Source organism: Watersipora subatra, chromosome 1 (assembly GCF_963576615.1).
Source record: "Watersipora subatra chromosome 1, tzWatSuba1.1, whole genome shotgun sequence".
Taxonomy (NCBI): Eukaryota; Metazoa; Bryozoa; class Gymnolaemata; order Cheilostomatida; family Watersiporidae; genus Watersipora; species Watersipora subatra.
Genome location: NC_088708.1, coordinates 60,171,460 through 60,243,548, shown reverse-complemented (window position 1 = coordinate 60,243,548; position 72,089 = coordinate 60,171,460). Strand labels below are relative to the sequence as shown.

Below are 72,089 nucleotides of genomic sequence, written 5' to 3'. Positions count from 1 at the left end.
CACCTTAGCTTAAAAATGTTGAAAATAAAAATATCAGACAGGTGCTTTAGAATAGATAACTTATGCAGCTGCAGGTTTTGTCAGATATGCTTTACAGGAGTTGCGACTGTTTACAAACGGTAGATTAAATGTTGTCTAAAGAAAGCCCTGTATTTCTACTACCACCACTACGACTAACCAACCCAGGTCAAGGCTTGGATATGACCAAGACGCAAGGTACATGGCAAACAAGAACATGCAAGAGCAAGTTTCTCTCTTACCAAGTTCTGTTGAATGGCTGTGTTATGTGTCGAGTATGGTATTGCTAATTTTTTCCTAGCTGTCTGATATAATTTTGGACATGTATATCGGCCATTTCTCATTGAAAGTATTTATTGCTGGTGAGTATTGTCTTTATTTAATCAGTGTATTTCTCAACCAATCTATTAGGATGTTGACATTTAGAGAATGTTGTATTTCCTTCTGAAAAGGGATTTGTAACTGATTATCGCTTTTGTTCTGGTGATAGTTGAAACTAATTGGTGTTGCAACTAGGAGATGAGACGAATGACGTAGGGTGAACTTACTTCACCTTGTAAGCATTGGGAGTCATATCCAAAGATTATCTTATCATCATCGCTAACATATTCATGGTCCCACTGACAAGACATAGTCTGTTATGTGCCTCATATGGAAGCGGATTATATCAAAAACAAAACCACGATATGTGCTAATAAGCACGCTAATGTATAAATTAAACAAACAAATATTTATCGCTGCAAAATCAACATTAAACTGGAGCTAATTTGCTTTTACTAATCATTGGATAGTTTACGTTAATGCTTGATACACGTTTATGATTTATATAGGTCAATAATAGATATTGAATAGTTTAGACTTCCTAACATCATGCGCTGAGACAAAAGAATGTTTTCACTGTTTCAGAATAAGGTTGAAAAAGAGCAAGCTTGTAGGAAGTGCATGAGAGTTGAAGAGAGAGATAACAAAGAAGAGTAGAGAAAAGAGACGTGAATGAGGAAGGAGAGTGGATATAAAGATAAGGAAAGATAGAAAGAGAGAGGCAGAGGAGAGAGAGAAGGAGAAGGAAAGTGGGAAGGGGAGAAGGGGAGACAGAGAGAGAGGGAGAGGGAGAGAAGGAGATAGGGAGAGAGGGGGAGAAGGAGAAGAGGGGAGAAAGGGAGGGGGAGGGAAAAGGGGGGAAGAGGTAGAGGGAGGGGAGTGGGAGAAGGAGGGAGGGTGATAAAGGGAAAGAGATATGCCAAAAAGTAACCAAGTGACAAAGGGAACAGTAGATGAGGGTAACTGAGTAAACAGAGAACAGTAAGAACAGGAAGAGAGAAAAGCCGAGTAAAATGCATGAAAAAGGTAAAACAAGTAGCAGATTGAATAAAACAGACAGAGAGGACAAGAAAAAGAATGGAGAAAAAAAAGAAGTGAACCAAAAATTGAAAATGAGAGAAAGGAAAAAGTACGGAATAAAAGAGTGAGAAAGAGATCAGCAAAGGAAAAACGACAGAAAAAGGAAGCAAAGTGGAAAACGAAAAGATAAAGGACAAAAACAAGAGAGAGAGAGCAAAAGTGAAAAAAGCAAAAGTGGGAGAGAGAATGAGAGAAATACTGTTATGACAATTAACAATGTTCAGTAGCTCTCGTAATTGTCTATGGTTAAGACTAAACCGCACATTGACTTAATCTGACAAGTAAAGTAGCAAAATAAACAATTGGCTAACACACAGAAACTCCCCAACTTGTAAAAAACAGCATTGCTATAATAATATTTTTATACGAAAGTATGAGCGTGTAAACTTAATCATCTCAGTTGCTGTGGAAAAAATAGATTAGGCATTTTCGGCAAACCAGCTTTTTATAGATTTGTCAGTTTTAGCTTGTTGTCAACTTGCTAAGAGCTTTAAATCTATATATCTTTTATTGCTTTATTTCTACAAAAGGAACTATTTTCCTAATCAGATACCAGCTACAAACCTTTTTACATTTTAGTATAGAAATTATTTTAAAGCATGTTAGCGTTGATCAAACTACATTTTTATTAATGACTAGCGATAAGCCCGGCAATACCTGAGATTCCTTTTATTATCAATCATATATCCTTCAGATCAGTGTTCAAGTGACTGATTCTCAGAAAGCAAATGGAGTTTTGAAACCAATATTTTCATGGCCTATCGGAAGGCACGGAACATATGAGTGTGAAGTTTGGAAGAAATCGGTATAAAATGTGGAAATGAATAGTGTCTACGCGGACTAACAGGCAGACACCCGCGATGTCAAGCTGGGGTTTTTTAATGTAGATAGTGTGATTTTCTGAATTGCCAGCCACCTATTAGAAGGTTGATGAAATTAACGTTGAGTTCAAATTTTGTAGGCAACCAAGATGGCGCAATGCTTGAGCAGGCTGCAACAAAAAATGGCTTTACTTCGCTCTTTGAAAAAAAACATTTAGGCTAATATTTACTGTAAGAAGAGCTGTGTCCATCCATATGTTCGAAGTGACGATTGAATGTTGAGGAAAAAGATAGCACTGTACAGGATTCAAACCCCAATCATCATTATGGTGGTCAGCACACTAACCACAGCACCAACCATTCACTTGCAATGAGTTGGAATTATTATGCTCATACTTACTCTCTGTGCTTTATTGACACACTTGACAATCTCTCACAGCACATCAGACTGCCAGAATACTAGTAGAAAAAATATACTTGAACTCATCATATACTCGCTGCTCTAACAGCTAGTGATAACATATAAAAACACACTAGCCTGGTTTGGTGTTAGAGACACAATGAAATTTCCAATTCAAATTTGTATCTTTGACACTGTTAGTCTTTCTGTGTTCTGCTTTCAGCTGATCATTATGCTGATCAGCTGATTATTACCTTTATTACCGTCATTCAGGGAGAGCAATGCATTCACTCAGGGTAACTTTATAGCCACTTTATAGCCTGCTAATACTCTAATACTCACCACTGTCCACTCACAAGGCCTCTGTTACAATTCACACAACTGTTTGTTGGTGTCATTACTCAGACTACTGCGATGAGATATGTTTGTTGGTGACATTACTCAGACTACTGCGATGAGATATGTTTGTTGGTGTCATTACTCAGACTACTGCAATGAGACTCAAACTAATGTGATGAGGTACGTAGAAGGTAGTTCACAACTCCTGTTTCTCATCATCACTTTTTAGTAGTTGCTCCAAATTTTTCAGATTTCTTGTAGTATGGGTTTCGCTGTGAAATTCTTAAAGGAGTTCAAAATTGTTTTTCGGAGCCTAACAAATAGTTCATAATATACTTCTGTTGCATAATCTGGGCTATTCATAAAGGAAAGTTCTATTTTTGTGAATTGCTCTCTTTATTCGTTAAAAGCACACCTGCCCAAGTCTTATGCAGCCGCCTGCATCGTATCATACCAAGGAAATGGTGTTTTTTGCAAGAAATTTGGAAAAATCTAGACTGGCGATATCTTACCCTGCACCGAGCAAACCTCTAACAGCCTTTAATAAGCCGATTTTTCAACAAATCATCTGATCGTTTATAAAATATCACTTTGAATTGTTAGTCTTAAATAACAGATTATTAGATGAAAAAATTTGCTTCTTTTTTCTTGCAGCTTGTGTGTCTTGGTTAGTATACCTACTATATCAAACTATGTATTGGTTAGTATACCTACTATATCAGACTATGTATTGGTTTGTATACCTACTATATCAGACTATGTATTGGTTAGTATACCTACTATATCAGACTATGTATGCTTGCTGCTTGCCAAAGTTTCTACTAATTTTGCTACATGAATAAAAAACCGAACGATAAATCTTACATCATAGGATGGAATGAAGTAAAGATTTCATGGCATTTTCTTTTAACTAAATGCAAGAGCTTAAATTAAAAAGACATAGAGGCTCCCTATTTCTTATCGTGTATAACACAAGTGTTTCGAAACCGGTTATCTATAATCTATGAAAAAAAGTTTGCTGCATAGAAAAGTAATGTATATAGTCTAAACCTTACCTTATCTAATCCATTACACAACCGATTTATGGGGGTGGCCATATTTCATGAGATTACTTGTCCCCAGTCAATCCAGTCAAACCACATATCCCATAATTCCATAAATGCTATAAGCCTGCAACAACCTGCAAGAACCTCAAGGCAATTGAGTGCCAGAAATGGATGAGCTCATCTTCATTATTATAGAATATTCACACGAAACCCTAATCTGTTTCTTGGACCGGACTCTAAATAGAGGAGCTCAAACAGGAACACTATATATTCTGGTGACAGGAAGGGTATTCAACCGCAATGGCTCTTGTGCCAAAACTCTGGTATATAAAAACTGCTCCAAGTTAGTGACTTTAGATGGAACAAAGCCAAATGGAATTGTATTTGCAATAATAAAGGTATGCTTAATTATGGTGATTTCAAATTCTCCACAAACAGTGGGCACGTGTTTGGGATAAACATAAGGTATTCAAATTCCAATTAGGTACTCTATTCCACAATAGACATTTTTGATGTTTTTTTTATGAGTACCCATTTAGGGTACGTGCTGGTAAGCACCGTACCCATTTAGGGTACGTGCTGGTAAGCACCGTACCCATTTAGGGTACGTGCTGGTAAGCACCGTTAGCAAATGTTCAACTTCTACTGCCTGCTACCAGCAAAAAGAGGTATTTTTTCCTAACCTTGGTATAGATATATAAAACTTTAAGACAGAGTTGCTTGTGTTGAAAAAACCACTGAAACTATATGGTCATTAGACAGGAGCATGTGATTTGTCTACGAGCATTTTAGGTATCCATAGTCGGAGTTTGCTGAATTTAGACCAAATTGTTTCATGATCGAATTATATGTACTCGTACCCTGTCAGTCTCGTTAGTGTGCTGTGAGAGATTTTCATGTGTGCTGATAAAGCACAGAGAATAGCTGGTATCTACACAAGTATTCCAAAGCACCAGAATGTGGTCAATGAGTGCAGGTGTTAGTGTTGGTCTATTAAACTGAATGTTGGGAGTTCAAATCCCCTACGATGCAGTATTTTTTTCCAGCCTCCCACTGTGAATGCGGGCAGAAGGACGAATACGGATGAATCTTATTATACATGTAGTAAAGAAGATTTGTAATTAATAATTAGCTTCATAAACAAGCTTGATTTGCTCTAGCGAGTGCATCATGCCAGCCTCACATCTTCATTTGCTGTGTTAAGTGTTGTTGACCAATGAGGAGGCTTTGTTGAAATAGCGTTGCTTTAGCAGAGATGCTATACAGCACAGAAAGTGTGATATTAAGGCCACAACCTGACATAATCTTATGGTACCATCAGAGACTGTCATGAGTCACCGGATGGCAATTCCGACCAGCTTAGAAATTGGTGCTTCCAATTGCATCACTTCTGGACAGCTGTGACACGACACGCGTAAAACAAATCGGCCTTAAATACATCATTTCCTGGCAGACCCTAACTGGTTTATTTATTTGCTGAACTCTTCGAGGGGGTTTACTGAGATATATAAATGAGTGATTGTTACTTTGGAGAGGATTAAAGCATAGACCCATTCTACACATGGAATTATCACCTTGTAAGTCGCTTTGCTCTATTGTACTTGGTATGGTTCAACCAGCAATATGCTTGATTGATGTTTTGTATTATATTTGATGGCTCTTACCATGTTCATTGTTGACAGCGACAGCATAGATATACTTTCTGAAGCAAAAAGTCATGGAGTTTATTTTCAGTCTATCCGAGTCGATTGAAATAAGCCATGCAAGTTTATACCTGCTAGAAAGCATTCCAGGACTGTAATAGTAGCCAATAAACATGATCTGCAAAATGTCTATACTTACGTACTTACATACTTACGTACTTACGTACTTACGTACTTATATACTCATGTACTTACATACTTACGTAGTTGTTGAAAACAAGAAATCAAAATTTAGTTAAAACTGTTTTGACCTGAAAAAAATAGATAAAAATATATCTTATACGTTGCTTCCCTCATATAAAAAATTGGCATTATATTACAGCTAAAAGGTTGAGATATACTCAGAGTAGTTTTTAGTAATTTGGTTTGTTCAGCTACAACAGAAATACAAAGAACTTACTAGATGTTAATCAAAAATTATGGCCATCTCTGTTGTTTTTCCCCAAATATGGCAGCAGCATACGCTGAATTTGTAACAGCCAACATGAGACATGCAAACTTTACATTGTAATCAATAACTTGTATGACTAATACAGTATTTTATGTCTTCATCTATACACCCACCAAATAAAATCCCTCATACGTTGTTTTTTGTGACATAAATTAACAAATTATGATAAAACTTTTATTCTATATTTATACCTACAAAAAGTAATTATTTTACCAGCATATTGACTAAACAATGATGTCAATTTAGGACAACAAACTTGTTTCTCAAATGTCACACTAATGTAATCATTGGTTTGGCACCTGCTAAAGCGTGTCTCATGCCATTTTTTACTTAATTAATATTCAATAAAATCACATTGGCGTTCTCATGAAGATATCTTATATAAATCATGACACGGCACAAATGAGAGTAGAGCACAAATGAGAGTAGAGCCAACTGCGACAGAAGGAAATACAGCAACAATGCTTTATCCTTCAGTTAACGCGCCTGGATACAAATTTTCTCTGCAAGGTCAGTCCTTTAAAGGAATTTTGTGCGAACAGTATATTTGATATGAACTTAGAATATGATCAGTAAAATTTTTCTCTTGAATGTTAAAAAATCTTTATTCCGTTCTGTACCTGTTCTACTCTAAGTGTATCATCTATTTGTTTGCCAAAATGTACCTTTCCCGATCACATTACTTTGTTTAATACTAAAATCAACAAGAATTGATGTTAATTTTGTTGATAGAAGTTTAAAAAATATGGATTATGACTCACACTAAGGAATATTGTTGATGGTTACGTCTATAGATTAATTTTTTTATGAGTATGAACTAAGCGCTAAGGAGGATAATCAAACCAAAATTAGAACAGCTTTCGCTAAATAACTCTAAGCAATGTGTCAATCGCTTGACTAGATGGCTTTCAGTCTATTTAGTTGAAATAGATTTCTGCTACAGAACCACAAGCTAAAATAGGTCTGTTCTACAGAGCCACAGGCTAAAATAAATTTGTGTGACAGAACTACGGGCTAAAATAGATCTCATTACATAACCAGAAGCTACAATAGATCTGTACTACAGAACCACAGGCTAAACTAAAGTGCGACTCATACAATTTTACAGTACTGTGATTGAAACAAGTGGAAACAAAAAGCACAGCAAACATTCCGAAATTTAATTTGGTAAAAATCAGGAAAACAAAATTAATGCCCTTACTTTTATGCATTTAAATAAAAAAACAGAGTGAGACATATGTCGCAGTGAGACATATTTCTCAGTGAGGCATGATTTTATCTGAGCAATTTTCATTGCCAATTTTTTTTCTCCATTAATTTCAACTTTTCGACTTTGGACCGAATCAATGCCTAAGGTTTTGGTGGTATGAAATGTAAGAAATGGTTTTTGCTAGTTTCTGTGTTTAATGACAATAGATTAGACAGTAAATAATGGCAGCTCCCAAAGAGCTAGCTTCAAGCATATAAATAGATTGTGTACTGAACATCTGTCTAGTTAGCCATGTATAAATGTATATCAAAGTTGATTTACCTTTATTGAGTAGTAGTCTACATGAAGCTGATAGTTTGTGCAAGCTATGCATTTAAACTTCTGTATTCTATGGAGCATCAGATTATGCTTGCAACAACGCAACAGTTTTACTCAAGAACCAAATATTGTCAAATGTATATGATAGAATGCCGTCTGTTGTACAGGAAGCAATCAAAATTCACGAGCTAATGGTGATGGAGACGGAGATGAGTGTGGAGGGGACTATGATTCAGATGGAATGAGAAGTTCATAGCCACTATACTTGTTGAAGGAGAAAGACAACTCCAACCGAAAATAATCATGATATATTTATTTTGTAACCATTTAGATGCCTACTAGTATGATATTATGTTATTTATTTTTTAAACCTTCCAGAGTAAAGATACCTTATGCTTGGCTGCACTGGAATACGCAAGATGGACTACTATTCTCCGCATATTCTTAGCCAGATATTTTGACTCGTCTCCCTCTTATTTATTGCTGTCTATATCGACAAAGTTTTGAACACAATTATTTTAGGTTTTTTTCGCTCTGCGAGTTTTATTTACATTTAACCATGCATTCTATTTAGCATGCACATGTTTTTATTTAAGTACTATTATGAGTTTTATACAGCATGTACAGTCCTTTTTTAGTTTATATTATCCCGTTTTTACCTCAACAACAGAAATACTCAAAATCTTCTACAAACAATTTATGTAAAATAAAACTTGTGTACTTGATGATTAATATTTACAACTTTGCTTGGTACATAAAGTGTATGGGCCTGTAAATGTCCTGGTGTTCTGTAGCTTGATTATCTCTCCAGTTAGTCAATATTTGCTTACATGCACATTTTCCTAGTTACAACTGGACGAAGTCTTACCCGCTCCATCACCACTCTTGATTACAATCTGTTATTCGATAAGCTTTTATTAATGAGTACAACTCTTAGTTTGGCTTCTGACACGAATGCCTCAATCCGCAAATAACAGGTATGCAGAAGCAAAAATTTAGTTCACTAAACTGGTAAATTCATGAAAAACTCGGAGTAGTGAAGCACAACAAAGGTCTAGCGTTTGTCATTTAGAGAAGCAAATACAAAAATCCAAGTTTCTGGTTTGCAGGTCAACGAAGGCAGATGTCTCTGATTGATTAGACAATTCAAACATGGTTCTCTGATTAGTCAGCAAATAGGAACCTGTGCTTCTTATTGGTCAGTGAATAAAAACTCGGGTCTTATTGGTTGTTAAAAGAAGAGTAGGTAAAGTGGATTAAACAGAGCTTGATAGTAAATTCCCATTACTCTAATAGTTAGTCGCTAACAGCAAGTCTCAACACAGAAATTATACTAATTGTGAAATAGATGTAATAATAAGCATTCTAGTCATACATACGACTCTTTTGAACTTTTATGGGATTTGTAGTGAGAGTTCAGCAAAACTATACTAGAAATATTAATAGCGCGGACTTGGATACTAATAAACTTAAACCCTAATAAAAACTAAGAACAAACTTGCTATGACATCCACATTTGTCCTCTCATTAAGGTTTAGAAGTAGAAAAATAGTTTTAACAATCTTTAATAGGCAAAGTTACACTGACAACAGTCATATGGCTTTTGTGCGCAACAACATGAGCAAGTGAATGAGACTACCAGCCATAGTACATCTGTAAAAATATGAATTAAAAAGTGGCTGGTATGATTGATTGATTGATAACAAAACATGAATTAAAGCTTTCACAACATTCTTTTTAACATTTTGAACTAGTTTAATTTCAGAAAATGTATGTTACAAGCATAAATCATAGCGATTATTTGTTGCGTGTTTTATATGCTTAGACTAGTGTCTGACACTCGGCATAGCCACATTCAGAGTCCATATCTAAAGCCCCTTACTTCTTGGAAGAATTCTGCTGTTGGTTGATGACTCTATCATGGCTGCGGCGCCAAAAAAGCAACACTTGTTTCTGTAGTTAAAACAACCTTTGATAGGCTGAACAAGCAGACAAGCGTAGCTCCCTTTTTGTTACTAGGCCAAGGTTGAAGCTGTGCTGTATGGCATTTCTTAACAATCTTCAAGAAGAAGAGCTTTCAATGTACATATACCTGTTTGATCAGAAGTTGCCACGACATTCTTGAGATTAATTTGAATAATATATCATGTTATTAGCGGTGTTCTTGCTTCAAGAATATGTGTCAACTTGCTGACATCAGGTAAAAAATTGTAAGTTAAGGAAATAATACTTGGCCATATCTTTCCTGCTTGGTATGCGAGAAATCCTGGCTAAAGTGACACAAGTATGATCAGACTCAGAGAAGTGATAGTTGTCAACCAAATGCTCTAATCGGTGTCAACCTGGTGACACTTGCTAGCTTATATATATATCTGTCATATTTTAGCAATAACATTTCCGTATAATATTATTAAACTCGGTACTTTATAGCTAATAATTGGATTTTTAATTGGTAAGCAAACAGCTTTGGTCGCGTGACTAGAGCCTTGAAGAATATTGTTATCTCAAGTAAATAATAGGACTGCGCAGGTTTCCACCATCACTTGGTTTTTGAGTATAATTCACTCACTAAAAAGTGAAACAATGTAGTAGTCAGTGGTGGCTATGAATGTGTAGGTCTAGGTTTTTTTGCTCTTACAGAAGTTACTAGTTGGAGTGTTCAACATTATTAGTTGCAGACAAGAAGCGATAGATTGTCTTTTGCTTGGGCCTGTCATCTGTCATCTTCTAGAAGAGTGCCACGAGTTTTTATATACCAATACGGTTTTCAAAATTCTGCACTACTTTGAGTTGACCAATCATATCAGGTTGTAGATACGCTAAATTACAGCTAAAATTATAAATACTCTGATATGTAGTTTATGTACAAGCATATTGAGATATTGGTGCAATGATTCAGTGACCATATTACGAAAGGTCATACTTGTATTAGGTCGCTAAATGGAACATTTAGGAAAGACATAGGCAGCAGCGTTTATAACTTTCTGCCATCTTACTTCCACACCTAAGTGTTAGTTTTGCTATAATTAGATGCTGTGATCCTTTTTTATTAGCTGTTATAATGTTGTCCTATCAGCTGATAATTTTGTTTATCAACAAAGACTTTGTGTCACCTAATTGTCACCGCATCATCAATGTTGAATATATTTTGTATCAATTGATGAAAATCATATTTTTCATGTCATCCCATGCTATTCTGATTTGCCAATATGCCAGTTTTTATGTTTTGAAACTGCCTAATATTCTGGACACAAAGCTATTCAGTTTTTCTGCCTATTAATTACGTATTATTGCAAAAAACTATTATTAATTACGGAAATGGTCATGATAGAACTGATTTGCAAACAATTATATATAATGAATATATTGATAGATTTCTTCCTTTTACACCATTCAGTTCTTTGCTAAGGTAAAAAATGAAGCTTTTTCAAGCAAGCTTGCCTACATTAGAACTTTTTATTTATGGCTTTTGAAGTCATGCAACAACGTATGTTTATGGGTTATTAAGATTAGAATATTGTCAAATCATTGTTACAGTTATGGGATTAACGATATCCAACGCAATGCGTGCAAAGATCAAAGGCTGATTAAAGTGATGTGACTGAATGAGTACACGTGTCTTTGATTTGAAGACCAAGCTATAACTTAAGGAGTCATTGCGAGACTTACTTTTTCATAAGCAGGCTAACAAAGGCATAATACTCTATTTTATTTGGATTAGAAAATATTTATTTAGATAAGCCTGATAACAAGTTGTGATTACTGCATTTTCAATGTGTGAAAGGAAAGTATTAACTGCCCATTGTTAGCATATATATAATTTAGTATATCAGTGTGTATTGTTGGTACATATTGTTTTAATTTACGACAAGGCTAATTAGAATGATGGCATACAATTACACCACATCAGTTTACTTTTTAATGTAAGTATTCTTTTGAGTCATTCAGTAAAGAACATTACAATTTTCTGGTTATAATTTACAATAATGTCTGTAAGGAAATGTCCATAAAAAGCAAATTGCTAGCTCTTGTGTACGCATTGCGACAATGTTCTAACATCATTTCAGGCACTGCAATACTGATGTACGAAACTTACACCATAAAAGCTGAGTTTTACTGCTTACCATTATTTTATTAGTATTATTTTCACTGTCAGATGAATTTTCATCAATTTTTGACATTAACAAGCTTTGTGTAACTAATAGCAATTACAAGCTTATGAACAGTGCTTTCCCAGAACGTACTGTGAGCTGTTGCGAGGCATGCAATAATTGTTTTGACATGTGTTACTATGGCAACCAACAGATTGCATCATACTGCCACCAACCAATGAGATTGAATGAACAAATTTTCTTCTAGTAGAGGTCGGAAATGTAACCTTTTCAGCCCCTGCGCATTTACAATTAAACATCTTGCAGGAGTGTAATCTTACATTAAAATGCATCGTTTTAAATAAAAATTTAGTGAATCCATAAACAGAGCATTTAGCAGAAAGCATATCCCAGCACCTGAGCTAGTTTGCTTTAAATTGCAGATCTTTAGGTCGTTGTTCACTTTTGTTTAGGGAACACCAAAACACCATGTTAAGTGTCATGTAAAGCATAGTAGAAAATCCTCTCTAAGTTACTGAACCAAATATCATCTATTTTATTTTGCTAAACTTTTTAGTTTGTCTTCTATCATAACTAAAAAATTATATAAACTTTTTGGTCGCACAATTTTGAACATTTTAATGCGCATTTTTTTATTTTCAACTCTTCAATGCTTATACAGTGCCAGTGACAATACTAAACAGGTTCTTTAACTTGGCAAGTCTACACAGATTTTTGGCGGACTTGCATAGCTAATCCAAAATGCAAACACTAAAAAGGCCTGAATTTATTACAATGTAAGAATAAATTTCCAAAAATATTCTTTTAAGACTGATAGCTTTTTGCAGTTATGTTTCTACGCAAACAGCCAAAACTATTTTACATTATTGCCAAGCTTTTGGCCATTTAAAACAAGCCGGATTTGGTTTGCGCAGCAATGCCTTCAGGTAAATGCATACCTACTTTCATATCCGGCTTCTAAAATTAAAAAGATGAGATTAGCCAGATTTCTATTGCAAAAGTAATAATTATTCTAGAATAATCAGTCACTCGCATTTTACCTACAGTTTCCCCTACACAAATTTACCATGCACAACGCGGCTCATTTATTCCCAAAACAGTGACATCGTCCTTCCTGTTGCAGAATTTGCATGTTAATGGCCAGCAGTGTTGTAAATTTAGAACATCCGGGTTTAAGGCAAGATATGCGTCAGCATAAAATAATTCTATGCTTATAGCCTGTGATTGGGGGACAAGTTGAAGTTTATGCTTTATCAGGTATGTAGTCTTAGATTTAGCTTTTTGTTGTCATGGAATCAGGTCATTGCTGTACATATAGTATTATGCGTCATGCTCTAAACTGATTAAATTGAATATGCGTGCGTAAACCTGAAATGAGGATATCTCATGCAACTAATTTGTTTTTCATTTGTCTTAACAGTTCATTCTCAGAATCAGAAATAATTTTTTTAGCTTTTGAACTGATAGTATACCGGCTGCTGAAATACCATCATGTGATTTGTTTATTCAACTCATTCATTGAATTTGCTTGGAGATATAATATTGCCAAATTGCATCTAACTTTTTAAAAAATATTTCTATTTCTATAAAAACAACAGCAATAGCCATGGGTCATTACGTTACTATTGAGCACAATAAAATTACTTTCGGATTTGTTCAGCACAGTGCTTGAATGGCTACAGGACTCAACTAATTGACACCATGGTAAAGTGGTACATTATCATCTATATTTATCATTGTATAATATATTGTCTTGGTTTATCACTCACTTTACAATTTTTACATACATTAGGCAAACTTATACTCTTACATGCTGCTATGTAATGCTAGTAAGAGTAATTCTAAGAATTTGTACCAATATCTACCGCTCATGCATCCTTTTCTCCCCTACAAACTTGTAAATTAGCACAAGCTGTTCAGCAAACGAAAAGCAAATAATGCCCTGACAAGGTTGCATTTACAAGTGCATTAAGTGTTTAAAGTAGTGTGTTTTGACAGTACCAAACCATGATTTTCTTATTTTCAAGGCTTAATCCATATTGAATAGCTTTGTTAGATATGATGCCAAGTGTGTACTTGAAAGTCCTTATAATTTTGATATAGACTTTCGTTGTGGTTAGATCTGCAAAATCTCAGCTCAGCATTATTTTGCCAGTTTTTCTTGCTAAAATACCTGTGCTTGTCAGTAATGTTTGTTAGAGAACATAATGTAGCTTAATGACAGATAAAAATAAGGTAGGTCTAATCCCAGGACTGCAATTATTGAGTGTTAAGATTGACTCAAAGTTATTTCTACTTACTTTCCTTTACATATGGATGCCTCGTGTAGACTTGCATTTGAAGAAAGCTGATTCAATGTACTGCATCACACTTTCCTGAATTGCTGCCAATGCCGACTCTGGTATTATATATTACAATGCAGAACAGAACAATTTCTTTTGTCTTTAAGGAGTCTTTTTCATAAACCTCAACTAAATTGTTCAACACCATTTTTTGTCACCGTTTATACCTTTTATGAATTGTCACTGCTAACTTTGGTATTGGTCGACACTCTACTGAGAAACAAAGAAGCCATTTTTTGATTTCACTGAATAGTTTTTTGCATGAAGTTACTGTGCCAACTACGTTTTAAATATTGAGACTCGTTTTTATAGCTTTTTCATTGCTGTCGGTGCAATCGGATGCTAAAACAAAGCTTAAAAAACCTGTTTCAAATGTTTGGGTTTGCTCACTTTTTGTCCCTCTCACACAATTCTCATGTAACAATCATAAATATGAATTTTTTAAAAGCTATTGGTAAATCCAGTTTTATATTTAGCTAATTTGGCTAATTTTGGCACAATCACACAGCACACTCGATGCAATGCTAAATTGAAAATCCCTGGCTACCTCACTAACTATAAACATTTTACAAGATGCGAGCCGATGGTAAAGTTTAAGTGAGTTACTTGAATTAAAAAGACATTCTTATCAAAAGTGTTGGGCAATCTAAGTCGATGTGCCTTGGTTTGCAATAGAAATGATGGAGAGTCACTATTTTTACTATTTATTCTAGAGTTTCAGTTTTTGATTGAGAATGAAAGTGTCATGCAGTTGTCAACAAAATAACCTTTTGAACAAACGCGTTGTGATATGCGCCTGCCCCGCCTTTTTGTCATATGAAGCAGCCCATTACCAATTTGCACATTTGGAGCTAAGCCAGGTGCAGGTTCACTGAAGAAGCATCTTAGAAAATTTGAATCCTTGCAAGGCATACACAGCAGCTCGCACCAATCTAGCTCACCTGTGAGCAAACCAAGCAGTTACAGTAACAGTCTATGTTATCAACCATTCTGGTGATAAGCAGGTGGCAGGATCTTTCAGTAAGATGAAATAATAAAATAGCAATATTTGTGTGAAGCAATGATGGCCTACTACAACTTTTATTATTATTAAAATGGTCATATATAATGTATGAAATATGCAAACAATAGCAAAAAAATAGCACAAATCCGAAGGTTAGCATGCGTAATTCGGTCTCTTAATAGGTGGCAGTTGCTCAATACTGCAATATGTAGTTGTTTCATCTCTATTGGAACATTCACAAGCACACAGACTAAATTCGGAATGAGCCATTCTCTTTTTTGGATAATTAACATAATCATGCATGTCATGATTATTCACATCCTTATCTCTGAGTGGAGTAACCTTGACCTGAGGTATAGTCAAACTGGCCTCACACATTCGTGCATTGTCTATTTGGCTTAAATGTGAATATTGCAAAATGTCTGATGATTTTGTAAGAAACTCATCTCCACCAGCTATGAGTAATTTATACGACCCATTTTCCCTGGCGAGTATAAGACGAGGCTCACTATTTACTCTTTTTTGGCGAGCTAGATATTTCATCTTCTTTTTTTGAAAACTGCGAAGACATAACACTGTCACTACAATTGTAATGGCACAGACAAACACACACGAGGAAATGACTATAATTGTCAATATCGTTTCCTTATGATTTGAAGGCTTGACACTGAGCACCTGGTACACAGGCGGAATAGAGAAACCCTGAGATGAATTAAATAAAACATTGAACACACCATCTGCAGGCTGCACCCTCTCAGAGGTGAGTGTATATGTAAAGTTATCTTCGTTTTCCTCTGGTATATATTTTGGCGGATAGTAGAGTAGGTGATGGTTTGCTACATCCGAGTGCGTGAACTGAGTGAGAGGCTCAGTCACAGCTCGCTTCTTCTTTTCGCTCTCTCGAACTAGCCTGCCAAAAGTAGGTAGTTTGTTTATAACATAAATAGCCTCACTGAGAGAGAGCTCCATAAGAGGGGCAGCATCAAGCATTTCAGTGGTCAGTATTATAGGCTCGTGTCCAAACACAATTGCCTCGGTCTTCGATACAATATTCGGTTTTATGATGACAGGAACACTGACGCTGAGAAGCAGTTCTGCACCAGGTTGCTGTTGACTCAACTTAAACCAATCAGTTTTTGAACTGTTGGTCTGCACATATATCAAGTAATTGTTTCTCAAATCCTCTATTGTAAATGATGGCATAGAGGTATGATTGCTAACAATTTTTCCATATAGAGGCTGTTCAGTGACAATGAATGTTGTGCTAAATTCGATTTCCTGTCCAAAGCAATCCAACAGGTAAGGACTAAGACTGACAAAATTATATCCCTGCAAAAGACTTATCGGACAAGCCCACTCTTGAACGTAACTCACCGATGCGGATACAATCCTGATTGGCACTGTATAGTCATATTCGCCTACTACCCACAATCGGTCATTTTGTTTCAAAGCAATATTTAATGTAAATTCATGTACTGAGTTGAGAGAAGCATCCCCTTCACAAAATAACCTATACTTTGACGAGAGGATTTCATCCCAAAATAACATAAAGTTAGACTCGGTACCCTCTATTGTGCAACCTTGTGAGAGATAAGTGACAAGAAACCCAACTCTAACCGTCGAGTCACAAACAGAATAGAGATGTGCAAGACCTTTTGCCGAAATTGTAGACGAGTTTATAACTGAAGGAAAGCTTTCGACAACAAGCAGTTCCTTAGTTTCTATGGAAAATGCAGCAGCAATTTCACTGTTTACATTCAAGAAGGAGATATTGACGTTAAATATTGCCACTTCAGCATTTGTTGAATCCTCATTCATTGTCGTAACAGTCACTTTGTCCATAATTGACTGAGATATATTTATACACATTAGCTCAATTAAACTGCTTGAGAGAAAATATTTCAGACTTTGATTCACTTTGCTGACACTGCCGTATTCTGTCTCATATATGACTAGCGTGTCTTCCTTGATATTCCTAGTCAGCTTAAATTGCCTTTGGTAGGGTATTTTTAAGGATGATGTAGGAAACATTTGATAAACAGTGGTTTCAAGATTTGAGTCATTATCCTTGTCAACAAACTGAATTGCAAATGATGAAATTCGTTCAAATTTTCCATCAGAGCTGATGAAATGCACATAGTTTAGTGCTATGGTCCTCTCAATGCCTGCAAGAACAAACAAAGGGGTGTGGTAGACCAGTATTATTGAGCACTATCTAATCCCAGTGAGTAGCAACTTCGTTCATAGTGAAAAGCATAAAAACAACATTAAAAATATGCATCTATGTGAACTAGTGACACACCAGTATTGAGCAAGGCAAAAAATTAAAAATCTAGCTAACTGCATGATAACACAAGGAGAAGTGTATTATTCATTGAAATCAAGCGCAAAAGCAAAAACATTGTAAAAGAAGATTAGCTGGTAAGATCACAGATATGTATGAGAAGGAAACCATAAACAATTATGTAGATATTCTTACCGAAATGCTGGTATGTGATTGCATTATTGTTAATGTCCAGCTGCGTAAATTGGGTGCAAGGCTCCGAGTACCTGAGCAACCTGCCGGCTGATGGTTGTGAAGTAATATTGTAAAATAACGAGAATGGAAAACTGTCTCCATCCTGATCTTGTATCAGCAGTGAATTGTTGGTGAGGCTGCTATTTTGGCCTACAAAATATTAGATGATTCATCAATGTTTGGGTGGTCATGACCACAAGCTTCAACAAGCTGAGTAATCTAACAGCGTTGACATTAAATTAAGTACATGTACGCACCAGCATGCATTGTTGAAAAATGATAAGTATATGATGAGTAGAGAAGCTAAAAAAGTCATGAATTGTCTTCCTTCTTGGCATAAAAACAGCTGCACAGTACAACCGTGTATTATAATGTACATATTGAACTATTACCCTGAAAATTTCTTGTGAATTAGTTTTCATGACTGTGTGGCATAGTAAGGAGTCGTTTTGAGTCATGATTCATGCGCAAAAGCATAAATTAATTACATCATATACAATCAGGTTTGTATTTAATAGCAAAAAAAACTATCAATCAACAACTACTGATCAATGAATCTTAAATATTGACCACGTGCATGACATTGAATGATTATGTTAAATTTTTGTAGCTAATTACCAAAAAAGCCTATTAACTTCTCATTTAAAAGTAGTTTTCACAGCTGATTTGTAACATAATGAGTACAACTTACACACTATGACATACAATACATTACTATGCATGCCCTTATGAGCAATGTTCATTGAATGAGTCAAGCTTTGGTTTCACACTAAATTAGGTCAGCTATTGATCATAAAAAACAGTGAAACTAAAAATGCTAAAGACAAGGGTTGAAGCATATTAATGGTATCAATAAAAAGCATATTCTGGTAAATATAGAAAATATACTACTAAAGGCTGATTTACACTATATCGCCGTATGTCGGCATTGTCCTTTCTGCGCTCATTGTCGACTATCTGCACCGAGGACCGATAGCATCGACGAAGCATTGCGGATACTTCAGGAAAGCTTGCAGCTGTCAAACTATCTTAAATGTAAATAAATAAATCACGCTATTTGTGACTGTGAATTACTATCGCCAAAATGTTTCACATTGTACCGAGCTGTCGTCGATGATCGGCGAAATATCGGAGAAGTTTGTAGCTGTCGATCTTTCCTGATATTTCGCCAAGCATCGACGATAGCCTGTACAATGTGAAACATTTCGGTGATAGTAATTCACGGTTGTGGATAGCGTGGAATGATCGCATGGTTCCGCGATGCTCCCGGATCGCATGGAGCACGCGAAAACAAAGAGGTATCTTCGCAAAAAAATTAAAAAGAAAAACGAGAACACCACCTCACAGAGGATGTGCTGATGCAAATGTGGATGGGTTTGTGATAATGTGAACATTGTTATCATCGACGATCACCGAAGTATTGTAGCATCAACTCAAAGATACAGCTATAAGTGTGAACCAGCCTTAAAGTTTTATTTGAAATATATCATCAGGCTGTGTAAATATATTATACATGTGTATACATACCATACATGTAGTTTTATGAATACAGCAAGACGAGAGGAAAGACCGTACCCTTAATACTGACTATAGCTGAAAACTAAGTACAAATTGTTCTTTAACCTACTTTTATATCTAGCTCCATACTTCATGTTAAGCACGCTTTATTAGCAATGCTTAAGTAATTATCCTTTTGATAACTATTTACTACAACAGTAATATATATATTTATATATCCGAAAGTTACTTGCATTTAATATAATTCAGGAAATTGATTTGTATTTAACATATAACAACATTTGCCATTCTAACTTTCAAATACATATCATGATAAAAGTGTTTTGTGTGATTGAAATAAATTGGGAGAGAAAATAAAAACAACTGTAAAGGTTTTCAAACTTTGTCAAAGAACTTTTAAACTTCATATCGTGCAGGAAAATGTTTTGTGCAGAAAAATAAATTTTAAAAAATAAAACGACTATAAAAAGGTTTAGATGTAAATGTGAAATAATTAGCAAGTAATAGCTAAATTAAGTCAGTGTTTCTACGATTACAATAAAAAATGATTCGGCAATGATACAATCAATACAAACTAAGAAAAAATAAAAATCCTGAATAAGTAGAATTAATAATAAATATTCTTGCATAGAAGTGTGTGTGTATAAAAAAGGTTACTGTTTCACCAGAAGCTATCTATCAAAACTTTGAATACGACGATATGGAGACAATATAATTGTCCGCGCGAGAAGAATTGGCCTTGACCTTAGATATATTAATCGAACCTGACCAAAAATATTTCTTAACAAGGGTATCGTAACACGTGGCCGCATCGTTTAAATAATCAGCGTGCGCTATAGCTGTAGCCGGAATGACAGATCCACAGACATACTTTTATGATACTAATATGTATGTGTATATATATACACTAGCTGCATTACCCGTGTTCGGGAACAGACTCACGTAAAACAATAAGTTTATTGAGAGTTGTCTTTCATACTGTAAAACAACTCCAAATATCCAATCTACTGAAAATTTGTGCTGATCAGACTGCATACACACTAGTGTTGGGCCGGTATCTAATTTAGTGCCGGATCGGATATCCTTGGACATTTTCATCGGTTTTTTCGGTATCGGTATCCTCGGTATTTACCATCTTCGGAATCCTTTGCCAACTAAGAAAGTTCGGTATTGTCGGTACTATTGCTCGGTATGTGGTTATCAGAGTGTCTTTAAATGGTTCAAACTTTAAATCACAACTGTCTCGAACAGCTTTTATCGTTGTGCAAAAAGTAGCCTGTGCAAAAACATTCTTTAGTCAGCAGTATATTGTTACGGCAAAGAGACTCCTTGTTTTGGAAAGCCAACAAAGAAAGATGGAAATATAATTTTCATGATAGATGTTTTTATTGTTTATTCTATTAAAAAACATCGTTATTGATACAAACATTATGTATAATAAAGAACAGATAGATAATGGCAATGGGCTCTCTTTGTTAAATATACTGAAAGGGTTTAAAAAATCTTACTATCACATATTGTAATCAGGTAATGTAATCACATAATTATACGCAGTCCAATTAGAGTCCAGTCCCGTTAGAGTCTTTATACGTCCTCCCATCTGTGTAGAACTCCCAAACCTTCGAGGCTGGTGGCATTATCAATGTAACGTAATATAATAGTAGATACAGTAAGCGTGGAAATTTTCGTTGAATTTGTTCGCCAATGCATGCTGAGATTGGCAATGTTCGTCATGAAGATTTTAAAAATCTCTACGGATATCCGTATAACCATATACCGATAGGCTTTTACGGATAAATACCGATCATATCAAACCGGCAGCGGATACCTAGCTGACACCGAAAATGATCGGTTTCCTCGGATACCGAGAATCCCTCGGTATCGGTAAGAGCGGATAATACCGGCCCAATACCGGCCCAACACTAATACACACATGCAGTCGTAGATGTCAATAATGTTGGAGAGAACAATGGAAATCTGCAATGTGTTTTACAGCTAGTCTACAATGAATTAGTCTCAAATCACTCAAATCGGAGTTGTCCTATTTTTGTACATAGAACTGATAATGAAATTGACATTGGTAGGCAAACAAACTGAAGTTCTTCAAACTGGCAGTATTTAAAAGTTTTACACATTTTAAGAAATTCTAAAAAATATTTTGCTAATGTTTTGTCACTGCTGAGCTATCGCCAGAATTTATTGAATTGAGAATTCTACATGCTTAAAACACTAATCATGACTCACCAGCTCTTCGTCTATAGCCTGTGTTTTGACATGGTATATACAAACTGTGCAGCAGTAATGTGGTTGTGTTGATAAAATTTATTATCAACAAAATCTACTATACAAACTACATATATGGCCCCTCGCCTTTCCAACGTAAGGCATTACATCTGGAGCATTTTTGGACATTCATCCCATAAAAAATTCGGCCCTATACTGTGTTGCAGGATTGTAGTCAAGTGCGAAGTTTTCTGCCCATGCACGGCGCCTGGTGGCAGCTGCTGTAGTTAGTGCATCTTGCTGTTGTCGCCGTTTCATCTGCTCTAAAACTTCAGCTCGCCGAGCGCTGCTGTAGCTAGTGCATGTTCTTGTGGCCGCTGCTCGGAGGTTTCTGCATACCTGGCCACTGTAGCAGCTGCTAAGAGCCATTTGAGTCGCTGCTGGGTCGGCTCAGCAGTCTCTGCACTTCTAGCAGCTGCAGCATCTATTCTGTTCTGTTTTGTTGTAGGCGTAGCTGTGTTTGCTCTGCAGTTTCTGCACTTCTAGCAGCTGCAGTAGTAGTTCTTTTTCGTTGGAGGTGAAGCTGCGTTTGCTCTGCAGTGTCCGCACTTCTAGCAGCTGCAGTAGCAGTTCTGGCCTGTTCTCGCCGTAGCCATGTTTGCTCAGCAGTTTCTGCTCATCTAGCTGCTGCTTTGCAAATCCGCTCTCTTTCTCTACGGGAATCAAGCTGATTTTGGGTGTTGGCATTAGGCTTTTTGGGAGGCATTGTGCTGCTTCAAGCGGTTCTAAAAGTGAATGAGATTGTGTGCTTGTTTGCAATATACCCTGCTCTCTTTCTTCTCACCGACGCCTGTCACAACATCTGGAGTACCCATGCAAGTTCTGTAGTAGCTGTAGTTCTGTAGTACTCATAGCTGAAAAAAAGCAAAAATAACTCGGCTTCAGAAGGAAATGAACATGTTTACTATCACGAACAGTGGCAATACATGTACTCATGCAAACCAAAAATTACACAAAACAAACATATGACAACCGTAAACAAATGCAACGTTTTTAAATAGTGGATGTGTGGCAATTCATAGACAATACAACATTGAATGAGAAGTACTTACTTTTTTGAAGTAGAAATTTAGTAAGTAAAACGCAGTAGCAGTACTCGTGCAAGTTTTGTAGTAGCTGTTGTCCTGTAGTACTCATAGCTGGAAAAAAGTAAAAATAATTCAGCTGCGGAAAGAAATGAACATGTTTACTATCACGAACAGTGGCAAATCCAACGTTTTTAACCCTTTCACTGAAGTAGACTAATTTATGCGTTTTCTATGGTCGACCGCCGTAGACACATTTTTGCGACTTTCCCAGCAATTGCTAGTAACTGAATTTTATTATTAGTTGATAACATAACCAACTATCTTTAGGAATTTCATGGTAGTGACGGTGTTGTCCTATGTTTTCTCTATAAAATTAGCCTGAAGTTTAATTTTAAATCTTTGTTTGGGAATTTTCAACTTAAAAATGAACATTTTTTTGTGTAAGTTTTGTAAGTGCCTACCGAGTTAGAAAACAAATAATTAGTTATGTTGATGACATTATAGCCGATTCAGATTTAGATTTTACACAGATAATTAAAATAGCAATAGTAGCACTGACTCTGATGGTGGTGAAAGTAATGGTTTTGTAAGAATAAGGAACATTGTAGAGGATGGTTTTAGCTTCGTAGCTTCCAATCACTTCATCAATGCACCAAGTATAGATACAATGAATGTTTTGCATAGCAGTGTTTGTCAAAATGTTGGCAAAATAAAATATATAACCAAAACATTCTAGATAAAGTTTGAAATTAAAAAAATATTGTATACATATAAGCAATATCGGCAAATACATAAGCAATACATAGGAAGATATATAAGCAATATCGGCAAAATGGCTGAATTTGAATTAAAAGTAATTGAATTTTATTATTCGTTGATAACATAACCAACGATCTTTAGAACCATTATGGTATATAGCGACAATGTTGTCCAAAGATTTCTCTATAAAATTAGCCTAAAATTTAATTCTAAATATTTTTTTGGGGATTGTCCAACTTGAAAACGAACATTTTTTGTTTAGGAACAATGGTTTTGTAGAATAAGGAACATTGTAGAGGATCGTTTTAGCGTCGTAGCTTCACATCGCTTTATCAATGTACAAAGTATAGATACAATTAATTTTTTGCATGGCAGTGTTTGTTAACATGTTGCCAAAATGAAATATATAACCAAAACAAGCGTTCTAGATAGAGTTTGAAATTGAAAAAATATTGTATAGATTTAATGAAGCAATATCGGCAAAATGGCTAGCAGTAGACCGATAGCTAAATTTGTACATGGACGGCAGTGAAAAGGTTATGTAGTGGGAGGTGTGGCAATTCATAGACAATAGAACATTGAATGAGAAGTACTTACCTTTTGAAGTAGGAATTCAGTAGGCAAGAACAACGCTTTCTCCAGTGGCCGCAAGAAACAAACGTTTACGTTCACAAGCGTAAATATTAATTACATGTGATTTACTACTCATTAATTTATTTATTGAGTAGTAAATTTTGTTTAATTTACTAATATTTACTACTAATTTAATTTTACTACTTACTCATACTAATTCAGTTCGTTTCGTACGACCGAGTCAAAAAAAGGAAAGACCGTAAGTTGAAAACATGCTAAAAGTATTAAGCTACTATAGACACCATCTTCTGCCACCTGTTGACACAAAAATCCCTGTGGCCACCAGACTATAGCGACTAATAGTCCAAAAGTACGGTATTTACTACTCATATTAATTCAGTTGTCATCATACGACCGAATGGAAAAAAGAAAGACCGCTCTATAATTTACTTACTACTCATATTAATTCAGTTCGCTTCGTACGACCGAAATTCGTACGACGGAAAAAGGAAATACCGCTCTATGAGGCGGACACACACACGCACGCACACACACACGCCCTATATGGGCGTGTCAATAAATAATAATTTGACATTCAGGGTTATTTGATACCACTACACATGCACATTTGCTCCATTATAAAATTCTTTGAATTAATTGATGCAGTACTTTCTTGACTTTCAGATAATATAAAATTTACTGCTTTCAAAATAGTAGTTCTGGAGCTATGAAGTGCAACATGCGTAAATGATGGGACATCACAAAATGTCCCATCATTTACGCATGTTGCACTTCATAGCTCCAGAGCTACTATTATGAAAGCAGTAAATTTTATATTATCTGAAAGCCAAGAAAATACTGCATCAATTAATTCAAATAATTTTATAATTGGAGCAAATTTGCATGTGTGACAGTAGTTGGCATCAAATAACTCTAAATGTCAAATTAATATTTAGGGACACACCCATATATACACTAAGAACCTTAGCGTTTAAGATGATACTGAGACTGAAGTATCAAAAGGTTGCCTTACCTATGCACACAATTGGAGGTCTTAACTCCCCAGAAGCATTGAAAGTAGGATAATGGTCATTGTGGGGTATAACCCTGATGCTCAATTCCCTTTCTTTACTTGCAGTGTTTGGGTACTCAAGCTTACACTTGAAGGTGCTATGAGAATTCTCTGCACCATCATGGCGTAAGGAAATGAGACCTGCTGAGATGTCTGCAAGTGTGAATCTGTCTAACTTGGCTGTGTAATTGTAATATATTGTTACATGTAATGGTGGAGCTGTTATAACAATGGTTAAAAGCTCATTTCTCAATGCCTTTGTAGTTGTCAAAATAAATGGTGTTTGAATAACAGACACACTTCCCTCTAAAACAGCTAAATCATCTACTAGAACTTGAGTTGGAAGTAATCCAGTAAGCACAAGAGGGGCAAAGGTAAGATCAGTAGAAACTCCTCGAAAAGAAACGAGAAGAGTAGAGAGTTGAGACGACTCTTTCATAGTGTAAAATAATCGGTCAGAATTAATGTTTTCTTGGGTAAACGTATCTACAGTGAAAGAATCATTGTGGTCAATCAATGAAAACTGCAGAGGAGGCTCACCAGCGTTACTTGGTACTTGGAAGATAAGTTGTGACGGCGATGCAAGCTCATGGTGCACAAGCAGAATGCTGTTAGTGATCTTTATAGCGGCTGCCACTTGCCCTGTAATGGCATAGTTTCGCAGCACAACAGGCTTCAATAAGTCAACCTCGGTATCTATTGCAACATTAATGACAAGGTTGTGCACAAAACCATCTTGTCGAATTCTCAAAGCAAATGTGTCGGAGACCGAGGGTGTTCCTCGATGTCTGTAAACAACTTGGCCATCTAAAATATCCTGGTATGTGAAACGATTGGAAGGATACCTTATGAGTCCATGCAAAGGCGGTCTCTTTAAAACAATCACAATGTCACTAGGTGGTGCTCTTGTATTGCTAGTGATGCAAAGGATGTCACAGCTCAGAATTGACTCTCCATTTCTACTTACATTCATGGAGAAACTTCCAGTGATTTCTTGCTGATATTCTATAGGAACAATGTTGATCACTTCAGACAATGCATGCAGCCCATCACTAACTGTAACAGGGAGGCCACACGATGCATTCTCACCGAAGTGATGGAGCACTACCTGCCCAAGATATATATCAGACTGGGTAAAGCGGTACATTGGAGCAAGCCATTTCTTTCGCACAATCTCACCACAATGAACTTTCTCATGCTCCAGGGTTAGTTCACCATATTGTTGGTCAACATCTGCATCTACATAGCTAATATCATGAGAGGTGATGAAGGTATTCATTCCATTTATCACGTAAAGAGTTGCAGAGCTATTTCGCACTGGTGGGTTGTCATTAGCTAAAGATACAGCAATGGTGAGAACAACAATTTTTTCTTCACCTGGAAGTACCATGGGCGCAAATGCTAAGGTCACGCTGTCTGATACATTTTCACTGTCATCATGAACGTAGAACAACGATCTTTCTACAATATCCTGACCAGTAAAGGTTGCAATTGCGACTGGTGATTCTGAACGAGCTATCTTACCATGACGAGGCTGCACAAGAATGCGGGCATTCGCTGCTTTACTAACTCCATACCAGACATCAACATATTCATTGGATATGAATGTAGCACCTCCTTCAATAACATCTAGTGTGTGGCATTTAACCTGTAATGAGGGTTCATATGCAACTATAAGCTGAAGACTGATAGTAGCCGCTCCAGAAGATTTAGCAACGAGCTGTATGACTTCTTCAAATGCACGATCACCAACTGACAGCTTGTAAACCAACCGAGGAGATTGCAAGAATGTTTCATTGAATCTGTCACCAGGATGTAGTTTGATAGCATCAAACTGAAAAGTACCATGCGTGGTATAACTTCGAATCTCAAATTCCACAGGTTGGCTCACACTGTAAGCAAAATGGCTTCTTGTTACATTCAGACTCCGAAATGGTACAATCGTAATCCAGTCAGTAATGAAGATAGGCTGTAGGTGCGATGTAAGTACTGCTGGACTCGAAGAAACATTTAAAGGAATAAGATTGTGGGAGTTGTCTTCTTGGCACATTGCATAAAGGATGACAACTTCAGTACTGATTGAAGAATCATGTCGATAAAATAGATTATTATTAAAAACAGTTATCTCAGCATGGTTTGTGTGCGAGATACTGCTCAGGTGACAATTTGCGTAGTTCTTTAAAAATGCGGAAATATTTAATATATCACCTGCATAAATGGGTGCAGCAGCAAGAGGTAATATGTTGTAGCCTTTTGGGTCACAGGAAGGATACAATGTGTTCCCCAAAAGATTTAACTTGTTATACATCACAGACTGGATACAAACTAATGGATGATGAGACAGCTTAGCTATGCGAGGATGAAAGTCACTGCGACCCTCAGCAAGTCTAATCATTTTCCAGCATTCATGCTCAAGAGTGAACTTGATACTTCGTCTGTAGCGTTGAAACACTGCTGTCACTGTATGTTCTTCATTTGAAGCTAAAAAAAATTGTTTACTGTATTAGAGCAAATGAATAAATCACATAGCTTCAGCGTTTATAAAAGATAAAAGATACCTTTTGTCGTGTGGACAGCAAAAACTTACATGGGGCTAAAGCTACATGTAAATTAGTTGATGAACATGCTATTCCGCTTGCAGACATTTTCAAGACTTACAATTTGCCTCGCAAATAAGCTCTTTGACCAATTTATGTAATCAATTGGTATTTTGCCCGCACAATATACGCATATCACTCTTATTAGTTTTTTGCAAAGATCGGTCAAATAGAAGCAGCGTTCAAATAAAAGTGGCAGTCATTTAAAGGATGGGTTTCTATTTTTCAACTCTCTCCCATACTGGCGCTCAAATTGAGGTGGCGTTCAAATACAGATTTCACGGCAGTTTAGATCCATGTTGTATGAAAGGCAATGAAAATTTTTGAATAAAATGAAAAATATTTCACTTCCTCTGAAGCTATCACATTTGAAATGAATAAAACTGGTTTTTCATTTTATTTTCAGGCATATGCATTCGCAGCTTCAAAATCCGCTACTGTTTTATCATTCCTGTAATGCCTCAATTTAAATACGGCTTCTTGATATTTTGCATATAAACCATGCATCTGCAAGAGGTTGTTGTATGAAAAATAACTTTCCAAAGGAGCCCAGTATATTTTTATTGATATTTCTTACTTTTTGCTATTGAAAATTTTTTTTTACTCTGATTCGGTTCAATTGACACTGCAATTTAAAAGTGAGACACTGTGTATTGACAGTAATAGAAACCTATTTTCTAAAGTAAGTTGTTTGTAATATTAAGACTGGTGCACATTGAGTATATTGAAGTTTCAACAGACACTGGTGAGAAGCAGCAAAATTTTGTGAATATATATAATTATTCACACAATAAAATATATATGTATACATACAGTATATAGTAACTAAAAGCAGGTGCAGAAACATATAAAAAGAGAACTACACTAAAAACCTAAAACATAATTAGTGGATGTTCAGGCGCAATTACTAAAAGTTTACTTTCTTCTTAATATGTTTTCATATATATATACTAGCTGTGCCCCGAATTATTCCGACTTATTATCCATGTTAAGGCGAAGCAATCTGTTAACCAAATTATATGTTGTAAAACAGGTCTTTTACAAAAAATATCCAAAGTTCATATTATTTGAAGCAGCAGTTTTCTTTTGACTGAATAAAACATGCATGTATATTTAAATCAAAAGAGAACTACAATCTCTACCCGTAATTAGATGGCATATAAAATGAATTGCATGTTATGGTTCACAAAATGCTAGGCCAAGCTCCTAAAATGCTTCAAACAATCACAATCTATTTCTAGATTAAGGCTCATTCTGGACTAAAGACCTTTCAGTCATACGTTACCACAAGTACCGATAACGTTTAGTAAAACTAGTAAGTAAAAATTAGTAAGAATAAGTAAACATAAAAAACTAGTGAAAATTAGCAAGATTTTACCTTCAACAACAACTACAAACAAGCATCACCAAATCTTTTTTATTTTAAAGTCTACAAATGCATTGAAAACACGACATTATAAAAAATGATAAAAGAAAATGCAAATGAAGTTGAATAATAATTGAATAATAGAATAACTGAGAAAGTTTTTGCGAGATCGTTCTATTTGGAAGGTGTGAACATCGTCACTTCATTGCTTGGCTACTCCGAACAAAAACGCACAACCTTTATACGCCATCAAACAACTGGTTGGTTGCAAAAATACTGATGCTTCAAATAACCTAAAATTTGGTGATTCTACATAAGACTAACTAACAACATGGTGTTAATAAATTATTTGACCTGAAAAGGAACTAACAGAGCTGTTAATGATTTTTACATGCAAATTATGTAGCTGAACAAACAGCCTTTTTAGTACTGAAGGCAACATAAGAACGCCATCTCAAACCAGTTGCGTGAAAATGCGCAATCATAGTCAAAGTGAAGTTGCATCGATAAAATTTTAGGAATCGCGAGTGTTTTCAAGTGACTGAGTTTAAGCTAGGTTGTTGAAGTTTAGAAAAAAACTGTACAACTGAAAATCAATATATTTCGTCTGTGGCTCGTCGTAGTCATGATGAAAATTCCGAAAATTCGATTGACGTAATGTTACACTTCATTCATGCTTGCATGTTTTAGCACAACCCTTCTCAAACTTAATTATCATCTAATGCCTTAGGCCGCAAGTAAGCGCAAAAGACAGCACTTATAAACTTGTACGTGACACTCTATCAAGCGACCAGCAAAATAGAACAAAGGACAAAGTAATGTGGGCTTTGTCAAGTGCGTGCAGCTGGCACACAGTGTCGATCATATTTCTACTAACTAAAAATTCAATAAAGTCCAGTAACAGATGAGAAAATTGAATTGTCTCTGTACTTGAACCATGCTTCAGGCAAGCAAGCAGGTTGGAGAAAGTGGCATGCATGTAGAGATGATTTATATTTGATATTTGCCCGCAGTTGGCCATACTAAGTCACATGGTAGACTTACTGAAAAACAAAAAAGTAATTCACTAAGAAAACATGAAAGCTTTAACCAAGCTTCAGAAAATCTCGCATCTGAGCTGACGAAATTTTATCAATTTGACTAAACAAAGCTGGATGCCTGTTAAAGTATACCTATATCCATTTGGCTAAAAATTGTGGAATAGTTGCAAGGAAGTGCACTTACAAAATGAATGTACCTGCAAACTTTGCAAAAAGGAGTATATGTAATCAAATTATTAGAAAATTATTTGATACAAGGCGTTATATCTGCAAGTTGTATTGCATAAGATGTCCAACTTCTATGAATAAAACTAAGCATGGTTAGCATTCAAAAATTGCTCTAAAATTCAGAAGGCTTTGTATTTCCTTCAAATGTACTAGCATAAATGATGATTTGCTATTATTGACGAAACAGCATTATATATGACATTCCCAACCAAATCAAGCATAATACCGTGATAGCTTGAAGTTATAAAAGTATTAAGGTCATCACGCAAATATTTTGTTTTACTGAGCCTTGGTATTTTCAACATACTAATGAATTATACCCATTTTTTCGCATCAACCAACACAAAATTTTTAACATGCTGTATCTCTAACAAGCCAAAGTTGTGGCTAAAAGTAGTTGCTACGCAACCCGCTGCCAATATAATGTTTTGGATAAAGTGTAAATAGCTGATGACAGGAAATAAAACACTAATGCAACCCCTTTAGGCACATCTCTATTTATCTATAACTCTAGAACACAGACGAATCTGTATCAATGAGTTGACAGAGCAGTAATTTAAAATCGATGCCCTGCCTGTCAACACCGATAGCCTTTTCAAGTCTTGTGTGCATATAATATTTGGTTATAATTCTGCATATAATTATAATTGGTTATAATATAATTCTTTGTTCTTAAAAATATATGTGATGTCAATATCACAGTGATACATACTTCACGATGGAAGAGTAAACGAGTAACTTTCAATTTGTGATGTTTCAATAACAATGAGCACTTTACAAAATTCAACATGGATGTCATAACTTTTGCACTGCTGCTACCTAATGCTCGATGGTGATCAGATTTGCCAACAAAATGTGACATTAAGTTATATAGCCATAACAGATGTCTACACTTCGCATTAGATATGCATTTTGTCAGTATATTACTGCAGCTTTAACCTTGTGTGTAACATCTACATAAGGCATCCTTTAAAAAATTATACCGAAGTCTAATTAAATGGAGTAGCAAGTAACTTTTTTGTGTACATGTACTATGATTGATAATACTTTAAAGTACAGTATTCTCAAATAATGCTGCGAGAATAATGCTGCACCAACCGTATGCACACGCTGAATGACGTATTATTTGAAACTCGTAAGGTTTTTTGTAAGGTTAAATTGCTATATCCGCGATCAAGGCCAATTCTTTTCACTCGAACAATGGTATTAGCTTCGTAGGACGAGCCTCGACATTCTCTTTCCGTTCGGTCAGACAAAGACAGTACAATATCTCATTTTTACATTTGTACCGGTATCGAACGGTAACAGTATCGTCGTATTCAAAGTTTTGATGGATAGCTTTTGGTGAAACAGCAACCTTTTTATACACACACTTCTATGCAAGAATTGTATAGAATATAGCTAAATAAAACAGCTAGTATATATACATATATATATATGTATATATATACATATATATATATACATATAATTATATATATATTGTTTGTTGGTCTGACTCGGAAACACCGGTTTTGCAGACAGGCGCAATAACCACTACACCCCGCAGCCATACTATGAAATAACTGTTTGGTTACTACTAGCACGCTTGAAGATCATGATTGCATGAGAGATAATGACGCATAACGGTTATAAGCACAACTATTTAGTGGTGTACGTGTTGCTTAGTGGTAGTACGCTTGGCTTTATATCTGTGCATGCATCGAATGTATGGGTTCGATTCCTGTGAAGTGCAAATTTTTTCTTGTTGTTTTCCAGTTGGAAGGAAGGACATAGCTCTTATTATAGGAAAGATTTCAGATTAGCTTTAGCTACTCTAACTCTAACTAATGGGTAAAAAAATTTAGCTAATGATAACTACGTACAACACCTGCTACTGCTTATAAGCTGTTTCAAATTTTGAATGAATGTGTATCATAAAAACTAAAAAATGTTTTTCAATATTTTGCTTTAGCTATATGCTTTGAATTTTCAAATATTTGAATTATGCAGTAGCCAATCTCACATAGAAATAAACAAACGCCTCCATTTCAAAGTTAGAATTGTAAATGTTGTATATTTGACTAAAAATAAATTTTCTGTGCACAATCTTTTTTATTAGCTGTACAATGCTGGGCATTCAATAGTTTACCCACATTTACCCAAAACGATACTTTTCAGCTTGATAAAATTTGATCTTTCATCACCTTCTTGTAGCCTTTCTGACTGACATGGAGAGAACTTCAAAAACAAACTTCTCCTAAAGCACACTACATCATGGATACAACTCCTGGATATAACTCCAAGCTTGCCACCATATTGATCTTTGAAGTCGTGCATGCCCTTCCCAAGTATGACAATATTATTGCATCTTGAAGAAATATAGTTCAACAAAATTGTATAGCCCAGCCACAAGGAAACCATCTTCTCATTTCAATGTAGTCATCATAATTTCTAATCTTGCCGTAAGCATCTAGAATTAAGGCATACCAAGAAAATGTCCAGGTGTTACAGGATAGAGTGGCTTCACTAAAAATCAATAACGACTGGTTCCACAGTTTCTGCAGTCAATTCTTTTTCACTCATTTTCTGCAGAAACTTATCATTCACCATCCTTTGTAACCGCTCACCTGTCTCACTCAGCAAACATTATTTTTCTCGGGCTAAAGTAATTACTCTTCAAGATTTTCTTTCTCATCATGTTTACACGCTTTTCATCTAATTGAAGTTTGCAAATTCCTACACCTTATTGAGAGCCAATGTTACTAGGTTATTGCTAGTTGATGCTGATCAACCTATAATTACATAGTTCAATAGTAATACCCAAACTAAAAAATTAATTCAGTGCGCCCTCAGGTTACGATGACCTCGTTATACGATTTTTCACCCTATGATGTTGAACACAATTTTTCTCCATTTCCATACGAAAAATCTTTCGCCATATAATATCCACAAAAATTTATCTCGAAATTCAAATTTGGCAGTCGGTGTGCTGATTACAATGGAATAACAAATATGCTGATATATGCCATTCGTCGAAATCCCTTTAACAACGAATGAAAGAGATACATTATATATATGTTATGTTATACGCCTGCCTAGAAGGTAATAACTCACTGTGGTACATATTGCACATATTACATTGTAACATTACATGTTATTGCAGATCATAACCACTACATACACTAAAGTTGCCGTAGGTAAATATTGTAACTAGGGTTAGCATTATTTTGTTAATAATTTTTAATGTGTACAGTATATGTATATAAAATTTTGATGAGTTTCACCAGGGGGTGTTTGCATTAGATATTTACTATGGGTTTCTATTATACCCCTCTATACGGAATTTTTGCCTTACGTTGCCAACCCTGTTACGAATTAAAATCATATGGCAAGGATTCACTGTATTCTACTATTGTTCCCATAGGCTTCAAAGCATAAAAAATTGTAGCTGTCTCATCACGATTCATTACTAGCTTTCCTTTCATAAATAGTCTGCAACCTCTTTGCTGTAAGATAACAAGTCGTGAAGTTCTCCTACAGCGGTGTGTATACTAACTGACAATATGCTCCTAGTTTTCAACCAATTTTTGTGATGACCAATTTCTGTTGCAAGCATGCACACCGACCAATCTACACTGCCAATAGACATTATGAGTGCAAAAACATTCCTTATTCCAATCGGTTATTACCTCATTACTAAAAATTTATAGAAGTTACCGTATGTATGCGAAGTGAAATCAGCTCATTCTTTGTGAAAGGGTGAATTTCTGGGCTCGATCCATTCTAATTAGTTGTCATGACCAAAAAAATTATCTGCATGTTGACAAAGTTTTAATGACAGTTTGTTGAATTTTTTTCTACAATTTTAGTAAGCTGAAAATATAGATTTTTCAATGTATATCACCCGAGTGAGATTTTGGCATAATGAACCCATGTTAGTATACACACAGTTTGAGTATAGGTTTTGCAACGAAAAAAGAAAAATTGAGCTGTTGAGTCAACCTAACAATAACTGCACGTAGCCTACAAGCATCTGATACTTCGTTTAGCAGCAGCTACAATGAGCTCATCCAATAGCCCTAAAAGCAAATGCATCAGCGAATTAATGAAAGATGAAGCAATCAATAGAATTATATCCTTTGCTAAATGGCGAGACAGCGCGTAGTTCCCTGAGGACAGGAGACCTGATTCCCAGGGTTGAGATGAAAGCCACCCGAAAAAGGCAGAATGACTAACCAGCTCTATCATCATTGTACTTTGGTGCATTTGAAGAACAATCGAATGATCAAAATTAATAAGGGAGTTAGAAGGATGCGTAGATGCAAAGGTAAAATGTTTGGCATAATTTACGCATTGACAACCGTAAAGACCAGTAACAATTGCAAGTCACACAATTAAAAAGAAAAATACCAAAGGAATGAGCAGCAATCAACAAGAAATGCTCATGTCATGATTTACCAGATGCATACAAATTAATTAACTAAATTTTAAATATAATACTATTCGTTACATAATACATAATAATAATGCAATGCTCAGCATTGCACGAGTAATAAAATAACTACCCTCTGAATTGAAGTAACTTACTTCGTAAGCTAGTCAGTAATTTTTACCGAAACAATTGCCGCGTTTGCAGATGGCTTAACTTTTTCGCTACTGCGCTAAAATCGATATTCTAACTAAATTAATTCAAACGGATTTTCGAAAATTCGATTTACTGCTAGTATTTATGCAATATCTTGAGAATCAATGCAGATATTTTTTTACTGTGAATTGCGTCTTATTCAAAAAAACATTCTCTACAAGATCAGTACAAAATCATAGTAATCATCATAGTCTATAACATTGCTAGTAGCCATCCTTTTAAGAAAGATGCCTTTTTTAGAATAGGAATGCTGGAGGATCACATGCCAAACAGTCCACACTTGATTAGAAGTTCTATCATTAGACGTTAGATTAGAATAGTTTAAAGAGAGGGAAAACTTTGAATTACATGTCCATGGGGGCATTTCAAACACAGGGCAGTCCTGCCTTTGACATAGGCAATGAGAGCTCAAATGGTAAGCAGATCATGTATGGTGCATTTCTGTTAAAACTCTGAAAGATATAATTAACAAACAGAAGCTAACATTTCAATCAAGAGTATGAACAAGCTCTGTTTGCTCTCAACTTACCAGATACATGTACATATATTTTGTCAGCGGTAAGTCACAAAAGTGTTTCTCATTGATATTGCAATAATGCTCAGAGCATCAGTAGTTAATATTGCAACATCAAAAAATAATAAACCTGACTGCTCACAATAATTACTGTATATAACCTGCAGTGTACCAAAAACTGACGGTCTATTTGTTGATTGATATGAGTAGAGAGTATAACCTGAAGTTTGAGTGCATAAACTTCAACTAGACAGAACTACCGTAAGACCTGTATTTGAGTGCCACCTTTATTTGAATGCCACCTCTATTTGAGCGCTACTATGGGAGAAGAGTTGAAAAATAGAGCACCACCCTTTAATTAAACACCACTTCTATTTAAACGCTACTTCTATTCGACCACTACTATCTGACATTCTTAATCTTTACGAACCCATAATATCAAGTGATCAGTAGAAAAGTGTCCACAAAACTTTGCTAATAATGACTCGATTACATCAATAACAATTAATTCGTTCGTTGTTTCTGTCGTATCGAAGTCTGTTTTCTAACTCCAAGTCTTGTTTTTTCATTAAAACTTTGATTGCAACACCATAGAAATAATTATTAACAGTATCAGAACTGTAAATGTAGTTCCTTGTTTAAGGTGGTCTTAATACTTTGACGTATGTGACGAGTTTGGACGAGTTGCGCAAAGCGCGCATCCAGCTAAACGTTTATCATTATTTTGCAATGTGTACAAGTTACGTCCTCTGCTAGAAACATGTTTGGACACTAATATTGACTAGGTCAACAGTTCAGGTCAGCAGACACTGTGGAACGTATTGAACAACTAGAAAATGATGAAATGGTTCCATATGAAAGCAACAATCAGAATACAACCCGCGGAGCAAACAATGCAAAATGTTTTTGTCTAAAAAATGTTAATTTTTGTTTCTGCATGTATTATAAGTATGGTTTGTTTATGTAATTTGTTCGTGAAGATATATTTGTAATATTTGATAGATTATTAGTATTACAAAACTTATAAGTTTGCAGATTTATAGCATATTATTCGATAGCATGATTGCGGTAATCTGAACACAGCTTACAATGGATCGACGCTCGTAACTCTTGTTCTATTGCACATAAAAAGCCAGTTTTGGCTGCAAACCGTAGCAAACATATTGATGAGTGCAATGATCTTTTATGTAACCTTGTCAAATATGCTTATAAAATAAAATGCGCTTTTAAATTTAAAACGAAATGAAAAACTTTAAAGCAATAAACAAATTGCAACGCAGACTATAAGATCATTGCAGGTTAATTGCAAGCAATAGACAAACTAATAGAGACATGTATCAGCTTCCTCATGCATATTTATTTAGAGATCTACGACGAGGTGAAGGTAAGTAAGCAAATTTCTTGCATCCAAAAGGGTTGATGTCGCAACGCCTAAAGGAGAGTGCAAAAAATGGGCGACATGAAATTCAACCGTAAAAGGGTTATATTTATCTTCTCAACATTCTGACGAGTGGTTTGAAAAATACAACACCACCCTTTATTTGAATTTCACCTCTAATAAAGCGCCATTCTAAGAAAAAAGTTAAAAAAAGAGCGCCATGACATTCAAATATAGGTTTTACGGTACGTAATTACAAGAAATTATAAGACCTGGAGACCGTAATTAATCACCATTTCTGCAGAGCATTATGGTCGACCGTACACAACAACAAAAAAGATGCTCAAGTTTATGAAAAACTACTGTGCAAGTGTTACAAGCTAGACAAATGTGTATGACACCATTTTATTTATTAACAGGAAGGATTCTGTCATAAACATAAACCATTTTGTGACTGATAGTAAAATGGCTGACCATAAAATTTTGTTAATTTTATATATGTCATTCAGTACTCATATCTGGGCCAGAGAAAAATATGGCTTTAGGTGATGCTTCGGAAACGTCAATATAAGAGATTAACCCATTCAGAAATTTACTTTGAATGTCCAAGTTATTTTATATTAGAGCATACTTTCTCATAAGAGTGCATTGCATTTTGTTTTATGCCTCCAGGGTCGTGAAAAACAGCAAGAAGTATTTCAAGTAACTACATACAGCATTAAAATGATTGCGTGTTTAGTAAGCTGAATTCATTCAAGTTAAATTCAAAGTTTTTATTACGTAGGGTCACAAAACTAAACTAACAAACGCGTTGCTCTCAAGTCTCTCAGACGGCTGTTACCCACAGCATTGGTCTCGAAAGTACAAACTCTATAAAGTAGTGCACATAGTGATGTTACATTTTATTGCAGATCATAACAACTAAATAGGTATTGGCTGCCTTTTTAGCGCATGTACTAAATTACAACAATTAAAAACACGTTATTCCACCGTATAATATCTTATTTAGGTATTTTGTTTCATAGTAGGCCTATGTTAACAAATTAACTTGTGCACATACTTGGATATTTCATACAGGAAATAGTGCCTTGAGATGCAAGTATAAATTGACAAACGAGCTCAGTCCAAGAACGAACGCATATGTCAAGATATGACTGTACATGACATAACTTACCCTAGGACACTTATATTTCGCTAGTATTTAGTTTCGTGAGTAGCACACAGAGTAAAATTTCGCTGCAACTTAATTTCGCGGCTCTGATGAGTGCGAAAATATAGTGGTATGAAAATAAATGCAGTGGAAAAAACATTACATTCCTCAGGTCCAGTTCACTAATAAGAAAAAAATTCAATTTGGGAATAGTTCGTATTTGTAAACCACAGGTGGAAATGTGTGGGTGAGATCGACAATTCAATTTGATCACTTGCTGCCATTTGTTTCTTAGACTATCAATGACGTCTAGGTCCCTCCCGCCGTGACTTTCACACTCGAATCCCAAGAAGAAGAAAATAGATAGGTAACAACCAACTTCACAACCAAAACTGTATAACCCTTACGCTGTCATAAACGCATTTATGCGTTTTCTAGGGGCCACTGACATAAACGCATTTTCTGACTTTCTCAGCAATTGTCTGGTAACCTGATTTTATTATTTGTTGACCACATAACCCACGGTCTTTAAGTGTTTTATGAAATTGACTGTGTTGTCCGAAAATTTCTCTATAAAATCAGCCTAAAACAACGAAGCAATTTTAAACTTTTGTTTGAGAATTTCTAATCTAAAAACGAACATTTTTCTGTGAGTTCATTAACTACCCCGCGCGAGTCATAAAACAGGTAATTAGTTGTTGATAACATAACAGACAATTTAGATTTTCGTGATTATACAAATAATTAAAGTAGAACTTGAAAAATACTGTATACATATCATGAAGCAATATCGGCAATTTCGGTAAAATGGCTGGCACTAGGCCGGTAACGAGTTTGTACATGATTGGCAGTGAAAGAGATAATGTGGTTGGACCTGATGAGGGTTGATATTGTTTTTGGATAGTAATAAAATTCATCACTGCAATAATTATTCTTCAATTTTACGACTTCACCTACCAGACTTTCATCCTCATCAGTTACAAATTCGGTGACTAAACTGATATTGCTTTGCCATGCTGCTCAGTTGGTGTATTAGCTATAATGAGTTTACCAGAAATTTCCCATTTATACTAACCACAGACGAAAGTTGCCTGCATTTCTAATATTACGATTTTATTGTGGATATCAACGAACAAAGCTATTTAACTTCGCGTTTTCGCTCGTTCGTTATGATAGTTTAGTTTCGCTCATTAAATTTTCGCGAGAGGATTACACCGCGAAAACGCGAAAGTTAGATGCCGCGAATACATAAGTGTCCTAGGGTATCTCATTTACATTGAATAAAAATTAAACTCAATGTATTTTTCATCATTTTAATGCTTATTTATAATTTGTATTATTTCTTCTTGTTTTTGTACTTTTAATAAACAAAATGTAATGTTTTGAAAAATTTCGGACATCCTATATGCTGTAAAGTACTTTGTTGGAATTTTATATCATATATCAAAAATTTCGCATGTATATAAGCGATTGTACAGTACCATGGACCCTCACCATACAATGTTAATTGATGTCGGTGTTGGAATCGCAGTGCTGGAAGCGCAAGGCGAAAACTTTGTACAGAGGGATATAGAAACCCATAGTAGATATTTAATGCAAAAACCCCCTAGTAAGAGTCATCAAAGTTTCATATACATTATGTACTTATTAAAAATTAGTCACAAAAAATAACATGTTAACCTTAGTAACTATACTTACCTACAGTAACTTAAGTGTATGTAGTGAATATGATCTGCAATAAAATGTAATGTTACAATGTAATATGTGCAGTACAAACCGTAGGGAGTTCGTACTTTCGAGGCAGACGAATGAAATAAATGTTGAATCTAACTTAAATGAATTTAGCTTACCAAACACATACTTAAAGCTAAGTTTTAGCATACATGTTATTTTAACTATTTTACTAAACTTCAAATTTTTCATCACTAAAATTTATCACGTTTCTGTTTCCAGTTTCATTTTCACAATGACTAATAACGAATAACGCCAAACTGAGCGAGATCAAGCGTCTCTTTCATCGTATCTCTTTCATTCATTGTTAGAGGGATTTCGGCGAATAGGTATTGACATATTTCTCATTCCGACGTAATCAGCACACTAACTGCCAAATTAGAATTTCAAGAGAAATTTTTGCTGATTGTGTATGGCCAAAAGTATTTTGTATGGAGAGGATGAACAATTAGCTTGTTCCACATCGCAAGGCTAAAAAATTGTGTAACAGGGTCATCATAACCGGAGGGAGCACTGTATATCAAAATTTGACGGTTTGTTTGCAACAGTTTCTGTTGCAATACTTTGGTTGCAAGTGCTTGACAGAAACCCATGCAAATACATTGGAAAATAATTATTGCAGAGACGTTTGATGATAAATTGTGGAGCTTCAAATAGCTAAATTTGCTGATAAAAACAATAGTGTAAACTAGCTGTTTACTTCTATTGACAAGCAGAGAACCAAATGACACGAACAGTGCTTTACAACTATATGTACATCAAAAACTCTTTACACCATGTGAATGTTTATAGTCTACTACCCCCTAGAAATAAAAGTATTTCCAGCAAATAAAGTAAAGCTGTGGGCTACATAGGGTAATGTTTTAAGACAGCCATGTTTATTAGTGAGCATTGTGATGATACTTCAGAGAACACAATCCAAACTTTATAAATGCTACTTAATTATAATACTCATATTGGCAATAAATTGCCGAAAAGAAGGTGTGTACATAAAACAAATTTCAACAATCAGTTAATATGTTGATCACAAAAAATTGTTATATCCATCAAATTTTAAAAATGGATAAATCTGCTCAGGGATAACAGAGTTGGTCAATGAGATGCAAAAGTGCTAAACAGAAACTAACATGTCAATGCCAAAGAAGGCATGTGCCGAACCCATTGATGTCTCAATAAATACACAACATTGTTCTGAGTAGCCATTATATAAACCATAGAAATCCTATATATGTAATGTTAGCATATATTCCTGGCATATTAACTGATCATTGGTCCAAAATGTGGAATCACAAATTTTAAACTCTCTCATGCCATGAAGTGTGAGAACAGAATTGTACACCAATATTTAGCATTTATCAAACAGGTTTTAGTATGAGCATTCTAAAATTTCGGTGTATCTGATAAGATATTTCTAGGTTGCTGTTAACAAAATTTCATCATTTTATTTTGTTAATTCAATGAACACGATTTGTGAGGATACTGTTGTTAACACTTAAATTTTCCAGCGGATGCCGAACGTTAAATGTTCAATAAACTAGGGCTAATACGTAAATGGGTTTCAGATAAAATTGCAATCACTTGTCTCCCTCTGCTAAGCTAAATATGTACGTGCTGTGAAAGGTCACAGATTAGGTGCAGGATTATTACAAATGAGTAAATTAGAGCTGTCAGGCGCTACATGATGGCCGGAGTATTAGCAGTGGGAGTTTGATAGCTGCCTAATTAGAAGCGCATAACATATCAGGAACTAATTGAAGAATTTCAATAGTTTCTTAGCGCTAGGTAAAGCGAAGACATACAGGTGATGGGAATGCTAGTGGACTTAGTTGGCCAATCGATGGTGAAGAATCAAATGTGACACAACATGACAGGTTGTGGCATGAATAAATTTCAAAGTAATGTATGGATTTTCATGATAAAATAGTATTACTGGCTAATCAAGACATTTATGAGGCTTTCTTAAATGAAACTATACAAGTAGCTTGGTCTTGGTAGAGTGAGGAAGGAGCACAATGAGCAGCACATAGCAGCTGTAAGAAGGCCCAGTACTGATATAAGATAATTTGTTGGCAGCTCTTTCTGCAAAATGGTTTAACTCACACAAACTGGTTCAACTCATGGTTTAACTGATCCAGACAAACAAACTTGCTAAATACTATTTTGTACTAATCAATATGTGTACATCGGGGTAGCTTTTCAAAATCAATGTAGCAATGAGTGAAGATGCAAGAAAATGAGAAGGCAAGTGAGACAGCTGGTGGCCTATATTTACTACATCGAAAAGTATCAAGGGACATGGAAAAGAGAAATACAAATCAAGCTACAATAATGATCATCATGTTACACACTGCTTCGGCAGCAAACCAGTCATCTCTATTTAAAATGGGAGCATCGGAAATAGCTCACCAATATTCAAAAGCAAAAGCATCTGAGTGCATCAGACATGTAAACTTATGAAGGACAAGCCATATTTCCTGTGCATAATGATTTATTAATTTTCTTTGATGATAGCATCAGAGCGTACGCATATAGGCTACAGTACGCATATAGGCTACACGGCATCACTGTCTGCCCTATAAAAAGTTCAAAGAGTAATAACCACATTGAAGCCAATTTGCATCTGCTAGTTAAAACTATTGATTAACACTCCTACCCGTGTTGTCATATGCACAAAGAAGCTAGGCTCCTTGATTACAGCATATTCCAGAAGACAGACGTATTTGCCTAGTCCTTTCAATACAATTTACATACATATATGTATCTCGTAGCAATCAATAACTTCTGGAAGCAGCATAGCGATATGAAAATATTTTTTGTGATAAAGAAAAATGCATTGGTCAGCTAACATTTTCCGCTTAACTTGAGATAGTACATTTTATCTGCTAGCCATAAAATGGGATGAACGTCCGAATTATAACAAGCTTATAAAACCAGTTTATTCTTTTGCAGGCCTTGTTTAACTTTTTTAAAAACTTAGAGGGTTAAAATAAAAAACAGCATATAAAAACCAAAAACAAACAAAATATATATATTCAGTGCATTAAATACCTGCGAGCTATTTTAAAAATTTTCATCTCCAATGGATTCATACCAGCACCTTTCCTACTGCCCTTTAATAATGTAGGCTCTAATGAATGTTTGTTATTTAAGCATTTCTTCCTTATATATAGCAACCGGTAATAAACAAAGAAAATTTAAGGCGATGTAAAAAATAAGCGCGAAAATTTTTAAACCTCTGTGATTGGTCATTAAGAAGTGTCAAGATAAGGTAAGTTGTAGAAATCACCAGAGCAGCATACATTCAGGTATTGGTCAGAAAATAAGGTTGCCATGAAAATTTATGAAATGATGCATAGAAAATCGACTACAGCTACATAAACAAAATTGCTAGGTAGGTTATCCTTATTAAAGGCATCGGCTATCATGGTAGCTGCGATATGTGCTCAGGCCTTTAGGGAATTATAGACAGTCTAATCAATTATATCTCTGTATATAGTAGCAAATGTCACAGATACATGCAAGTAGGCCGCAACTTGCCAATTAGTAAATGCACTAGAAGATACTACTAATATGTCACAGAACTAAAAATAATTTATATAAAACTGCAGGACTACTGTTAAAATGAGTACTGATGAGAAGAATGCAGATATGACCTGGCAGTTTAAAATAGAGTTTTTTTTTCAGCAGGTCAAGCAAATTCTCAATGACCACTTCTTGTGACTCACTGTAGGTTATTTGGTGACTGTGCTAATTTCTAAAGCTGGCGTTGATTAAATGTGACAAAAGAGTTAGAGGCGGCTTAGGCTCAAACTAGACCATTTGGTAAATGAATTTGCATTCTCAAATTGCTTGCTACAAAAATATGACATTTCATTAGTTGGCATTATATGGCAATTCATTGAAAGTTTAATTAAAATGATTTTCTGCAATAAAATGAACAATAGTAAAGTCCATTGATTTTTTGCAAAAAACACGTTTTTTATGTACAGTGAAACTTGGATAACTCAAACTTCAAGGGACCGAGCAAAAGTGTTCGAATTATCAGAGTGTTCAAGTTATCAGAGCACTGTCACAAATCCATGTATTTACTTATTTATTAGTAGATACATGAACATATACAAACTATAATATAAATCAAAAGCACAAATGGCTTGTTTCAAATTAAATGCTTCTAATGTAAAGTTTAAAACGTTTTTTATCAAAAAGTATAGAGATTTTTCTATCACTTGAGATTGGTTTGTTGTTTGAGGTGATGTTATTGCCAGGACGTTTTTTAGATTGACATTGGCAAAACTTGATCGTTGCTGAAATGCTCAAAAGAAAAGACATCTTTTTCTTTTGAGCGTTTTACCCACGATCAATTTTGCCGATTTTTCTTGAAGTTTATCCAAAGATTACCTTACTTTACCTGGCATTCGTTAAGAGCAACACTCCGAGGCAGTTCAATTAAAAGTTTTACGAGGTTTAACGGTACATTGTATATCACTAACGTTTTTTGAATGGATACTTATTGAATGTACACCCGTATTCTGTGTTTAGGTCAAACGATGAATAGTTTTTTTTAGCTAAGACAACGTATACGTTTAATTACAATTTTTAAGATGTTTTAAACATTCAACATTCCGACGTTGATTCAACTCGGAATCCATGTCGGAAAACTATTCATCACGGGCTAGCCGGGTCACGCACTCAAGGATTTTCGCCACGCAAATACAAAACAAAAACAACATGCTGTTTTTGTTTTGTATGTGCGTGGCGAAAATCCTTGCGCCTGTGACCCGGCTAGCCAGTGCTATTCATCGTATAGTAGTACGTATAAATCAAATTTCACCAAACCTTTAGAACAGTCGATGACAAAAATATTTTGCCGATGGAGGTAGTAACGACGCTTATGAATTACGAAAAGTTGAGGTTTACCTCTATGGCTTGAAATAAAGTGATTTTCTAAAGCGATAGCAACCGTTTCGGTAGCCAAAAAACAGTTCGAATTAACAGTGTTGAGTTCGAGTTATATAGAGCCATTTATCATTGCATGGGAACGGACCAAGCAAATCCAGTCGAGTTAGCCATGTGTTCGCTATATCTGAGGGCGAGTTATCCATGTTTCACTGTATTAGTATTATCGTGAATTCATTTCCTCTAGCAACTATTTAGTCTCAGATATATTGGATTTGTTAAACAAAAACAATAAGCTGATAACTATTGGCAGTTTGATATAAAATACAATTAAACTTGTTCGTACCGAAACTGACTATATTGGTATAAGAGACTTGTCTCAGCATACCGAACCTGTTTCAGCCTGCGTGGTTTCACTTTTCAAAAGACCTTTGTAAAATCCTTTTATTTGTTGGTAAATTTGTATTCTAACAACTAATTATCAGCTTGAGTAATTACAATCGAATTTGTACTACTATTTTGATGCTATAATTAGTGCTTACTGAGCATGTTCAAGCTGGACACATGGTTATAAGTTTCTCTTTATTTACGCGAAAAGTATGTATCCTAACTGACGAGGTATAAATTTATTGCTTCGCTAAAAAATGTTCAATCGCTAATATTGACTATTTCAGCAATGTAGAAGAAATTGAGGTCAGAAGACGCTGTGAAAAACATTGAACAGCCAGAAAAAAATGAAATGAGTCCAAATGAAAGCAACAATCAGAACGTAAGTGGCCAAGCAAACGTTACAAATATTTTTATTTAAAAAATGTTAACTTTTGCATGTATTATAAATATTGTTTGTTTATGTCACTTGTTTTTAATAAATATTTGTAGCATTTGATAAATTATTAATAATTTATAAATCTGCAGATTATAGCATATTATTTAATAGTAACAATGCCACTATTTAAACTCAGCTTTCAATGCATCGGCGCTTATAACTCCTCTGCCATTGCACATAAAAAGCCAGCTTTTGGGGTAAACTGGAGCAAACATACCAATGAGTGGAATGAGCTTTTATTCATCATTGTTAGATATAAATCTTAAAGTTTGTCATCGCCTGTCGTTATCTGTCATTAAGTGTCTGTCCTGCTATAGCTATTATAATCGGGGAATGAAAAGCTCGCTTCATGCTGGATTTGAAGTCATGAAGATCGCAACCACAAGTTTCTAATCGCGTATCTAGCCACTAAGCTAAGCTATTTTTACAAATCTATCGCTCTTATCATATGTTGTGTAACCTTTTCTCAATTGCACACGTTAAATGACATTAATTGATACATTGCGCCCACGGATTATGACGGCCCTGTTATAAAATACATGTATTTTTCGCTTAATTCTATGAAAAACAATGCTTTTTCGTCCTCGCCATACTAGGGCAAATTTGTTTTCTGCCGTACGATATCAACAAAAATTTCTCTCGAATTCAAATTGGCGATTTTTGTACTGATTACGATGAAATAACAAAAATGTCGATATGTTATTCGTTGAATTACCTCCCACAATGCCGGAAAGAGATACTCGTTGCTCGCTATATCAGTTCAGCATAATCCATTACATGGTAAAAATGGATTCGTGATAAGTGATAAAATTTTAGTTATAAGCTTAGCTTACTAAAATACATACTAAAACTTCCTTTAAGTATGTGTGTAGTAAGCTAAATTCATTTAAGTTAGCCTCAGCATTTATATTACATGTATGTCTCGAAGGTAAGAACTCTTCACGGTATGTATACTGCATGTAGTACATTGTAATGTTACATTTTCTTGCAGATCATAACCACAAAATGCACAACGGTTATTGTAGTTACTAAGGTTAACATATTGTTTTGCTACTATTTTTTAACGATAATGATTTTACCAGGAGGTGTTTGCACTAGATAATTACTATGAGTTTCTATACCACTCTATACGATATTTTCGCCTTATGATGCCAACACTAAAATGAACTGAAATCATATAATTGTATATACCAAATAATTTTTCATTGTAATTGTAGCAAAACAGACTAGATTTAGCCATTACTTACAAATTATTTCACATTTACAATTACATGCCTTTACAGTTTTATTTCTCCTAATTTATTTCAACAAAACACTTCTTTCATAATATAAAATTTAAAAGTTAGTTGTTTGAAAACTTTTATAGTTGTTATATTTTTTCTCTAAATTTATTTGAATTGCATACAAAACACTTTTCACAAATTCCAAACTGTATGCACCGGTAGCGGAAAGGGTTAAGAAAGTCATAAGCTTACAAGTAGCTTACGTAAGCAGGCAAATCATACATAAACTTACAATTGTTTAGATGTTTATAATTAATGTTGCATATCTACATCATCAAAATAAAGCCAAGCTAGTAGTGAATTGACATACATTTTATGCAGAACATATTCTTTTAATATGTTGACTCGGGAAAGAATAGGCAATGTTGATCAATTTTGGTTAAACTGATCAGCATCATAAAATGTGCAAACATCACATTAGTTGCTCACTGAAGATAGAGCTTAGGAAGCCAGCTAATTATTAGCTCACCACTTCCAGTTGTGACTTCTTTTTAAACCCTTCTTAAATTAAGTTTTAAATACATATGCTGAAATTACATGTCCATGCAATAGGGGCCCTTGATAAAAACGTTGTCATGAACCAGTTCAAAAGACTGCTTTTCATCTGTAAAATTTCTTAGGTCAAAATAGGTCAATTTACAAAGTTAAATCTAGTTCGTTTTCTGCTTAGTTGTCAATGAGTATCTACTGTTCATGGTTACCTTGAATGGGGCAGCTGAACTCGGTCGTAGGCTTGGCAGTTTCAAGTTGAACCCGGATTGTCAGAAGACCACAGCTCCAGTAGAAGCTCATCAACTGGCCTTCAGCACCTTCCAGCTTCAACAAGCTCATGTTATAGAAACAGACTCCAACGATAGGGACACGAAAAGACAGCTGTACACTGTCAACTTTTGATTCCTGCATCCCATGAAGGTCCACCTCAAATATCTCTGATTGAAGATCAACTAAATGAGAACATCGCATTTTACCTAATATGAAAATTTGACGGATGATTGATTCAAAATACCTGCTCCCTTTGTAAATTGCCTTGCAGAAAAAGACATTCAAGTTTTTGCCTCAGGCATATCTAACAACCTAGTTCTGTCATCTTATCAAGCTAATGCTAATTCGGGCCGAGACCGTATGAAAAGAATAATAGTGTTCAATTACCTACTAATTAACTGGTCTTCAACAAAGAAAGACAGACTATAAAAGTATTCTAGCTCTGCAAGTTATTACGCAGTAATCAAATGTTGTTTTGATATGCTTTTCATCAATAATGCTTATTGAAGGCTGACCTCAATTTGTTGAAAATCATTAGATCTTTTGAGATCACTAAATTGAAAAACCTGCAGTCATTTTTGTGATATACTATGCATGGTGATTCTAAATAAGGTCAATAGTCTTTTTATCAGCAAGATTGTTGTTTGCATGAATATTGGGACCAAATTAGGCACATGCTTCCATAGCAACTTTTTTCAAGAAGTTTGGCTTATGTTCCTACTTTACAATTACAATAATAACATAAATTTTACACTGGTAGCTCATGGCAGTAACAAAAACATTAGTAAACGCTACCAACTAGTTGATTCAGGTTACTACTGTTTTTGTAGAAACAATAAGGAACTTACCAAGTAATTGGTTGCTCACAAGGCTGACAAACATCATCAGAGCAACAAGAGAATACATTATTTGCAACTTTGAATGCAGCATGACTAGATAGATCCTAGAAACATAAAACAATTAGTTTAGATAGAATTTAGATTGATGTAACAAAACCATGGTATATCAGTTTAATAGAATTAATTCGCTTAAGAATTATACATCACATTTCACCATTTTACTTCATGTTTTTACATTCATGTAAAAGCGCTATACTGAAAAAATGATGTCACTGGCTTCCCTCGTTTACTGGTGTATCTTAGCAGCTAATATATGCTAATCTAGTATACGTACAAGTTTTTAAACGTATGCAAGTATGAAGCATAATGCCATGTTTATTCCCTTCTCATTCTTAGCAATCAACGATTTGTCATAGATCTTTCAGCCTTTAATCTACAGAATAAAGCACACATATTCAACAGCTAATACCAAAGCTAAATATAATAATAATAATAATAATAATAAGTTTATTTTTCGTATGACTGATTTTGACTTATGATTAGAAACAACGAATTGGTCAGGGTAAGCCGTCAAAACGTTACCTCCGCAAAAGGCATGCAATTTTTTTGAATTAATTTTTTTTCCGTACAACGCAAATTTTACGAAGTAAGCTTAAAGACGTTTGTCATAAGAACTTTAGCCGTAATTACTTGAACTAGCAAATATTATGCACGCATATTGTCTTTTCGAGTGACGTATGTCAGATACTCTTCTGTAGCTGTATGCGTTTAAAGATAAACATACGCTCTTTATCATTATTCAAAATTAAATAATGTTTTAAACAGTATTGCAAATATACTTGTACCAAGAAATTTTCAATACAAGTACAATGTATGTGAAAACAACCTTGCGACGATCTCATGGTGTAGCGTAACACACTCGTCTGCGCAGCGTTGAGAAGTGCATCCACATGGTAGCGAAAGCTTAAATTAAACTGTCTTCCCATTGCAAACAACGACTCCTTATTTGTCGAATATCAACCCAATACAATAAATTAGAATCTAAGGCTTTTATATGCATTAAGCACGTTGTTATGTTTACACTAAAGCGTAGTTTTGCACAAAATATTTTAATACATATTTCATCTATAATCTTTTTTATATTAACTTTTTTTCAAATTAATTTGGCTTTAAATATTTTTTGTTTTTTTTTCAACTTGACCACTATTTTAGCTGAAAAATGGCACGATTTGAAAGGTTCTTCCAGCTATATTCCTAGTCATCATTGTACGTACCAGACTATTTAGACTAGTACGTACAATTACACTACCGTATATTCTGTAATATTTTTAGTACATACATGTATCTGGAAATCATAGAAATCATGGCCCCCATCACAGAGGAATGAAAACTACCACTTACAAAAACATGTCATTAAACTGCTATCCTTCGCACGAATTATGGACGGTTGGGCGACAGTCAATAGGGCGACAGACACTTAGGCGACACTTTCGGTTCAAAAGGCGACAACTTCAGACGGAAAGGCGACACAGCAGACAAACAGGCGACAATTCTGGACATTGAGACGACAATTCTGAGGGCAGGATTAATTCAAAATATTAAGTCCTGCTATGGCCTGTTATGTTGTTGTGAATTAGTAGTGAACACTAACAAGACACCAACTTTATTGATGCCCAGATCAGAAATCTTGCATTAGCATATTTTTTACGCATTGCTCCACCTTATTTCCTTGGCATCTATTACCTGCTTATATCCTCATTAATGCCATTAATCTGATTACATTATTCTTTTACACACAGTAGAATTTCATATTGTATTAATGAATGTACCAAATATTTATTTAATTGAGATAGTTGTTATTTAAAAAAACTGCTGAGATTAATCTGTCTTTAATCGCCCAACTATTCTTCTGTTCATCCTATTCCACAAATTTAACTTTAGAGTCTGTCAACACGCTCAGAAGTCATTTAGCCAGTCACTATTTTCTTTTTCACTTCCTTCCTTGAATGCTTGGAAAAACTGGCAAGTTGCTTATCAGTGTGGCAAGAGTCTGAGATTCCTTACCGCCTAATTTATGACATCATAGAGGTACCAACTTTTTCAACCCCTTTGAAGCGATGCATTCTTGAGTCACTAGCATACCGCTGTTAATGAGTCATTATACTACCTTTGGCTTATGTATCATGTATTAGGTATAACGTATTAGGTATTATGTATCACGTATCAAAAATACGTATATCAATAGTTTGCAGCATTAATTTTTTTACAATGACTTTATACTGATTGATAATATGTAGATAAACCCATCTAGCGATAGAACTTCTCTTTCCTATCTAGAATGACGAGATCAGGTTCACGGTTATAAATTGGCAACTGAATATTACTTTCTACTAATTCTAAAACTTACATGAAAAGATAATTTGAATTACAGGAGTATAATTGTACACAGTGACTCGCAGGTGCTCGAATGCACTTGCACTTCCAATCATACACAAAAATAATTGCAGGAAATTCCCTACACCACTATTTAATAAAGTTGTTATTTAAGTTCAAGCCAATGGCTGTCTATGTAATATCTTCCCATCTTTTCTGAAGTCCGTCCTTTGTTAAAATAGTCGCATATAAAAAAGATTCATAGTGCGTGTTAAAATGCAAAATATAGTATATGATGTGGTACATGGCAGCATTAACCTGCAACTGAGTATATATCACAAAGGTCTTTGAGGTGTTGATCACTCCTCATTGTCTCAAACTACAGGTTGTGTGTGCCATCGGGATCTGTGACAAAGGTAATTCGGTCAAATATCTCCAGTGACTCTAGGGTAACATGGCATCAGGACCAGTTGATTTCTATGCTTTGGAATGGATCATTTCTCCATAAGCTTTCTGTGATGCTGTTTAGTCTTCTTGCAACAAGCTGCAGAAGTTAGTAAAATATGGATATATCTTAGACACCTATGTCAGAAAAAGCCTTCACTCTTCATACTCAAATAAAATCTCAACAAACATAGATCAGTGTGAACCGCAATTTAGCCTATTGAGTCTGCATTATAATGACATTGAATTATTATCATAATTGTAAAGAAACAAGGATAAGGAAATTATTATTTCCACAAGTAAATGAGAAATTAAAATAATAGGAAATTGTCTTTCATCTCACACAAAGAGCAACCACTTCTCCCAGCTACTGTGAATTTTGACGATCGAAACCATAAAACTATTTCGTTTCGAGGTAAGATAACTCTAAAGTTTCAACAATCAGAGAAGGGATATCTCTAAAGTTTCAATATTCAGAGACAAGATTGTCGACAATTCAGCCGAGAACGTGACTTTTCGAACAGTTTTGAACAAACATGCTGATACAAAAACAAGTTTTGGTGCTTTAATTGAATAAGCTAGATGCATTTTTAGAAAAAAAACCTTAATATTTTGTTAATTGTCTGGGCTAGCATAATTAGAGAAATCCCAATCCCACCAATGGCGTTTAAAAATACACGTTGCAATTTCGATTTATAAAAAAGTCTGTAAAAAACAATAACATTTTCAAGGCTACGTTTCAAAAATATACGTAAGCATAGCACACAACGACAGCATCTCATAGTTTGTCAGTACATTACCTTGCCTTCAATCAAACAGCAAACCAATTTGTCGCCTTATAGTCTAGATTTGTCGCCGGTTTGTCTGCCGTGTCGCCTTTCCGTCTGAAGTTGTCGCCTTTCGAACCGAAAGTGTCGCCTACGTGTCTGTCGCCCTAGTGACTGTCGCCCAAAAGTCCAGTTACCCCTTCACACTTTTATGGTTTTAACGACTCTACAATAAACTCTCGGGCTAGCTAATGAAAAAAGAAAATGGTGAGCGATTGAGTTATAAATTTTCTTGCCGAAGTTGGGTATTATGATGCTATGTGTGTTCTACTGTTCATCAAAAATTATTGCTTTTATACTCAAGTAGTCATTAGTTGTTCTTTAGCCAATATGAGTAATTTTGCGTGAATTATAAATACTCCATTGCAATTAAATGCTCTCGTGCTTCAAAAACTGCCCGTCATCACATTTGTTCCTGCACCTCTTTTTTCTTTTTGACCAGTATCAAAGAATGTTTTCATTGGACCTTTTATTAAATATTTTAGTGCCATGTTGTCAAGACCAGAAATATGAAAATTGGTTCCAAGATAATACTTTATGATTTTTGTCTCAACAATGTGTTCTTAAAGTTGCACAGATATATTCTGATTACGTTTTAGTGTAGTTTGCTAATATCTAAGATTTTTTATTTTTCAGTAATGTATGGGATTTGAACACTAGTTTATCAAGTTTTACTCCGATTTTTAGCATAAGTTTTGGAATGTTTTCTTGTTCAATATTTTTTCCTACTCGTTTGGCTTACCTGAAAATATTTGTCCTCTTAAAAGCAATCTTTTTAATTTTACATATCGCTTGGTTAGTTCGTTTGTCTAAAGCACATGTTTGTCATGATGGTGTACTACAATTATCTATTTCACGTTCCAGTCTCGGCGATATGACTCACGCACGACTATATTCTCTCCTGAAGGTAAGTAGCCTACTTGTTCTATTGTATGCTACGTACTCGCTATTTTTTATTTGCTTTGAGAAAATTTGTTAAAAAATGGCATTCACTGAGTAGATGGCTTTGGGTTTATGTTTCATTGGGTTGAATGGCTCTAGGTTTCAGTATTCTATGGTAGTTAAACTCTAATACACATGTGCATAAATTTCAGATCAGTAACTTTGGTTTAATAAGTTATATATATATATATATATCTATGACGACGGAATTTGTGTGACGATTTAGGGAGACTCTACCAGGTGGAATACGCGATGGAAGCTATTGGTCACGCTGGCACATGTCTCGGAATTCTAGCCAAAGATGGTATATTACTGGCAGCTGAAAGAAGAATCACAAACAAACTATTAGATGAAGTATCATATTCCGAAAAAATATATAAGCTAGACGAGTAAGTTTTAACTTAAAGTTTGTTGTAACCTACATCTTTTAATGTACTAAGCATGAATTTACACTTTGTGAGTTGGGTATTTCAACTATTATTTACAGTGACATGGCAACTAGTGTAGCAGGAATTACATCAGATGCAAACGTCTTGATAAATGAACTTCGTCTCATAGCTCAGAGGTTGGTACACTTTTACATCAAACTTACAGATTAGCTTGTAAGATGTTTAGTAGTTCTATGAATGATTCTGTTAAATCTGTTTTATCTAAATGTGGTACTTGCTGATCAGTTTTACATTAAAATATAATAGTCTCGTCATAAAATAACGGAATAATGATTATCTATTGCAATTGTGTGGAAGCACAGTGATGAGATCTGAATACTCGAGCTAATAGACACCGTAGCTGAAGCGTTGCTGCACTTCTTGTGAGGGTCGCTGAAGCAGCGGATACTGATTAGCATAGGATAAGTAAATCTTCTCGCTGAGTGTTTCTCCTTATTGTAACTGTTTACTCCCAGCCACTTTGTTTGCTTCCTTTTCATTTTGCATACAATTGTAGGTACGTGCTGACCTACCAAGAGCCAATGCCTTGTGAGCAGCTTGTCAGTACTCTGTGTGATGTGAAGCAAGCTTACACTCAGTTTGGAGGTGTGTCAATGTTTATTGGGAAAGGGTGATTTGTGGGTCAAAAATTAAAATGTTACATCCTGTAACGTTAGAGTTCCGTTTGGCAATGTCTAAATGTTGTGGCATTGGAGCAAAATAAGCTTAGCGAAAAGCATTGTAGCACTGCAGTGAGCTGTTCGGCTATAGCGTTTTATATGTGTATGGTTTGCTATGGTTGATAGTATGACTGGACAGCAAGTAGTGACTTTATCATCAACATAGCGATTCACAGTTTTGATCGAGTCGAGGCACCCTGTTATATAGATAATATGATTGTCTACCAAAACATACATCACTATCAGGGAAATATGGTCTGCTACAGGAAAGAGACCCTTTGGAGTGTCGCTGCTTTACATGGGTTGGGACAAACATTATGGTTACCAGCTTTATCAGAGTGACCCCAGCGGTAACTACAGTGGCTGGAAGGCAACCTGTATTGGCAATAATAGTGCTGTGAGTAGCCGAGTTGTTTTTTTTACTTCTCCACCTGGTTCACATTGACTTAGCTAGCTTCTAAATATCTGATTGGTGTCATATGTTTAGGGAGTTCACACTGTGATATGCGATGAATTTTCAATAGTCATCATTTTTGAGAACTGGGAACAGGCATTTGAACATTTATTACGGGTGATTTGCTTACTTTGAATGTTGGTCAAATTTATTGAATATCAAACATCCAATATTGATAATGAATTGATGGTTTTTGCTCAAACAAAAGAGATGATGAGCATGATGATGAGTATGATGGGCAAGCCTAAGTAATCCTGAATGGTATGGTCATATTATAATACTAATAGATCTCTTGAATCTCTGAAAACAATCTCATTACTTAAATAAATATAAACTGTTTAAAGTCAGCGTGACTTTCTGCTTACATCTGGAATGCGCTTTAGTATTGTAAGATGTTCACCTGAATTGTTTATTGTAAAAATGCTTAGAAATAATTCTGGGCTTTTGTTTTGTGGTATAATAGTGGCCAATAATTGTACAGTAATTAAATTACATCTCGATCATATTTACATGTATATACGGGGGTAGAGTGTAGGTTGATAAAATTGCAAACATACATCATTTAAATTTTAATAACCGTGAGTATGCACATCTTATCATCTCCATACAATTGATTGTTTTAAAAATCTGGTAATTCATGCGTTGCGAAGTTATTGCCAGCTATCACAATAGGCTGTCTCATTCACAGACTTCACAGTTCATCAACACAGTTTTTACTATTTTTGTGTGTGTTTATATTACAGGCACTGCCATTCCCTAAAAATGGAGTACATTGTATTATGATACAAATATATTCAATATAAAAATGTATTGTTCCCGCACTGAGCTAACACAACATTCGAGCTAACAGTCGCTTGTTCATTGCTTTTTTACAGTTGGTCTAATTTATAGATATGTTAGACTTTGTTACAACATTACACAATTATAGTATAGCTTATTCTAGATGCCTTTAGTTTTGTGCTAAGATTCCGTCATTGGTTTTATAATTGGAATAGCTGTCCAATGGTTTATCTGGGCACTCACACGCCGACTTTGTTCACAGGCTGCTGTGTCAATGCTGAAGCAAGAGTATAAAGATGATGAGATTTCTTTAGAAGAGGCTAAGAAGTTGGCTATCAGAGTGCTCAGCAAGACCCTTGACATGACTAAGATCACAGCAGAGAAGGGTGTGTGCCCTCTATTTACTAACCTTCCCTCAATCTACTAGTCTTCTCTCTCAGTCTACTAGCCCTCTCTCTCTCAGTCTACTAGCCCTCTCTCAGTCTCCTAGCCCTCTCAGTCTCCTAGCCCTCTCAGTCTCCTAGCCCCCTCTCTCAGTCTCCTAGCCCTCTCTCTCCGTCTCCTAGCCCTCTCTCTCTCAGTCTACTAGCCCTCTCTCTCCCAATCTACTAGTCCTCTCTCTCAGTTTCCTAGCCCTCTCTCTCAGTCTACTAGTCTTCTCTCTCAGTCTCCTAGCCCTCTCTCAGTCTCCTAGCCCTCTTTCCGTCTACTAGCCCTCTCTCCGTCTACTAGCCCTCTCTCCATCTACTAGCCCTCTCTCCATCTACTAGCCCTCTCTCCGTTTCCTAGCCTTCTCTCTGTCTCCTAGCCCTCTCTCAGTCTCCTAGCCCTCTCTGTCTCCTAGCCCTCTCTCAGTCTCCTAGCCCTCTCTCCGTCTACTAGCCCTTTCTCAGTCTACTAGCCCGTCTTCAGTTATCTAGTTCACTTTCACTGTACTAGCATCGTAGCATGCCTTCGTTATACCAGTATACCATCAGGTTACTAGGTACTTTCAATCTGCAAGCCTGGTCTCGATCGGTGTCTACATTCCGATACCCATCTCCTCAGATCTGAGTTTGATCACGGTTGGCTAAGTTACACACAGAAGATAAGTCTTATAATCTCTAGGCTCTGCCCATATGCTCTACCAAAATTGGTAGCATTTCTTTTTGAATTCTCGTTGTTTTGTTTGCTGATGGGTTGCTATACCAATTTTCTATTCTATTGATATTTAATACAAGCATATGTTGCTTATATTTATGATAAAACTTGGTTGACAATGCATGTGAAGAAACAGCGACTTCACTTTCATACAAAGGTTGTGCGATATTAACTCCAATCTAATGTGTTGCAGTTGAAATAGCTGTCTTACGAAGGGTTGATGACAAGACTAAGATTAGTATTCTGGAAAATGCGGAGGTGACGAGTCTTATCAAGGACTTTGAGGTCAAGGAAGAGGAGACAAAGAGGGCAGAAGAAAAGAAAAAACAGCCAACAGCGAAATAACTCATACTCGATGACTCGCATTAGCGTACAGATACTGTAGATAACTTTCCAATTGATGTACATGTTGCTGTAGAGTGCTGCTTATAAATCTGTATATCTCTGCATGTGGACAGGTACAGCCATATGGGCAAGTCTATATTAAAATATAACGATTACACAATATCATGGGCTAGTACACAGCAAAGTGTTGCCCAGGTACCTGCATTGCCGTAGTAACTCCCAAATATTTGAGGCAGTTCATTGTCAGTATGCACAACCCTTGAAACACTCTGCACATATATACAATAATACAGTATGCTCAATAATATTTAGCATAAAATCAGTTACTTGGTAAAACAGCCACCTGCCAGTATGACTTATGGTTCAGGATAACTCCCTTGAACTGTTGCTAACAAACTTTGAAACATACACATCCCAGATCGCAAACATCTCTCTTGAAGCTCAGCCAGTGATGCGGCATGAGTTGCAACAGATATTATTATAGTAAGACAGTTTACAAAGCCGGGCCTGTACAACCACATGGCAAGACCTGTATTTGTCTGTGCAACTGGAGTCCACATATTGCTGAATGATGGGGCATGCAGGTGTTGCACAGTTCTTTACTGTAGGTGGTTTTATATCTTGTAAGCAAGAGTTGTCTTCTTTTCGATCCTTGTTTAAACACATGACTCTCCGTCTCTGGTGTCCCTCACCACAACTCACTGAACACTGTGAATAGCAACAAAAGATTGATATTATTTTATCCTTCGAGAAAATAGAATTTCTAAAAAGTGGTTTGATCATCCTGTATTAAAACTTTTAGCAATAAAATATAACTTGGCTTGGATTAACAAGAATTGACATATTTATATAAGCCTTTGCTCTGCTTAGCACAAGTATCTTGATTTCTAGTTAAACCGTTAGTTGAACTATTTAGCATGATTGTGTGCACAATAAAAGTAAACTCCTGTGCTTGCCTCTGACCAATCAGTTGTCATCCATAGAGATGTTGACTGGTTGCAGTGTAACTTTTGACACTTTTGTTTGTGAGTTGGCTTCTCCTGCCCTATGCATTGAGAATCTTCAAGTTTTTCGTAATTGCTGTGCTCCACAGCCATACAGAAGACATGTCGTCTTTGATATGCTTCTTCACAACTTCCTTCACACTAAATCAAACAATATTATGTATTTAATGTTTACTGATTAACAGAATAACTGCTATTATTTTACTTGTTAACATGCTGAATACACCCTTTCAATTGACTACCAAAAAACAATCTCTTTTCTAGTATTTTATAATGTTTTTTCTATGCTGTAAACAGATATAGCCATATCTAGCATGAAGTTGAGGTGACTAAACCCAAACAGATTGCAAGAAAAGGAAAAAAACACAGCTACATAGAAGTCAGTGATAAATTATAAACCATGAGACAGTCATTGTTGAAATGACTGGCTGTAAATGGAACAGAAGCAGCCAATAAATTTTTAGTTTTTAAAATACTTAAAGGTTGACTTGCAACAAAACTCACATTACCGTTATTTGATATGAAAAAATTCACCTTTTCTTACTCTGTTATGTTGTAGGTGCAAAATATGTGGAAAGGTGATTACAAGCTCTTAAAAGCTCAAAAACGAACAGAAAATCACAGCCACACGAGACCGCCGTAGTTTGGATTCCCTTTCCAAAACGGCTCAAATGTGATGTAGTTGTGAGAGGTGGTTTCTGTTTACACTTTCTTGCAACCTTATTCGTCAAAATATTTTCACAAATATACTTCATGCATTCAATAAAACTATGTCTATTGTTCTTACGCGTCTGTTTTATCGTCATTGTAATGCTGTCACTTTTAGCACTGATATCTTATAACTTACCATGAAAAATCGTTAAACTTTTTAACCTTAGCTCGAAAGAGTACATATCATTGTCTGATAATCATGGCGAGCCTGTTGGTCACCTGTGATAATCGAAAAGTGCTGCAAAAATTATTTGCGAAGTAGTGGGTCACATGATCAGAGAACGACTTGACGATTGAATAATGCCGAAATAAAACTGTAAAGTAGCGAGCATCTATATTCGATACGGGGTCTTCGGTAAAACCCGAAGTGTTTGTCATAAACTAGTACTACGATAAGTTTTATATTGAGCTTTTTATTGGCCTTTCAATTCACGTGAGAACATACGTGACAAGACGATGACCAAATTTCGTGGTTACGTCATCGAAATAAAGAGATTCTAATCTACGGCCGCTTTTCGTTTTTGAGCTTTTAAGAGCTTGTAATCACATTTCCACATATTTGGCACTTACAACACAACAGAGCAAGACATGGTGAATCTTTTGATACCAAATAACTATAATGTGAATTTTGTTGCAAGTCAACCTTTAAACCATAACTGTCACGAACAACTTTTATCGTGTCCAATAGGTAAATCAGACATGCTGATTCCGATTTTGTACTCAAAATAAAGATTAGTCACTAACCTTTAAAGTCATTTAGGCTTTTTTAAAGCGTTTCAATATCCGTTTCGAAAACATCACAATGGGCATTACAAGCTCCTCCCATAAATATGTGACGAAACCTGGCTTTTTCAGGAATGGAAGTTGGGAATGTTTAGTCCGATTTAGAATAATAGAGATTGGTGTCTTAAAACCCGTTATTATCTAAATCCAGCCTGTAAAATAATTTCAGTTTTTTATGAAAGGTATATAAACTATTTAAAATTGCTCGTGGCTTGTTACATGACGTTTAAATGGGCTGAACGCCGAGAAAAATGAGCTCGAAAAGCGCGGTTTTATCACAAGCTAGCGTTGTTATCGCGCTTTTTTTAAATATGCAACGCTAAATAGCTTATCTACCTTTCAAAAAAGACTGATATCATTTTTAAGGCTGAATTTAGATATTACTGGATTTTAAAACGCCCATCTCTATTATTCTAAATCGGTCTAAACATCCCTACGTAACTTCTGTTCCTAAAAAGCTAGGTTACGTCACGTATTTATGGGCGGAGCTTGTTATGCCGATCGTGTTGTTTTCGAGACCGATATTAAAACGCTGTAAAAAAGCCTTCATTACTCTGAAAGTTAGTGGACTAATCTTTATTTTGAGTACAAAATCGGAATCAGCGTGTCTGATTTACCTAGCAAATACGATAAAAGTTGTTCGTGACAGTTATGGTTTAAGAATTGATATAATTATGAATGAGTTGAATAATTGAGAGTGGCAGGAAAATTTTGCTATCACTCAATGCTATCAATCAACTCAATTATACTCATAATCAGAATGATATGAAGGTTTATGTAGTTGCATGTTTGCATAAACAGAATGATATGAAGGTTTATGTAGTTGCATGTTTGCATAAACAGAATGATATGAAGGTTTATGTAGTTGCATGTTTGCATAAACAGAATGATATGAAGGTTTATGTAGTTGCATGTTTGCATAAACAGAATGATACGAAGGTTTATGTAGTTGCATGTTTGCATAATCGGAATGATATGAAGGTTTATGTAGTTGCATGTTTGCATAAACAGAATGATATGAAGGTTTATGTAGTTGCATGTTTGCATAAACAGAATGATATGAAGGTTTATGTAGTTGCATGTTTGCATAAACAGAATGATATGAAGGTTTATGTAGTTGCATGTTTGCATAAATTTTGAAAGAGTTTTATGCAATCTCATATCAGATGTAATCAGATAAAACAACATAAGGACCCACGTCTGACCAAGCTCCGGTAAACCAGCTGCCAAGATTTCTACATTCAGATCTGCTCTCACAAGCCTGCACTCTATTAGGCGGAGAGCCACATAAAGAGGATGTTCGAAGGCTACTATATGACTCCTCATCAGCTGGACAAAACAATTCTCTTGTCTGGTCCCCTCTGCCACATCCATTGCACTAGAAACGATAAAGATTTTTAGCACTCGTGCTAAAATAAAAACAAATAAAATCCTGATAACGGCACGTGTGAAAGTTTTAAACTTGCATCAAGTTCAACAAAATGAAATAGCGAAGCTGTTTTATTACTTAGATTTTAAATCTATGAGGAAAAACATCAGGAAATTGTTGGATTGTTTATTATAAAAATAAAAGGCTGACAGCAGACGCTTGATTTACAAAATGTGTTCGTCATATGAATGATTTGGAGAAATCTATATGATAACAAGACTGCAACCACTATAACAGGACTGTGACATATAAAAGGGTATCCATCTTCAGTGACACTAGCTGATCATGGCTAAGAGCCATGGACTCTCTGCCAAAAGGAAAAGCGGACGACTCTCAATTATTAAATCTTTATACAATAGTTTTATTAGCCGAGCTGTTCGCTTGTTGCACTGGTGCTCTTGAACAAGCATTTTACTTGTGCAGTCTTGTCAAAGCAGTTGATGGTGTTGTACAGGTAGAGCTAAGGACTTCAGTATAACTTTCTCCGTGGAACAAAGCAGGTGATCAATATTGGATATAACATTTACATACCAACTATATATAACAGGAATTTTTTTAGTTTAAAATAGCATATTACACTAATTAACAAGAGAATTTTAGAGTTTACCAAAGGCACTGCTCAATATTGTTTAAGGGTTTATAGAGGGATGATTGTGACAAAATTCAGCATGATGTCATCTTTTACACATGGGCATATGCTTGTAAAAACTTGTTGAAGGGACAACGTGAAAGATTAGCCCAAAAGCTCACCAAACTATCAACTGCGTTAGTAATTTTAGCAAACTGTTGTGATTAAGATGGCATACTTTCATCCATTACATATTAAAAAACAATATACATGTTCAATTTGTGTGCTTAACATAAATAGTCTAGTTTATGTGCACTTTATTATCTTCTGGTAATACTTATTACCGTATTGAGCCAGTCGCTGTAGAACCATGTCGTATCGCAAGAAGAGTAACATCGTTCAGTATCTCGGGGCTTGTCCAAACTACATTTTCTATCATCGACAACACCTCCATTTCCGTTCACACAGTTGACTACTCGCTGTCTGCTGCCTGATCCGCACTGAGCTGAGCACTGTTAACAGTAGCACTAACATATCTGTTAACGGTGTGACTAAAATCACTGTTAAAGTTGTACAAGCGCCAATAAGTGACACTCAAGTATACTCACCGCAAACTGGTTGTTGCAAACTGGTTGTATCTAATGCTAATAGAATAAAGTGAAATATTGTATGTTTTTAATTAGTGCTCCTATGTCTGAGAAGGCAATTACTAAAAGATAGTATCACGCTTTTGAATGATGCTTTGTTTGTCCTAATCTAAACTGAGCTTTTACAAAAAAAAATAAATGAATGAAATCATCAAAGAACTAGGTGTTATTATCCCACCTTACGTCTTCCTTGTTATCAGAGGATGTAATTTTATAAAAGCGTACATTTGGTACATGCATCTTAAAATTATACTGAAGGTTGAAGGCACCATACAAGACCCAAAGAGTAAATGCTGTGTAAAAGAAAATCTACTCTGTAGTTGCTAAAACATTTGATGCTTGTTCAGCTTGCAAAACAATTTTTTGCCAATATGTAGGTGTGGAAACATATGTAAGTGTAGAAACATATGTAAGTGTAGAAACATATGTAAGTGTAGAGACATATGTAAGTGTAGAAACATATGTAAGTGTAGAAACATATGTAAGTGTAGAAACATATGTAAGTGTAGAGACATATGTAAGTGTAGAAACATATGTAAGTGTAGAAACATATGTAAGTGTAGAAACATATGTAAGTGTACAAACATATGTAAGTGTAGAAACATATGTAAGTGTAGAAACATATGTAAGTGTAGAAACATATGTAAGTGTAGAAACATATGTAAGTGTAGAAACATATGTAAGTGTAGAGACATATGTAAGTGTAGAAACATATGTAAGTGTAGAAACATATGTAAGTGTAGAGACATATGTAAGTGTAGAAACATATGTAAGTGTAGAAACATATGTAAGTGTAGAGACATATGTAAGTGTAGAGACATATGTAAGTGTAGAAACATATGTAAGTGTACAAGCATATGTAAGTGTAGAAACATATGTAAGTGTAGAAACATATGTAAGTGTAGAAACATATGTAAGTGTAGAAACATATGTAAGTGTAGAGACATATGTAAGTGTACAAACATATGTAAGTGTACAAACATATGTAAGTGTAGAGACATATGTAAGTGTACAAACATATGTAAGTGTACAAACATATGTAAGTGTAGTCTAAACTTGGTAAAAAATCTTGAAAAAGTTGCATTGTACAGAAAAGTTGTAAAATTAACACTCTGTTTACTCTTAAAAAATTAACTCTTCAGATACTGTTAGCTAGAGTGTAGTAACAAAAACTTTCAAACAAATACGTATCAAACACTTTTCTAATTAATTTTATTGAAGGGTAAAATTTAAATTGATTTTTTGCATTATTTAAATTTTAAGCAAACCGATGTGGAGTTAAAAGAAGTTTTGAAACTTGTTGGAACCATTTAAGTTGTCTTTATAAACATGGTGAAGCAGTAGAGATGCTGAATGCGTATGAACAGCAGAGAAAACCATGCAACAATTGACACTTATTGTGGACTTTTGCTGCACAAAACGCATTCAACTTTCTATATTGAATGATAAAGTGAAGAAATAAGTGAAGATTTCAGTTTCAATATTCTCTAGCTAATATCCTAAGTTTGAAGGTCTAGATGGTTTGTGTTATGCTAAAAATTACATTTTTTTTAAGATTGAAAATGGTGAACTGACTTTTCATCTGATTTCTATAATGAAGTTCGGTCAATGACTACAAAGGAACTGAAGATTGTCTTTTCTGTTGAGCCAACTGTTTACCTTCGACCAGCCTGAGTGCTTCCAAGTGTGACACATCTGGATATTAGAACACATTCTTACAGTTGACGGCTTCTTCGTGCTGTCACAATTCACAGCAGAAACAGACTCGGACTCAATGGATGAGATTCTTCTTCTGCATGTGACACTCCTAGTCTGGGTACTGTGACCGCAGGTAGCACTGCATTCTGACCATGTGTCTGTCTCCCACCTGCGGAAGAGTTAGCTAATTGTGTTAGGCTTAGTTAGTCATAGGTAATTACTTATATTGGCATTCTGATGTATTTTCAAAATATTTCATGGTATGTGGACAAAGGCGCTACCACAAGAAATACGCTAGAGTTGTGTGTAAAAGTAGAATTGTTCCGCTCAAGAAGAGCTGGTATTTGAATACATTAACGGATAAGGACATTATTATAAATCATTAGGTATCTACGGTATGCCAAAAGTAAGTAACATTTGCTATTGCAAAATAAAGTAGTTGATACTATAAATAGGTGTTTTGGTTTTAAAAACTTTTAACCTAAATCAGTAACATAAAAATAAATGTTGACAAGAACTTAGATTTGCGTGGAGAAATTTTCAAAGGAAGAATTTGTTTTAAGTTTGTTTTAAGATAATGTTATTATTTTTGTATTTTTTTTATTTGCTATACTATATATCTTTGCTAAGTACCAAAAAATAAAGATTTTGTTCAAAATTTGTTTTGGGTTTTTATACTTTTAATCAATAAATATTTTCTAGTTTTTAAATCTATCAAACAATTTGACCTGAATTCTCATTTCTTCAACTAGCTTTTTTCTTCTCATGTCAGTTTAACTTTTCTTCACTCAGTCGTTCAATTTATAGCTTTGCTTATAGCTTTATAGCTTTGCCAAGAACTTTATAAGCAAAAAGCATGAAACTGTTTCGATGTAGTCAGTGAACTTTTGAACACGGTAGTGAAAATCAAAGGAAGTAACAATAAAACAAGAAAACAATAAGAACTTGGTTCATCGTAAGTAATATAACATACGTGTATGCCTGACATACAACAGAATTATATAAAAATAACTGGTTTACCGGGGTGAGCATGGTTGCGTGTTGCATAAAATTTTTTCTGGTTGAGGTCTCTGTAAACTCGGGCAATTTTCCTCTGTTACTGTAGCTTTAGAAGATACGAGCACGCAGACAACTCTCTGCTCTCTCAACCCTATAACACAACAGCTATTGACTCCCATCGACATAAGCATTGTTAATGTGATATTTGTTCGGGATAGAAAATAATGCATATCTCTAGTTGTGTAATCTTTAAACTTGTCAAGAAGTTAGTACAAAACTCGTCAAGTTATAATATTGAGTTTTATTTGCAAATCTCCAAACGGTTTTTCTTTAATATTTTGTTTATGCAATATGTTGCTTTTCATTATGGCTAGTAAGGGCAACCACTTGCTTGCTACTGTCTAGACCTAAGCAGACAAGCTAAAACCTGCCTTCTCCACACGGTTCAGAACATCCACCATCATCCAACACCCTCCATTGGTAAGTAACGCCGACGTATCCTTGCTGACTTGGTGACCTCAAACGACCTATAAATAAATGTATGTATAATCATTCCTTCAGTTTGTAAGAGTGAAGAATTGTTTTATAAATCATGAATGAAAAAAGTAGAGTACTTGGCCTGTTTGAAAATATTCAGTCCAATCAAACTGGTCATGATTGGTCATGGTTCATTTACATTTTTGGTGGCAGCATTTATACAGATGTCAGACTTTAGCACTAAATAGTATAACTGCTAACTGTTAAATGTATAACAACCTTGCTGTTCCTGATTGGAATGAGTTACTAATATCTCTATACACTCTTACCAAATCTATCAAGTAACCGACTCGGAGAATGCAAGCGAAAATAACAGACTGTGATGAAAAGACAACTACTCACCTAGTGAGTCTTGAACATACTTGGGAAGGTCAGCATAATTATCAACAGGGTGAGCTGCCGCAGAGTTGGTCGACACCTTCGGCCTTACAGGTAAAATGTAGTGATAGTAGATACCAGGGTTCCTCGTCTGCACCAGCAACTACGATACGCACCAGCAACTACGATACGCACCAGCAACTACGATACGCACCAGCAACTACGATACGCACCAGCAACTACGATACGCACCAGCAACTACGATACGCACCAGCAAACCGACATGGAGTTGAGTAAAATGAGCTACACTGGTCATATTAAAGCATGACTCTTTGCTAATAATACTGGTAACGACACTGCTAATTTAAACAAATGTTGGTCAAAGCTGTCAGCATGATGCTTTTGGTAATATATCAGCTAAATGATCTGCAAACAAGTTCACTGAAAATTAAACGGAAAATCTCTTTTGCTGGCAGGAGGCCTTTATTAATAGCATCACTGACAGCATAGAATTGAAGGACAATCTTTGAAAGCCCCATTTTATTGTTTATCGATTGTAGCCCATACAGCTGTGCAGACAAACACTGTGTACTATTACTTTGTTAAAACATTTCAACGCTGCAGTGTCACATACGCTGGCTCTTTCATAACTCCTATGTATGCTGGAGAAGATGTTTGCCGATATAAGTGGCTGTAGGAATGTGACATTTCCTTGAACACACAGCGTAGTTTCAATGCTTATAAGCATATCATATTTTATTCCTATCTTATTGAGACAGAGAAAATATATTTGACAATAGCCTTCAACCTTACACATTCATACAGATAGTTGCTTTAGCCAAGCTCAATATTGATCACAATCAAGGTTTTCGTGAACTAGTATAGACTCTTACCATAAGATCGATTGTCACCATATCAAGGCTAGTTAAGGACTCTTATCTACAACATAGCATTATTAGTACTATAATCTTACTAGAAGTGTAATCTCTTCTTGAAGAGGTCCTTGGATATAAATAGTCTCTCCTACACCATGCTGTCTTGGCTTCTTATACACAAGCTTGGTGCCAGCCACATCGTGTTCACCAGCCCAGGTCAGCGACCAGTTCCCATTAAGTATGCTCTGGTTGGTGCTCGAATACCGCAATGCTGTAAATTGAACTGAGTTTGCCAATCAAAACTAGATGAAGGTTGAGCCAATCAAAAATGAAATGAGCAAGAGAGAACGTGGCTGGAACATAAACCCGCCAACCACTGATTTTTGGGTGAATGGGTTTGGGTCTCCAGGGATTTTTAAAGAGAGCATTTTGAAATCTCTGTATGTAGTTTCGTACATTATACCAATGACTAGTCTGTGTTTTCAGTTGCTTGGCTTCATGTCTTTACGGTGTTTGAAATAGTGGATTTATCTTCTCAGCCATAGAGCAAAGTACCTAGGATTGCACATATACAAATGAACTTTTTCTATAATGCGAGTTACACACGCGCGCACATGCGCACACACTCCATGAATCACCATGGATCACTCCATGGTCACTCCAAGTCACTCCATGGATGGTTTACATTCAGACCAGAGACCGAATATGGCCAAATCATTTTGAAATATTTGAAGCAGGTGAAGACCAAACACATACAAGTAGAGTTCACAATTTATAAATCTAGAATATTCTAAATTTTCCTATAGCAAAATACAGAACCTAAATATCTACAGTAGATACATAGTGTGGTGAGTAGACAGTCTGGGCTGACTATCTATAGTAGATACATAGTGTGGTGAGTAGACAGTAGTCTGAGCTGACTATCTACAGTAGATACATAGTGTGGTGAGTAGACAGTAGTCTGAGCTGACTATCTATAGTAGATACATAGTGTGGTGAGTAGACAGTAGTCTGAGCTGACTATCTATAGTAGATACATAATGCGGTGAGTAGACAGTAGTCTGAGCTGACTATCTATAGTAGATACATAATGCGGTGAGTAGACAGTAGTCTGAGCTGACTATCTACAGTAGATACATAGTGTGGTGAGTAGACAGTAGTCTGAGCTGACTATCTATAGTAGATACATAGTGTGGTGAGTAGACAGTAGTCTGAGCTGACTATCTATAGTAGATACATAATGCGGTGAGTAGACAGTAGTCTGAGCTGACTATCTACAGTAGGTACATAGTGTGGTGAGTAGACAGTAGTCTGAGCTGACTATCTATAGTAGATACATAGTGTGGTGAGCAAACAGTAGTCTGAGCTGACTATCTATAGTAGATACATAATGCGGTGAGTAGACAGTAGTCTGAGCTGACTATCTACAGTAGATACATAGTGTGGTGAGTAGACAGTAGTCTGAGCTGACTATCTATCATAGATACATAGTGTGGTGAGTAGACAGTAGCCTGTTGTGACTATCTACAGTAGATACATAGTGTGGTGAGCAGACAGTAGCCTGTTGGGACTATCTACAGTAGATACATAATGTGGTGAGTAGATAGTAGTCTGAGCTGACTATCAATAGTAGATACATAGTGTGGTGAGTAGACAGTAGTCTGAGCTGACTATCTATAATAGATACATAGTGTGGTGAATAGACAGTAGCCTGTTGTGACTATCTACAGTAGATACATAATGTGGTGAGTAGATAGTAGTCTGAGCTGACTATCAATAGTAGATACATAATGTGGTGAGTAGATAGTAGCTTGGGCTGAATAGTAAGACAAAAAGTCTTACTCCTCCTAAGTCAATTGGTCAACAAGCTCTGCATTTCACAAGCGCTTACAGCCGATGTGATCTACTATCATAATAAAACAATGAAGGCTAAAGAAGGGGAGCTTATAGAAAAGATAAAAGAGATGGAATAATGTATATAATTTATTGACGAGACAAAGACAGAACAAATATATTCACTTACATAATGCGCCTAGTGAATGGCTTACCTTCACCGAATAGATTCTGAAGTGCAAGTCACTCGTAAAAGTCAAGTCACATGAAGCAAATCCCGGCTTTGTGCGTGTTTAACATGCTGTCTGTCAGTTGATATATTTATTTCTCATAAGTCAGATTTACGCGGGACGTTCATTGACATGACAGTCTGACAGCTAGTTACACACTCAACTTTAAAACTGCGCAGACATTTTGTTTATGTTGTTGCGTTACAATATCTTTTATATGAAGTAACTACTCCAACATTTCATCTAGCCTAGTTTCTGAAAAAGGTCTTTTGAGGGATGGTATTAGATTGCTTTATGCTTTTTATTCAGACATACTTCCACACGGACTATAATGTATGCAAAAAGCAATTCCAAAGAAAATTAATTACATGAACAAAAGCTTGGGAGTTCTATCGATGGGAGTTGTCTAAACTTACTTAAGGTCTCTCTAAATTATGTGAAAACAAAACGAGAGCTCTTTTTAGTCATACCTTTTTAGATGAAATGAGCTCAAATATAGACTCTCACTAACATTCATTATAAGAAATAAGTTGAAGTAAAAACCTTTCTCATTGCAGTTTATTGGCCTATGACTATACAATTTTTCATGGCTGTACATATTTTCACAACTTAATGCTTTTATCACTATTATATGATCAATCTAGGACAAAGGTTTTTTTCAGCTTCTTTCCCACACATAACAGTTCTTTTCTATCGAATAAGATTAACTCTAGGCCATTCACAGCCCTCAGTCCGTAGTCCTCACTCACACTTTATGAGATTCTTCTAGTTAATGATACAGCCAGAGGTTTGCTAGTTGGTGAGCTCGAGCCTGTTTTCAAACAGTAGTATTAGCCAATCAGCTAAAAAATTTAGGTACTTACATCAGGTTATTATACTACCTACACATCTGCTTATGTTGCCATCTACAAAACTCACCTAAATAGTTCCTGGTATTTCGTGCCTCTGTAATGTTGATGCTCTCTGCTCCTTTTGGAAACTCAGTAATGTACTCATAGGCAGCTTTGCTTGTCCGTTTAGTAAAAATGCCACTGATGACCCTGCAGGTGGTGTTATCTCCCCCACATTCTCCGCAGCGGTCGAGCCTTTTTCCAGAGCCTAGCATGCCATCACATCCGACCGTCTGCAACAGTATTGTCCAATCAAGTAAGTTTTAGCATTTTATCGCTAACTAACTAGTACCCTGGTAGTCTCGAGTGCCATGAGTCATTTTATTGGTAACTAGTACCCTGGTAGTCTCGAGTGCCATGAGTGATCATCCTGAGTGCCAATAAAACCCAGAAAATAAACATGTGCACAATAATTCTAAAATCTTAAAAGGTGAATGATTGGTGCAGGTGGTAGCATGCCAGGTGGCAAACATTATAGTCTTGGGTTCAAATCCCGCATGACACAATCATTTATTTTTCTAACCATTAGCTGTTATTAATAATAAAAGTTTTCGTACTGTCAGAATTGTAGCGAAAGTTTTATGACATTTTAAAAATTGTCAAAGATGTATATGTATTCTGGTTGTAAAAATACCATTGGCTTAAGTTTTCCCCACATTTGCTGCTAGTCAACAGTACAAAGATACGATTCACACATGAGATAACTTTTTAAACCTATCGATGAGACAACAAGCTTTACATAATCGTTGACCAAACATGTCATTTGGTAAATTAGCTATATGATATTACCTTAAGGAGAGTAATATATACGTTCCCTATTATCAGCTGGTCTGGTTAGCTGTATCTTAGAAGTAATACTTGAGGGTATGTTTGTTTAGAAGATAAGCCAATCAAAGACTTTAACAGCGATTATGTAAAAGATAATTTAATTGGTGCTCAATATTGATTTCTTTACATCTTAAAAGAGGTCCTTGCAGTTCACCATAAGTATATTAGTCATTGCTCATATAATAAGCAATCATCCTCGTGATCTGATTTATTTCCAATGGGTGCTTGTCTAGGCAATGAAGAGTTAAGTAGAGTTTTGGCTCCTCGTGTACTTAGGCATTATCTTAGTAGTAGAGATTGAGATACGGAAGGACGGGTGTAATCTCCAAGTACAGATAGAATTACAAAGTTATTCTTACTATAACAATTATATTATATAGATTATATAAATTATATAGATTGTATAGATTATATAGATTGTATAGATTATATACTATTAGATTAGACAGCAATTGATAAAGCAGCATGGATGCTCCCTGATACGTTATAGGTTGCACAATTCAATATTATAGGTGATATACTATAATACTGAATGATATTTACAAATTAATAATGAATGTAAATACCAGTGTATCATTTAATTAACAATGTACTTGATAATTCTCGCATATGCCAAAGACAGTTTCAACAGGCGCTTGCCCTTATTTTACATATATATATATATATCACTTTATTGGTAATAAAGTAATATTTTTTTACAATTTTAATTTAAGTAAATTAAAGAGCTCAAACACTTATAATAGTAGACAATTTTAGCTCAAATTTCTTTAGGTATTTTTAATAGGATAATTAATGTAGATAAGTGCGTATGATTACACTATACTGAATAGTTAGAAGCAACAACTGACAAGCAAGAATATGACATCGTTTTCTTAAATTGTATTGTACAGAGTTGAAAACAAATTTGGTGATTTATTTCTGAAATAGCTTGTATATGCTGGTACTCAAAACATTAAATTAGTCATCATGACTTTCCTTATGGTTTTTGTGTGACATTTTACACGACGTAACACAATAGTGTGGGAAACAGAAAAATCGTTCCCAGCCAAATATCATACAAAACTTCCACAATAAACTAAACATGACTACAAATACACAGATTAAAATGCATTGAAATTATATCTCTATCTTTAGTATTAATGTCAGATGGGAGCAAGCCCACTGTAGTTTGGAGCCTGCGAATTTCTCATTTCTCTTATTGCTAATCCTCTCGAACAAATATGCTCTTTTACGAGTCATGCAAGATGACTAGCTAGAGTTTCATGTAATTAAACAATCAAGCGTCTTATAAATGATTAGAAATCCAAGTCAACAATCACATGCGTGCGGCACCTGCACAATCCTGCAATTCGCTTTCAATTCTTATTCACACTGCAAAAAGTTGAGAAGAATCAAGGCGCAAAGGAAATTACGACCCAGAGTGAAATCTGTTGCTTGCATTGAGGAGATGATATTTTGCACAGTGTAGTTAGTGAATCCTTGGCTATAGCCAAAGAAGATCTTAAAGGTTTTTCGATAAGTTTTAAGGATAAATAGTATTGCATCATTACGGATGATCAAAGATGCAATTGAGAAATTTTTACAAAGTGGTGTAGCGATAGACAGTAGACAGTGTGGTATTGATAGCTGCCGATACGTGAGGTATCGTTGGAAGCTTACCTGATCGCGAAGATAGTACTGCGAGTGGATGGAAGCGAAGCAAAGAGCAGACGCCGCTAAGAGTAGCCACATGATCAGTCAGCTCTGTTACCCTTGCTTGTATAACAGTTGCTGTAACGCTCTACTTCAACTCATGTACGGCTCCAGAGGGCCCTCACTATTGCCAGCCAATGAGAGTGCGGCTCACCGAGTTTAGGCCCTTTCTATTGTTTGCTTTATAGTTATGCGGCCGGTTTTTACTGGCCAAATAAACAGATTCGAGTGTTTGCTAGAAGCTACCTTTTCTTTCATTTAATATTCCTGTCAGCATTATCATGTTATGCAAACAATAAAATGAGTAAAGAGTGTGTATCAATCAATGTATATTTTTAATGTTAATATCGCTAACTCATCACAGATTACAATTCTCTTTCGGTATATACATTAGGAACTAACAACCATCTTTCCAATGTTTAAACTAGAACTATAATGCAAGTGAAGCTATACGCGTTACAATCATACTTGAGGAATACTAG

The 72,089-nt window shown here is 35.4% G+C and overlaps 3 protein-coding genes across 3 annotated transcripts; 1 reads left to right on the top strand and 2 right to left on the bottom strand.

Moving 5' to 3' along the window:
• Positions 1–15,317: 15,317 nt before the first annotated feature.
• On the bottom strand, positions 15,318–26,965 carry LOC137389775 (FRAS1-related extracellular matrix protein 1-like). The gene is made up of 3 exons (XM_068075875.1): positions 24,877–26,965; positions 17,644–17,832; positions 15,318–17,329 (listed from the first exon to the last, which is right to left on the bottom strand). Exons 1-3 carry the CDS (start codon positions 26,963–26,965, stop codon positions 15,318–15,320), a joined length of 4,290 nt encoding a protein of 1,429 aa, XP_067931976.1.
• Positions 26,966–51,933: 24,968 nt separating this feature from the next.
• LOC137385586 (proteasome subunit alpha type-4-like) lies at positions 51,934–56,725 on the top strand. Its single transcript, XM_068072074.1, has 8 exons — positions 51,934–52,003; positions 52,661–52,703; positions 52,965–53,127; positions 53,226–53,303; positions 53,684–53,772; positions 54,113–54,243; positions 55,343–55,466; positions 56,414–56,725. Exons 1-8 carry the CDS (start codon positions 52,001–52,003, stop codon positions 56,563–56,565), a joined length of 783 nt encoding a protein of 260 aa, XP_067928175.1. The 5' UTR covers positions 51,934–52,000; the 3' UTR covers positions 56,566–56,725.
• LOC137385585 (thrombospondin type-1 domain-containing protein 4-like) lies at positions 56,680–71,682 on the bottom strand. Its single transcript, XM_068072072.1, has 11 exons — positions 71,575–71,682; positions 69,116–69,320; positions 66,233–66,405; positions 65,284–65,422; positions 64,836–64,931; positions 64,426–64,555; positions 63,367–63,574; positions 61,405–61,572; positions 60,262–60,441; positions 57,522–57,710; positions 56,680–57,273 (listed from the first exon to the last, which is right to left on the bottom strand). The coding sequence occupies exons 1-11, from the start codon at positions 71,644–71,646 to the stop codon at positions 57,007–57,009; spliced, it is 1,827 nt and encodes a 608-aa protein (XP_067928173.1). The 5' UTR covers positions 71,647–71,682; the 3' UTR covers positions 56,680–57,006.
• Positions 71,683–72,089: the final 407 nt, after the last annotated feature.

Bases quoted from the DNA above. Each gene is read 5' to 3' on its own strand.
- LOC137389775 (XM_068075875.1), bottom strand. From the start codon at position 26,965: ATGTGCCAAGAAGACAACTCCCACAATCTTATTCCTTTAAATGTTTCT. The intron at 17,833-24,876 runs GTAAGGCAACCT...AATATTTTGTAG, and splicing joins ACCTCCAATTGTGTGCATAG to GCCAAAATAGCAGCCTCACC. The intron at 17,330-17,643 runs GTAAGAATATCT...TTGTTCTTGCAG, and splicing joins AATCACATACCAGCATTTCG to GCATTGAGAGGACCATAGCA.
- LOC137385586 (XM_068072074.1), top strand. The intron at 53,773-54,112 runs GTGTGTCAATGT...GGTCTGCTACAG, and splicing joins AGCTTACACTCAGTTTGGAG to GAAAGAGACCCTTTGGAGTG. The intron at 55,467-56,413 runs GTGTGTGCCCTC...AATGTGTTGCAG, and splicing joins TAAGATCACAGCAGAGAAGG to TTGAAATAGCTGTCTTACGA.
- LOC137385585 (XM_068072072.1), bottom strand. From the start codon at position 71,646: ATGTGGCTACTCTTAGCGGCGTCTGCTCTTTGCTTCGCTTCCATCCAC. The intron at 65,423-66,232 runs GTAAGATTATAG...TGCGTATCGTAG, and splicing joins AAGAAGAGATTACACTTCTA to TTGCTGGTGCAGACGAGGAA. The intron at 57,711-60,261 runs GTGGGTCCTTAT...TGTTTGATTTAG, and splicing joins TTACCGGAGCTTGGTCAGAC to TGTGAAGGAAGTTGTGAAGA.